Source organism: Pinus tabuliformis, chromosome 6 (assembly GCF_031772625.1).
Source record: "Pinus tabuliformis cultivar Carrire ecotype Pingquan chromosome 6, CPIR1, whole genome shotgun sequence".
NCBI lineage: Eukaryota > Viridiplantae > Streptophyta > Pinopsida > Pinales > Pinaceae > Pinus > Pinus tabuliformis.
In genome coordinates this window covers 667,655,670-667,727,758 of record NC_142292.1, presented here as the reverse complement: position 1 = coordinate 667,727,758, position 72,089 = coordinate 667,655,670, and the positions used below count along the sequence as shown (strand labels likewise).

The window sequence follows — 72,089 nt, the reverse complement described above, 5'->3', positions numbered from 1 at the left end:
GCACCATAGCAATTGCTTCGATGGGAGCTACTCATGTTTCACTCAACATTATCTCATAAGGAACCGAACTTTTTATTTTGAACTTGCTCATGATCAAGCATTTTTGGATTTTCTCAATTTGTTTCCATTTTGAAACAAGGATGTTGCTAGCCCACAGTTCACACCCATATAATATCACCGGACAAACTAGACGTCTAAAAATCACTTTAATCGTTTTCCAATCCAATAACTCTACCTCTCTACATCTATTTTAAAGTGCATATAATGCTTTCCACCCTCCTAAAATTCTCTTCTTTCTGCAATCCTCCCAATTATGCTTGTTGTTGAAATCAGTCCCGAGTTACTAGTATTCATTTACTTCTTCAAGAATGTTTCCTTCAAAGAAAAACGTATGTTGGCTTTGCTTCTTTTTATTAGAAAAAAACATTATTTTGGTCTTACTGGTATTGACTTGCATCCCCACTGCTTTACAAAAACGCTCAAGGGCATATAGGTGCATCTACAGTCCATGGGCCGATTTAGAAATCAATACAAGATCATCAACATATAAAAGAAGCTTTATCACAAACTCCCCCAACTGAAAACCATCCCCATCTTGCAGATTTAGCCACCCTTCCAATTTGTCAATATATAAACCAAAAAGGGTAGGGGATAAAGGGAAACCTTGCTAGACTTCGATGTCACTTCTAAAACTTTTTGAAATTTTTGTTCAAGTTCTAATTTTGAATTTCACCTCTTCATAAAGCCTATGGACAACAACTCTATATTGCAAAGGAATTTCAAGTTCTTCCATTCTACGCCACAACTTATCTCTAGGGACCATTTCAAATTCTTTTTTGAAGTCAACAAAGCAGCCAAATGCTTCTTCTTTGTCCCCCCAAACATTTTCAATAATGTGTCTCAACGTGATACCATGATCTCCAATAATGTGTCCCAAATATTCTCTCCAATCTTAACTTCATCTATCCTTTCTATTAAGCTTTTTAAACAAATAACATGGTCAACGGCCCTTGCCCCATTGTATGTGTTTCAAGTGAAGTTCCCAGATTTTTTCCATATATCTAGACCATTACAGATAATTAAGTTGAAAGCACCACACAATGTAAGAAAATCTTCTCCAAAATTATTACTAACTTTGTCATCTTCTAAACATCTCAACCATTGAGGAGTCTCCTCTTCAATGAGCCATGATGGATTGTGATCCTCTTTGCAACAAAGAATACTAGCTTGTTGATTTGATATTCTAGCATTGAAATCTCCCACTAAAAGAACTTCTCCCTGCTAAGAATACGTGGCAATATCTTGCTTTAAAGTTGCATATGGATCTTTGTTGTCAAACCCCTTATTTTTATAATTTTCTGATACTTGAGGTGCAAAATAGCATGCTGCAATTCTTATGTGGTTCTCATTCTCTGTTATTTTGAACCATAACTATTGTTTATTTGTATCTTCTTTCACTAATTGAATGTGACAACCTTCTTTTTATTTCATTAAAACCAGTATTCCTCCGTACTCTTTGCCATTTTCTACGGCCTCATTCCAAACTGCTAACTTCAAATAACCGTCAAACATAGGAGTTTTGCAACCATCATGTTCATGAGTTTCTGTGAGACAAATTATATCTCTCTCCCTTCTGCAATAGGCCTTATCCCAAGTCCCCTCCTCCAAGGATAACCTCTACAATTCCAACAAACTAGATTTAGGTAGACCTAGGTAGGATTTGATTGCTATGTGGTTTGGCACACAAGACTCGAATTTGAGTCTTCACCCCTTTCCATTGATGTTCATCCTGTTGTTTTCCTCCCTATTATAGAATTACCTATTTTTTCTTTACTGCCAACTTGTTTCCCTGTTTTTCCATGAGGCCCAAACACTGCAATAATTTCTTTACCATTATACAACCATGTTGTTTTCCCTTCATTTCTTGCTACTCTAACTTTCTCCACTTCTTATCTTCTCTCTTCTTGTTGTTTGCTAGTTAAATATTCATCTAGGAATAAGTGTGAGCATTTCAAGAATTTCTTTTTTCTTAAGAGATGGTGTTTGTATTGCACACTTGCCATGATGACTTTTATGGGTCGAGGCCTCTCTTCACCTATCTTTCCCACCCTCCTTGCTTGGCAAATTTCTCTCTCCACTGTAATTTCTCTTTCAAAAAGTCCCTTGTAAAATTGAAAGTGTTTTCATTATTCCATAGTATCTTATTCTAATGATAATAACGTTTTTTTCCCTATCTTTTCTTTCTTTGTGTTCTCTTTCTTGTGCTCTACGAGAACTTACTTCTTCTTTTTCCTCTATCTTTAACCATTAGTGTCCTCAACTCTAGTTTTGATTTCTTTTGGAATATATGTCCTCTTGTTATTTTTTGCCTTCTTTTCAAAAAGCACTATTTGCTGAACTATTTTTGTATCTACCTGAGTTGTTTTAGAGATTATCGCGTCCTTGTTTGTTTCCATTGATTCATTACTGGTTGGTCATGCTATGTTCATGTTTTCCCATTCTCGTTCTCCTGTCACTAAAGCATCTTGTAACATTGTTACCTGCTCTTTTAAAATTATATTGCCTTCCATTAAACATCGATTTGCAAGTGTGGTCTCTGAAATTTTGCAGTCTCTTTCCTGTTCTTTGGCTTCCAAAATTGCCAGCCTTTCCCTGGCCTTCATCAGTTCTTAGGCATAGAGATATGATGACTAATTAAGAGGTGAAGATGTGGTATTGTAAATGGTTGACTATTCTTTATTGTTGTTGCTCTTATTTATTTTCTTTCTTTGGTACTGTTTTCTTATTCTTTGTTCCCATTTAAAGAGGGCAATTTTGTGCTTTAAAATTCCCGATATTGTTTTTCATTTACCCAAATCCACTTAACTGTTTTGTTAGCTGAAGCAATTTTGACTTGGCCCAAATTATTTGTTTCCACAAAATCTGAGATTTCCTTGTCATTTTAAAAATTTAGTATTGATTTGTTTTCCATTTTGGGATTTCAAAATCTACTGTTTAAAGCTGAAGCCAAAACATAGCTTCAAAATTGGCCCACCACCGATACACCAGTGGACAATTTTTCTCTGAAAATGGCATAGTGAACTAGGGAATCCACTTCTTTCTTTAATCTTTTTTTCTCTTCTAGTGTGACTTTTCCATCTTCTGTGTGGGGTTGTGTATAACAAAATAATTCTTGTTAACGGATTATATCACAGACAATTTGAATCCCATGGATTACCAACAACTACTGAGCACCGCTGCTAAACTCCTCTAACTGACGCTCTCAAGAAAAACATCGCTCGTCACCTTCTCTGTCTTTTGTGGAGGTCTTCACAATTGATTAGAGTCGCTATTACGAAAACCTGCATCTTCCTTCGTGTTGATCAAACCCTCACAGTGCACAATATGCGAAAAATTCTTGTATCGCAACAAATTTCACAAAGATGAAAAATGCTTGCACTCTCCAATATTCTCTTCTTTCATGTAAAACTATCAAAAACCCTCAAGACAACTTCAATTTTGTTGGGTTACAAAGAGAAAAAAATAATTCCAAAGTTTATTTCTTGAATCTTTAGACCAAGAGTCCACATTATCTTGCCTTGAAAACGACCTGTGCTCTTCCACATTCAAGGGCTTAAAGTATCATCAAGTGGAGGGTACGGCAAGGGCACGCATGTCATGGCTTAGTAAATGGGGAACAAATTGTTTTCTGTGACATATATATATATATATATATATATATATATATATATATATATATATATATATATATTCAATTTTATTGTGTTAATTGTTTTATGCATTATCGAATTTATAGATGAAATAACCATTTTAACGACATTTTTTCTGGTTAATTTCAACTAAAATCTAACAGATGTTTTTAAAAAATTGAGTTTAACTTGTTTAATCTATAAAATGCAAGTGCGCAATTTTTTTTCCAAGGTGTTGAATCTATTTATGCTTTTAAAATTGTATTTGAAACACAAAAAATCACATTCTTTCTTGAAATTATTTTGCCATATTCATTATTTTATCTCATCTTTAGAACAATTTAAACATGTATATGTGATTTTCCATGTGTTATAACTATTTAAACTTGTATACCATGGTTTCCAAATGTCTTTAATTTCTTTTCTAATAATATGATAAATGTTTTGTTTATGGTGTATATATTATGGTTAACTATGATAAACAATTTTGTTAGTTTTATAGATATTATTTTTTACTATGGAGGGTCTGCATTGCTTATCTTTATTAATAATGATAAGTTTTATCATCCTTTTATAAAATATGGTGGAGCTTGCTTTCTTGGTAATAACATATTAATAAATTTTAATAATAAATAGTGAGTTTTTCTAATTAATTATTTGTACTTGATCCGCACATGGCTTTATTGGAAGTTATCTTTCACTTGAAGGAGGACACCTTTTCTTCAGTATAGTAGAAAAGTTAGTATTTTAAATAAATAAATGAAAATAGTAAAGAGAAAAATAAACCCTTCTGTGAAAACCATCTTGTCTTGCGCAACTAGACAGTGACTTTGCTTGAAAACCAGGTAACTGGCAAGAAAAGTTCCTAATGATGTTTGTAAATTTGTATGAGTTCTTCAAATCATGTATCTTTCAAGTCATTATGTTTGTACTCAAGTTGGTTGATGTGGGATCCCTTAAGGCCAACTTGCCAACAAGCCTTGTCCCATCGACATCAACAAATTATCTGGGACCAAGGTTAGGGTTAGACAAGGTACCTAGGAGCCTACATGTCTTTATGGTAGGTATCCTTGTCATCTACTAAGGAAATACATCAATGTTTCTTGGTGGATGAATTCTATAGTCCATTTGACTTCGACAAATCCTTTTGTGGTTAGTAGAATATACCTAGTGCCTTGATTCACATCCACATCAAAGGTGGGATATCTCGCATTGGTTAACGACATCCTCAATGGTTGTTAATCTAATGATTCTTGATTATGTTAGACATTGACACCATTTATTCACATATGCAATATTGCACATGTGTGTGTAGCGGTTGAAGACTATATGGTTTTGAGCTCTCAACACAGGTTTGCAGTAGTTTGGATTTTTGTATCAACATTATCATTGTCATTTGCAGCAGCAGTCACATTTCCTTAATTGTTTGGGGACATATAACTCCTCAGGCATGGGGGAGAAGGGGACCTTCATTTCATCCTTCAACACTTCAGCTCATCCTTCATCCTTCAGCCTTCTTCAGCAGACAAATTAGCTCCATCCATTCCATCCTCCACTTCATTTTGCAGCATTGGGCACATCAACAACAAAGGTAAAACTTGAGGTAAATTTGGCTTATGTTTCTCTAATTCATTAGAAGTTTAAAGAAGCTTAAAGATTCACTACTTCTCATTCCACACATTTCATCTTTCATAAACCATTATCCTTCTATTTCCTTCCATTCACTATGAATATACTTTTATTATAGGACCATGTAAAGAAAAATCCTTATGGTGTATTAATAAAGGCGGTCTCTATAGTGTTTTCTCCAAGCATTCTATTCACAGGATGAAGTCATTACTGCCATGAAAATATAAAGGAAACCACCTATAGACATTGGTCTTACGAAGATAGAGTATGCAAGCACCCATTCACCATCTCCATCATCACCTCATTTCATCCATCATCTCTCCCTCATCCATTCATTTCTTGTCCTCAATTTGTATTGTTCTGAAATCAGTATGATATGTTAATATGAAGATTGCTGCTCCAGAAGAACCAACACCTCCAAATATTCAATCCATGTTGTCCCACAAGAACCAACATCTACAAAACAATGTTAAGAATTTGCCAATGAGAAAGAGATTTGTTTGCATGAGGACATGCATACCCTCAAGTATGAGGGGATGCTAAGCCTCTAATACGCTCATTTTTTCACTATACAAAACCATTATTCATAACCCAAATTCCGACACTTTTACACTCATTTCACACCATAATTGCATCAATTATTTCCAATTCATATCCTACACTTCGTGGTTGATTATCATTAGTTTTATTAGATTTTCTATGATTAGAGTGATTTATTCATGATCTATGATCTAGATTTATGCAGGAACACAATAAAATACAGAAATAACCATATATAATGAGATAAAACAAAAATACTACTTCATTTCATTAATGTAAAATATTAAAATATGCTTACAAACAGAAATGAAAATAAACTAGCTCGAGCGATGGTAGCTTATCTCTGAGGAGAGATGTGGCGGCTACATGCCTCTGAATTGTATTATAATGAGGCTCAAGGGCCTTTTTATTATTCAAAAATAAGAGAAAACCCTAAAAAACCAAAACTTTTACCCGAGGAGATGTAACATCAAGAGTTTATGGGCCCCGTTGGGGTTAGTTGGGCAGCCAATTTCTCGGGGTTGTGACTTGGTCATATTATCTCTGTTTGACGTGCATGATATGTCGTTGGAAAGATATCTCTGAGGACTACGACCAAAAAAACAATTTAAAACAAGTTTTTAGCGGTAGATTGCCAAAAAAATGTCGTTTAGGGCCTCAAGACGGCTACAGAAGTTTAGGACCCAAAAAACTGCTAAAAATAGTAAAATGTGCTACAACTAAGGAAACTAAAAAACTAAAAGAAAAAATGGTGGGGATCCAAGTGGAATTGGCGGGTGGCCACCAATATCCACTTGGATCATTCCTCCCCCCTTAGGAAGCAATGGTCCCCATTGCGTTGAGTGCCTCCATGAGATGGGGAAACTTCTACTAAACTTGGTCCCTGGTGAGTTGTTCTGCAATCTCTGATGTGTCCAATAATGGTGGGAAGCATGGTCAAGGGTGATCCACATTGAACACTCGGTGCAAGCCAAGGAATGGGGGAATGTTGTGCTCCAAATCATTGTTTCCCACATCTTTGTTAATGGTGTAAGGACCATATCAGAGTGGTTTGAGCTTCTGATGGGCTCTGGTAAGGCATTCTTTCTGCAAATGCAACCAAACTTTGTCACCCACCTGAAACTTGTGTGATACCTGATGTTGATCATGCCGCTACTTGTACTTGTTATTTTCTAGAATGGAGCGACGATATTTTGACCCGTTGGGTAGAGGTGTGCGAGGGGTCAAATCGAACAAATGCTTGACCTGATAATGTAACGGTACCCCTGTCGGTGAGGAGAAGATGTCCCTGTATCCTTTCATGATCGTATCCACCTACTTATGCTGCGTGGAGGAACCCTTCCCAGGGGCCATGGATGTGGCTATGATCTTCCCCTTACTTTGAGAGCGAACTAGAAAGAAAATAAATTTCCTAGTCTGAGAGATGATCTTACTACCTTTCTTCGCAGAGATCAAAGAAGTGGCGGTAGCTGGGGCTACCTGCGGTATCCTGTATAATGTATTACACGAAGAAATAATAACAGTGTGAGGCCACTCATACACAACATGTCTCTTCCACAAGTATGGTTGGTCTAATAATACATCACACAATACCGCATTTGTGAAGGGCTTGATATTGTAGGGAAGGCGGCACTGCTGGCGGACTTGGAGATCTTGTTCTTGGTGAAGCCACCCAATGTTGTACGGTTGCAGGTGTGGCATGGTTGGTAGTCCCAATCGCTTCACAACCTCTACTAAAATGAGGTTCTTTTGGCTCCCACTGTCAACAATGAATTGCAGCGCGAACCCTTTACCCACATTTGTGAGTGGAAAAGATGCTCCACCTCCTTTGAATCTTCGGGCTCATTCTTCTAGATCTTGGTGGTGGCAATAGTGGCGATGGGCTCCACATCAATGATTTTCTTCCCTTTTCCATTCCTCTTGTCGGGTTCTGACTCAAGGTCGGAACATGCATCTGATTCTAAAGCCTTCAACTCGGCCACTAGTGACTGCCTGGCCTGACACTCACTTGCGCTGTGAGTGGGGATCTTGTGGAACTCACACCACTTTCTTGTGTCCTTCTTTGACTTCGTGGTGGTGTTATTTTCTTACAGCTTCGACGAGTTGTCTTGGGTCACACCGTCTTGTCTTTGTCCTTGGTTTTGCAGTTTGGGGAAGTCTTTCCCTTGCTTTGGATTCGCAGATCCAAAGTCTCACTTCTTCTATTTAAATTGTTGCTTGATCTTGATAAAGTATCGGTACGTCGTGCCAAGCGAGGAGATGTCCAGGAATTCCATCTTATCCTGGATGTATCTATGTAGGCAGCCGCAGTACTTGAGTACCAAATGTTTCTCAGAATTCTTGATACCCAACTTCGTGCGAAGGGTATGAAAAACATTGGTAAACTCTGGCACATCTTGGTCCCTTCCCTACCACAGCATGGTCCACTTTATGTATTTGTCCTCATAGCTCCTGACAGGGTAGTACTACTCCTTGATGGCATCCCAGAATGAATTCCAAGTGGGAGCGACTGAAAACAGTGAGTTCATACTTTCATCCTTCTGTTCACAATAGGTTTCCCACCAGTCCTTGATGTGGGGGCGACTTTGAGAAGAGCAAAAGTAATCTTTTCTCAGCTGGAAAAATCATGAACAGAAAAATATCCTTCTAGCAGATTCAACCATTTATCTATGGCATCTACATCTATTTGACCCTCGAATATGGGGATTTCAAAGTTAACTTGTACCTTAAAGGGTGTGGTGTTTCTAGAGTAGTTGTTGGAAGCAGATGCGTCACCCTTAGGTAGCCGCTGAAGGATCTGGGCAAAGTTGTCCATCATCGCATTCCTTTGTCACTCGAGGGCTTCTTCAAGCAATATTTTGATAGGATCTCCTGCCCCCTCGTCTTTCTTTTCATCCGCCATGGGAGGTCATCAAGATTTGAGAGGCTGGTCTTGCAAAGGTTCGACTAGTTCAAGCCCTAACTCCTTATATACCGACCTCATTGGGGACATGCAAAGAAAAACAGAGAAAGAGCAGACCACTTTGATACCACTGATTCAGATTTATGCAGGAAGATAATAAAGTACAGAAATAAACATAAACATAGAGATACAACAAAAATAATTCTTCATTTCATTAATGTAAAATATTGAAATATGCTTACAAACAAAAATAAAAATAATTTAGCTCGGGTGATGGTAGCTTATCTCTAAGGAGAGATGTGGCAGTTACTTGCCTCTGAACTGTGATATAATGAGGTTCAAGGGCCTTTTTATGATTGAACAATAAGAGAAAACTCTAAACAACCAAAACCCTAACCCGAGGAGATGTAACACCAAGAGTTTATGGACCCCATTGAGGTTAGTTGGGCAGTCAACTTCCCGGGGTCGTGACTTCGTCATATTATCTCCGTTTGATGCGCATGATATCTCTTTGGAAATATATCTATGAGGAATACAAAGAAAAAATTGAATAATAAAATTTCGCTGGTGGGAGATTTCCAAAAAAGCGTCGTTTAGGGCCACAAAACGGCTCCGGAAGTTTAGGACCCAAAAAGCTGCTAAAAATAGTAAAATGTGCTACAATTAAGGAAACTGAAAAACTGAAAGAAACAATGGTGGGGGTCCAAGTGGAATTGGAAGGTCACCACCAATATCCACCTAGATTAATCTAGTAATAACGGTTTTTTCTAATTTCATTTGCTGAAAGTTTCCATTGCCAAAATTCTTCACACGTTGTAGGCGAAAATATCCAATTTGGAGCTTCGACATCTCGGCACACTTCGGGGGAAAACAGAGGAAGGTTATTGTTCAAAATGTTTTTCTAACACCTTCCCATGAGTTGGATGGCACCTAGGTCGCACATGTGATTCCCTAGAAGAAAATCAACAAATCTGCTCAAAATCTGCACAGTTCTAAAACTGCCAAGTTTGACCTCGATTTTCGTGCAACTGGAGGTGAATCTAGAAAATATGAGAAAACTGGTTTTCTAAAAATATATAATATTATATATATATATATATATATATATATATATATGTATGTATGTATGTATGTATGTATGTATGTATGTATGTATGTATGTATGTATGTATGTATGCATGCATGCATGCATTTATGTATGTATGAAACCGTTTCAGAATATTCATTTTTTTTGAAAAGTTACATGCAGTTCTTTAAGGCAGTTTCATAAAAAAACATTGTTTTTCCAGAATTCTAGAATCGTGCAAAAAGAAACAAACAACCAACTTCAGTCACATTTTTTGAAGAGATGGAGTTGAATGAGACAAACATAATAGATTTTTTTTTTCAATTATGACAATTTAGGTTCACTCCAAACCGTTTTCCAAAATTTGCCATGCTTAGGAAGATATGCCAATATCTTTGAAGCCAATTTGTTAAAAATATGAAATTTTCCATAATTAAGGAAAATGACTAATTCGCCTTGCAAATTTTATAAATGGCTTAGCCATGGATTGTGTGAGGGGAGGGGAAGGATAGAATAGAAGAAAGGATTGTTGTTATATGTTTTTGGCTTTGCCTCAGAAGGACCAACAAGGATGTATTCATATGAATTTCTATTTTGAACTTTAATACAATTCTGATTCTTCACTCAATTCGTTGTAAGTACTAATGTGTTTTATATTTTTAAAAGAGTATTGCATTAATTTAAACTTTCTTCGAGAGTGGAAAGAGCTCACCACTGCTTGGAATCAAGTTTTGTAAACATCACATGATAGAGGTAGCCTGTTTGATTTAGATCTAGGTGTGGGGATTTTGTTTTGAAAGCATTTGTTAATTAGATCTCATAATTTTGATTATGTACTTAAGATTGTAATTTGTTTTTCTTGAAATTAAATAGACATATAATCCTCAACTCGTTGCAAGTTAATGAATGGTTTTTATCAATGATTTTATTGCATGAATAATCCCTTTGTTATAGGTTTACAATTGGAATACTCAAAGGTGCTTCTTAATTGGATAAACAAGAGATCGATAACTCTATTTCTTTTAAATATGAATTGAAATCGATTCTGTACCTTACTGATTCACTATAATTTCTTGTAACATTGTGTTTTGGCAATCAAGTATTTGAAAGCAATGCAATGAGACCATTAAATCATTGTTTGGAGTTGTAGTTTAGTTTTGAGATGCATTATAATTGTAATTAGTTATTGATAGAATTGTTGGTTAATGTTCTTATGTTTGAATGGTTTTTTGAGTTTGATTAAAGTAATCTAAGGATAAAATAGTTTCTTATTTTGTAGTCCTTTAGATCTAAAAGCATGTTACTTGGAATCTTGGTTTACTTAGTTTCCTTTGAAGCAATTGTAGAGTGATGATAGAGGTTAATTTGAATGCTTATTGATTTGTGTGATCCCAAGAATTAGATCTATTGCAATCTTGTTTGAATTATTTCCTTAGTTTAACATCGTTTGAGTGAAAGTTAATTCTGTTGGATTGAGATTTAGCATAAGTTTGATGTTATTTTGAGTTAGTCTCGATTGATTTAAGATTCTTGCACTTAGATTAAATAGACCTTAGTGTTTGATTTAAGATTTCCATTACTTAGATTAATATTGAAATTGTTCGAATGATAATTAGTTTTGTTTGATTTGATATATCTAAAGTTTATTGTTTGAATTGTAGTTAAGTTTTACTTGCATTTGAGATTAAATTTGATTGATTTACTTTACTTAGATTGAGATTAAAATTGTTTACTTGCATTATGTACTTAATTCAGAAATAGGAATTTGATGTTAATTAAGGTTAGATGCTCTGATCCCGCATTACCTGCGCTTGTACCTCTAAGTCTTGCGACACCAAATTGATAATTTAATGTTGGAACTATAACACATATAATTTCCCCAACATTTTTGGCGTCGTTGCCGGGAAGGTGCTAAAAGTATTAGAGCATAGTTTCTTTCACAAGTTTTCAGTGCGATCTTATTTGCAGGGAAACTAGAGGGCGAAGATGATGGTAAGACATGAGTGAAGAGCCATGCATCCACTTTGGTTTGGGGTCACTCCAAAGTCTGGTTGTCCAAGTAAGTGAGGATTTCAAGTTTGGTAAGTTTTATTGCAATTAGCAGTTTTTAATTCATTTAGATTAAAATTTCAAGTTCTTTAAAGACGAAATATTTTTGGGGTGTTGTAAGAACCCCTTTGTACTAATTTATGTTGCGAGACAGCGATCATCAATAAACAGGAGAAATTCAGGAATGATTGAGAGCTTGAAGAATGTCCCTCGAAGTACTTTCTCAAATCCTAATATTAGCTGGGATATCTGCCTCTCAGGAAGAGTTCATCTTGACCACATTCAAGAAATTATCTATCTCTCCACAACCAGAAAAAGATTTGGAAGTCTCTCTTGATTCCTCCTGCCTATCTACCAAGGAGATCAATAAATAATATACTAAATCTGAACGGGAGCATCGTGTTGAATGTGAGATCAAGGAACTTTCACCATGCACATAAGCGAGCCTTGTATGCATTCGGGATACCAATTATCCAAGTTTTCCTGACATGACCGAAAAGGACTTTCAGAGTGGTCCAAATGAAGAAATGGGCCAATACCATCAGGATTACATCGAGCATTGGTTCCATATCACAATCCAATCAAAGTACCACTCTCATCTTCAAGTACTCTTTGTATCACATCTTTCAAAGCTGTTGATTTTTCATGCTCATGTATATTCTAAATTTTATATGTTAAATCTGAGCATGAATATATCTTTGTACCTAATCCGCACATGGCTTCATTGGAAGTTATCTTTCACTTGAACGAGGACATCTTTTCTTCAATATAGTAGAAAAGTTAGTATTGTAAATAAATAAATGAAAATAGTAAAGAGAAAAATAAGTCCTTTTGTGAAAACCATCCTGTTTGACGCAATTGGACAGGGACTTTGCTTGAAAACCAGGTAACTAGTGGGAAAATTTCCTAATGAAGTTTGTAAATTTTTATGAGTTCTTCAAATCATGTATCTTTCAAGTCATTATGTTTGTACTCAAGTTGGTTGATGTGGGATCCCTTAAGGTTGGCCTGCCAACGAGCCTTGTCCCATCGACATAAAAAAAATATTTGGGACCAAGGTTAGGGTTAGATAAGGTACCTAAGATCCTACATGTATTTATGGCAGTTATCCTTGTCATCTACTAAGGAAATACATCAATGTTTCTTGGTGGATGAATTATGTAGTCCATTCAACTTCGACAAATCCATTCATGGTTAGTAGAATATACCTAGTGCCTTGACTCACATCCACATCAAAGGTGGGATATCTCGCATTGGTTAACGACATCCTTAATGGTCATTAATCTAATGATTCTTACTTATGTTCAACATTGACACCATTTATTCACATATGAAAGATTGCACATAGGTGTGTAGCGATTGAAGACTATATGGTTTTGAGCTCTCAACACAGGTTTGCAGCAGTTTGGATTTTTGTATCAACATTCCCATTGTCATTTGCAGCAGCTTGGATTTTTGTATCAACATTCCCATTGTCGTTTGCAGCAGCATTCACCTTTCCTCACTTTTTATTGGGCATACAACTTCTTAGTCATGGGGGAGAAGGGGACCTTCATTTCATCCTTTAGCACTCCATTTCATCTTTCATCCTTCAACCTTATTCAACAATCACATCAACTCCAGCCATTCCATCCTCCACTCCATCTTGCAGCATTGGGCACATCAATGACAAAGGTAAAACTTGAGGTAAATTTGGCTTATGTTAATTCATTAAAAGGTTAAACAAGCTTAATGATTCACCACTTCTCATAAACCATTATCCTTCTATTTCCTTCCATTCACTACGCATATACTCTAATTACAGGACCATGTAAAATCAAAAGCCTTATGGTGCATTAATAAAGGCGGTCTCTATAGTGTCTTCTCTAAGAATTCTATTCACAGGATGAAGTCATTACTGCCATGAAATGATAAGGAAACCACCTATAAACATTGGTCTTACGAAGATAGAGTATGTAAGCACCCATTCACCATCTCCATCACCACCTCATTTCATCCATCATCTCTCCCTCATCCATTCATTTCTTGTACTCAATTTGTATTGTTTTGAAATCAGTATGATATGTTAATATGAAGAGCGCTGCTCCAGAAGAACCAACACCGCCAAATATTCAAGCCATGTTGTCCCACAAGAACCAACATCTACAAAACAATGTTAAGAATTTGTCAATCAGTAAGAGATTTGTTTGCATGAGGACATGCAAACCCTCAGGCATGAGGGGATGTTGGGCCTCTAATACGCTCATTTTTCCATTATACAAAACCATTATTCATAACCCAAATTCTGACACTTTTACACTCATTTCACACCATAATTCCATCAATTATTGCCAATTCATATCCTACACTTCGTGGTTGATTATCATTAGTTTTATTAGATTTTCTATGATTAGAGTGATTTATTCATGATATATGATCTGGATTTATGCAGGAATGCAATAAAGTACAGAAATAACCATAAATACAGAGATACAACAGAAATAATACTTCATTTCATTAATGTAAAATATTGAAATATACTTACAAACAGAAATGAAAATAAACTAGCTCGGTCGATGGTAGCTTATCTTTGAGGAGACATGTGGCAGCTACATGCCTCTAAACTGCATTATAATGAGGCTCAAGGGCCTTTTTATTATTGAACAATAAGAGAAAACTCTAAACAACAAAAACCCTAACCCGAGGAGATGTAACACCAAGAGTTTATGGGCCCTACTGGGGTTAGTTGGGCAGCCAACTTCTCGGGGTCGTGACTTGGTGATATTATCTCCGTTTGACACGCATGATATCCCGTTGGAAAGATATCTCCGAGGACTACGAATTAAAAAATGACTTGAAAATATTTGTTGGCATTAGATTTCCAAAAAAACATCGTTTAGGGCCTCAAAACGACTTTGGAAGTTTTGGACCCAAAAAACTGGTAAAAATAGTAAACTGTGCTACAATTAAGGAAACTGGAAAACTGAAAGAAACAATGGTGGGGGTCCAAGTGGAATTGACGTGTGGCCACTAATATCCACCTGTATCATTCCTCCCCCCTTAGGAAGCAATGGTCCCCATTACGTTGAGTGCCTCCATGAGATGGGGAAACTTCTATTGAACTTGGTCCCTGGTGAGTTGTTCTGCAATCTTTGATGTGTCCAGTAATGGTGGGAAGCATGGTTGAGGGCAATCTGCATTGAACACTCAGTGCAAGCCAACGAATGGGGGATTGTTGTGCTTCAAAGCATTGTTTCCCACATATTTGTTAATGGTGTAAGGACCATATCGGAGTGGTCTGAGCTTCTGATGGGCTTTGGTAAGGCATTCTTTCTATAAATGCAACCAAACTTTGTCGCCCACCTGAAACTTGTGTGACACCTGATGTTGATCATGTCATTGCTTGTACTTGGCATTTTCTAGAATGGAATGATGATATATTGGCTTGTTGGATAGAGGTGTTCTAGGAGTCAAATCGAATGAATGTTTGACTTGACAGTGTAACGGTACCCCTGTCGATGAGGAGAACATGTCCCTATATCCTTTCATGATTATATCCGCCTTCTTCTACTGCATGGAGGAACCCTTCTCGGGGGCCATGGATGTGGCTATGATCTTCCCCTTTGAGAATGAACCAGAAAGAAAATAAATTTCCTAGTCTAGGAGATGATCTTACTACCTTTTCTTTGCAGAGATCAAAGAAGTGGTTGTAGCTGGGGCTACCTTCAGTATCTTGTATAATGTATTACACAAAGAAATAATAACAGTGCGAGGCCTTGACTCATACACAACATGTCTCTTCCACAAGTATGATTGGCCTAATAATACATCACAAACATCAAGAGGTGCAACATCACACAATACCTCATTTTTGAAGGGCTTGATGTTGTAGGAAAGGTAGCACTGTTGGCGAACTTAGATATCTCATCTTTGGTGAAGCCACCCAATGTTGTACGGTTGTGGGTGTGGTATGGTCGGTAGTGCTAACCGCTTCACGAACTCTGCTGAAATGAGGTTCTTTTGGCTCCCACTATCAACAATGAATTGCAGTGGCGAACCCTTCACCAACATTTGTGAGTGGAAAAGGTGCTCCCCCTCCTTTGGATCTTCGGGCTCATTCTTCTAGATCTTGGCGGTGGAAACAGTGGCACTAGGCTCCGTGTCAATGATCTGCTTCCCTTTTCCATTCCTCTTGTTGGGTTCTAACTTGGGGTCGGAACGTGCATCTGATTTAAAGCCTTCAACTCGGCCACTAGTGACTGCTTGGTCTGACACTCACTTGTGTTGTGAGTGGGGCTCTTGTGGAACTCACACCACTTTCCTGTGTCCTTCTTTGACTTCGTGGTGGTTTTCTTTTCTTCCAGCTACGATCAGTTGTCTTGGGTCACACCATCTTGGCTTTTTCCTTGGTTCTGTGGTTTGGGGAAGCCTTTCCCTTGCTTTGGATTCACGGATCCAAAGTCTCGCTTCTTTTGTTTAACTAGGCATATTCAGGGCAATCAACCTCTTTTCATCATGAGAAAGAGAAAACTTATCTGGAAATGAGAACTTGGAAATTGAGATTGGGACTCCAACTCTCTACCAAACCTTATACATTTTTTTGTCAAGCCTTTCTTGTAGTAGTCAACTACCAAGCCATATTCTAGAGCTTGAGGAGGAGTGCTCAACTGGTAGATTTCCCTAATTTTTGTTTCCTTCTAGCAACATAGTGCTTCCTCTCATTAATATCTTGCACTTGGCTTCTTCCTCCTTCTTATCTCTCTATCTTCGACTCTAACCTCCCCTTTTTTATTTGTTGAGGGTATTATTTTATCAAACGATTAATCTCTTTGTTTTCTTTGTGGCCCTTTCCATCTTGGTCATGATGTTTCTATTTTCATGTCATTGCAGGAATTTTGTTATGGAAATTCCCTTCACTACTTCTTAGCCTACTCTGTTAGTCTGTCGGTGTAGCCATACTTTTCATTTAATTTTTGTTCTCTTTCTTGTAATTTTCCCAAAGAGTAGTTATGGATCTTGTCCATTCTTTTCTTGGTTTTATACGATGTGAAACCAATTCATTTATAACACAGATTCAATTCACTATATTGGCATTAATAGAAACCAAGCCTCCTTAAGAAAATCTCCAAACTCTGGAATATGTGTCCCAATAACTCATCTAGGTGCATCATGGTAGGTTCAGAATATGTTACAGCTAATGAAAAGAAATAGGTTGGTCTATTTCCCTTGTTCAATGGAAGAAGCTATGAGTTATGGGAATCTAGAATGGAAGCCTATTTTATTTCTCTTTGATATGATGTATGGGATTCAATCATTTCTGGAAACACATCTACAAATGAGTCAATAAGGTACAATACAAAATAAATGTATGCCATTCTAATTTCTTTGCCAGATTTTGTGAAAACCAAACAAGGTCAATTCTCATCAGCCAAACATCTTTAGGATAAGCTTCAAAATCTTTACTTAAAGAAGCATGTAGATCAAGATGAATATGATGATAACGATTGTGATTCAAATAGAGTGCTCTTCATGGAGTCTAATGAAAATGAAGAAGAAGAAGGATAAGTGGACATGGAGGGAAAACTTATTAGTGCCTTAAGAACAAGGAAGAAAACCATATACTTGAAGAAGAAGTTTCCCTCCTAAGACTTCAATTAGAGGAGGGAGAAAAGAGAGAAGAAATGTTGAAAAACTAGGTTTAATTCTTCCTTGCGAAGGAATATATTATTCTTTCCTTTGGGCCTCATTCGTGTTTAACACCTTCATAATAAATATGGTTAGAGCCTCTTTATAAAAACATCTCATCATATTTGAAGTCCTTTTCTAAGTATTCAATGAGGGAATAAATTCGAACAGATAACTAATCGAGGTCGTGGCTACTTCCCACACTTCAAATATTGTATCAATTCTTTTATTAATATTATGATCAGCATATTAGTGGATTCCTACTAGCAAAATTGATATCACCCTAGTCCTTGAATTACTTTTTGGGATGTCCTTTGTCACTTGGTTTGGATTGGTTGTAGATATAGGTTCAACAAATAATGGATTTAGTAGAAAATCAATCTCTGAAACATTTATTCTTTTCTTTTAGTATTCCATTCTCTTATTCATATTTAGATAATGAATATGCTAATACACTAGTTTCCTAATGGAATTTAAACAACCTGGAATGCTTTATTCCCTCAATGTCTATCTTTAAATTGGTCTTGTCAATAACTTGATCCTTTTTAACATTCATATTTTTAAATTGTAATTTCTTTCAGTTCTATTTTTTTTATAAATTGCATCATTTGATTTCATCAACTCAATTTTAGAATCAATTCGCTCTTATTGAGCCAATTTCTCAGCAACTAATTGACTTTCCAATGCCTTCTTTTTGGCGCAATATAGTATTTCTAGTATTTCATCAATATCATCTATCTCCATAACTTGAATGTTAACATCTTTTGGTGTGTCACGGGTGTTACATGTTTTTCTCTTTGAACTAACTCCAACAATGTGATTCCTTTCCAAATTAAATTTCAAGTGATCTCCATCACCATGTTCTCCAACATAGTCACTAGCATTCTTAATTAACTCTTTCATGTGACATTGGCTCTTTGATGTAGAGGTTATCTTCTGTGATTGTTTTAGAGTGGAAAAATCACTTGTGGCAAAGTGTTTGTGTTGTAAGTGGGGCATGTTAGTTCTTTGTAGAGAACTAAGATATTCATCAAAATCTCGATGGGTATTATGAAAGACTTGATTATCTCCCCCACCTTCAGCTTGCCTTGCTGGAAAAATAGAACCATATCCAATAGAATTGATATGGCTCTAAAACATAGTATCAAGGTTGAAAATATTGATTTCTTTTAACTCACTTAACTTCAAATTATCCATGCATGTATCATATTCATCAATACCATAAATTTTCTTGACACTGAAATTTATAAGTCTAATGGGGAGAGGTATATATTGTTTTTTTCTATTCTCGAAGAAATGAGCCTAGTAGTTGTATAGCCAAGACACTTCTACTAAGAAGAACTTTTCATAACATAGATTAGAAGGATCAAATTCTTCCCTTCAAATCCAAACAAGAAAATATATGAAAAATTCTTTGTGTTTGAAAAAATATCCTTCTTTCCAAGAGGAGAACCTACTTGAGGAACAACCAACCAACTTTTTTCTACATTTTGAAAGAACTAAGTTTTGAATCGAATAAAAATGGAGCTGAGCCTTATGCCTCTAGAGGGAGGGGTACATAATTGCATAGGGTGAATATCAAAGTTGGAGCACCATGACCTCAAGAGGCTGTAAAAAAATATTGTAGTAAACAATGGAATACACCAGCTATGAAGTCATATTAAAACTTTTTGATTGAATAAAATTTCCCAACTTATGTGAAAATTTAACAGAGATTGTGTGAGCCCATTCAAAAACAATTCCTTCATGCATAGAAAAGAGTAGAACATAAAGAAAGTACTTAGGAACAAAGTTAGTGGAATATTTCCCAAAAAGTCATGAAAATAACTAGGCAAACTCCCTATAAGTATGTTTTCACATACCTCAATTTTGCTAGAGTTAATGGACTCATTAATTAGTTTCTTCAATAATTTATTAAAAGGACTCTTCCCATCATTTTGGTTTGAAAGGAAGGTGTCAACCTCTACTACTCTAAAAAATTAGTTGGCTTCTAGAATCCATATCATCTTTTTCATTACACCAGGGGTTAAATGGATGGGGGTCTTAGTAGCTTCTTAAAGTTTTAAGTGTCTTTTCATACTACCGAAGTTATTAGCGCACCAGGGAACTAGTTCTAAAAAGTAAAAGACTTCAAGCATGCACCCAATTTGCACAATGCCAAATTACAAGCTTTGTTATTATTATTCTCCTATGGGTTGAGACCAAAACACCATATCTAGGCCACAAACCACTAAAATTCATGATCTTGTCACTCGAGATTGTTGAGAATATCTCCACAAAATGCTTCTTGTATTTTGTTTAACATTCTTGTTCACTACTTATCAACAATTTTGGATGGATAAATGAACTAATAAGTGGCTAATTTGAAATATCTCATAGTATTAAGTATCTCATCACCCTTTGTTGTGTAAATATGTGGAAGAAAGTGGTTAATAAATAGAAACTACTAAATTAATTCAGAGAGATGGTCATATCTCAGCGAGAAATGTGCCTCATTTGATACCAAAGAGGTCTTCAATTTTGTGAAGTATGTGTTGACCTTAATGCTTTAATATGCCTTGAAAAATGCATTGAGAAAGATGAATGTATAATGAAAAATGTGCATTGCAGGATGCAAATATGGAATGTTATCAAAGGACATTGGCCACATCCACCAACAAAAGAAGGTAAGTGTAGAAATGATGAAGCATAGAGTTTTGTGAGAAGAATTGATTCAGGAAGACAAGGTAATGTGGGAGGAGATCAACATACATGCACGTGGAATGACTAAGTATAAGGATGTTGGAGATAGTCATGTGAGAGGAAAGGTGAAGAAAATGCCTCTAGCAACTCACATTAAATAAAATGGCTAAGTAAAGAAAGAAGGTGTGATTTGTAAGCTGTGAAAATGCGGGTTCAAATTGCAAAATTCAAGATGCAAGATCACTTGAAGAAAAAGAGGGTTTGCAACCCACGCATGAAAAAATGACCAAGTTTGGTGGATTTTCTGAGTTATGAGTAATGCAAGAAGGATAGGATAGAAAAGTGGTTAACAACTTGCAAACGTAAATTTGGATAAGTATCACAAAATACGAGAGTTAAGAGTAGTATAGAATATGAGGAGCTATGTACAAGTGATCAATGAATGTTGGTCAACAATGGGATGAAAAGAAAACATAGTCAAGCATTGATTCTCATGTTACCAAAGTTGTAGAATCCCTTCAAAGTGGAGATGGATACAAGTAGGGATACCATGGGAGAGGTTTTGATGCAAGGAGGAAGGCCCATATGCTATCATTATAAAGTATTTGATGGGGTAGTTCTCAACTATCATGGCTATGATAAGGAACATATGCCTAGTAAAAGCTTTCAAAAAGTGAAAACACTATTTGATGGGAAAGCAAATGATCATCCAAATAGATCACCAACCACTACAAAATCTATAAACTCATAGTAAGATAAAAAAAACTAGACACTACAAGTGGATGGTGTTCTTACAAGAATTTGATATAGTAATCAAGTATAAGAAGGGTAGCACAAACAAGTTGGAATACATGATTTCAAGGTCACCCAAATAAGAAATCACGGATTTGGGAAATGTGATGCACATGGATCTTTCACCCATGAGGCATACATAGAAGATGAGGACTTCAAGGAGGTGTTTCAGTAAATATAGTGCTAAAGTCATGTAGAACATGGTGACAAAAAGTTGATTATCATCTCCATAATGGGTTACTATATAGGCTATACAAGCTTTGTATTCCTAAAGGTAAGTAACTATAGCTTATTAAAGAGGCTCACACCTCCAAGATTGTAGGAAATTTTGGTGTTGGGAAGATAGTTTCCAACTTACAAAGGTATGTGTACTAGTCTAGAATGCAAAAGTATGTAGCACAATACATTAAATGATGTATACTTTCTTGTAATAGAAAGACTAATAATAAGAAGTAAGGTCTATATAATCCACTACCTATACCTACTTTTCCTTGGGAAAGAACTTCCATGGATTTTGTGGGAGGTTTACCAAAAATCAAGAAGGGACATGACTACTTGTTTGTGTTAGTTTGCAAGTTCAATAAGATGTGCATTCTCATGCCCTGTAAAAGGACCATTAAATGGTAAGAAGCAACAAAATTGTTCTTTGAACAGGTTTGGGCAAACTTCGGGATACCAAGGAGAATCATTTCAAACAAGGACACCATATTTATTAGCAAACTTTGGAATATGTTGTGGGAGAAGATGGAAACAAAGTCAAAGATGTATACATCATTACATACATAAACAAATGGGAAAGCATAAGTAGTTAATAGGAATTTGGTATAACTTTCGAGGGGTTATAATTAGAAGCATCCAAAGGCCCCGGATGAAAACATAATCTATATATAAAACTCTTAGAAAATAGTAGTCCACACCACTACTCGTAAGTCTCCTTTTAAAACTTTCTTTGCATATTTTCCAACTTCACCCTTTGATGTTGTATATGGATAGAAAAGAGGGGTGAGGAGATATCTCACATGAGGTACATTAAGAGAAAAAAATGTTGAGAAGATTAATTAGATCCATTTGCAAGTATAGGATATGCTAAACAATTCATAGGAAAAACGTAATGCTAGGCATGATCAACATATGATAGAGAAGTCATTCAGAGTAGGAGACAAAGTATGGTTATAGTTGAACAAGGAAAGACTACAATATCATGATAAGAAGATTAGGGCTTTGTAGTATGGTCCTTTTGAGATGTTAGAAATGGTGGAAAATAGTACTTACAGACTCAGTCCAGCCCCATACATGTGCATTTAATTAGTAATGAATATGAAGAATCTCAAATTCTATGAGCCTTCCATGCTAAATCAAAAGAAGGGGTAGGTCCTACCCTCTATAAAGGATTTAGCACCAAATGATCATGTAGAGTTGGTAGAGGACTTCGTTTTGTAAAAGATGTCTAGAATTACAAGACAAGGGTAATATGACCTTTGGAAGATTGGGTTGAAAGGACAAATTCCAAGCAAAGAAAAGTGGTACTCTAAGGATAAGGTAGAGTAAAAATTTCCTCACCCCATTCAGTAAAGGTTTGGGGACTAAAATCCTTCCTAAATGGGGAAATATGAACTAAATTGGATCATTATATTATTTTCAAACTATCTCAATGCTTTCAGTGTGGGAAAAATTGGAGGAATAAACTTACAGGGTCATTTTAATGGTAGGTCCCAATTTGGAGAATTGGGGCCTGAAACCTTCTGAAGCCATTTTGAGGCATTAAATGAATCATTTTGGGGTAAAAAATCTCTCACTAAAGCCAACCCCTCTAGTTTTTTTCTATGGTAATAAGCCTTAACAACAGTGCAAGAATCACATCAAACAGAGTTGATATGCAAACATTATGCCTCCCACAAGTTAACCTATTATTTTGACCACGATGGTATAAGAGGATACCATGTAAGCCTTATTTACTCATGCATATGGGGCTATCCATGTGTAGACTTTCACGAAAAATATAGAAGGTCTAAAATCATAACTCTAATTGAGGGTTGAGGGAGACAAATCTTTCCCCTAGTTAGCTATTGGGTTATGTTAAAAACTTGACTACTAGGAAGAGTAGGGATTCCATTCGATGTTATTATATTTTGTACCATAGTTGAGCTGAGCAACTGGGAGTGGGAATTTAGAGAGAAAAACATAAGGGGTTAAATTTATGTAGTAGCCTTATAGGTTATAAGTCTCAAGTAACCCTATAGAGAGTACATGTTCCTTTGTACTTGTGTATTTCCATAACAAAGAAAAGAGAGCAGATAAACCTCACCTCCTAGCTAGATTTTTTCCCATAAGGGTTTCACAAGGAAAAACTTGTTTCTATTGTGGATGGTTTAAATATTTATTTATATTATATATTTTTGTTATTTTAACTAAACTATTAATTTATGCATAAAAATAGTAAATAAAGGATTTGAGATCTAAAGGGAATTAACACTCATAGTAAAGGTTTCAATAATTATACTAGATGTATTGTGACAAACTATTCTAATGGAATATCCATGGAAATTTACATATCACTTACCCTAAATGAAAATTTCCCTTTTATATAGTATACATTTTTCCTTTCAAATCAATATGCCTAGACATAAATGCACCTTTCCTTTCCAATGTTTGGTACCAAGAAGTCATACTGATTAACTTTGATAAAATATTGGATAAACTTGAGAAGCTTATGAAACCATCCATGCCTAAATATGTCAGTACCATTAATATCAAGGAATTTAGACTTCTGTGATCCATAACGTTTGTTTAGAAACTTTTTGGCGAAATCACATAATTGATCAATTATGATCAATTATGTGATTTCGCCAAAAAGTTTCTAAACCATTAATATCCTCGTAACCGACATCATAAAAATCAAAGATAGGCCCAAGAAGTAAAATGTTTCTCAATATAGTTTAAAGATTTCCAAATCAAGTCTACTTCATAAAGTATTTGAAATTTTCTTAATAAAATTTCCTCAAAATTTTTCAATCTACCTAGAGAATCAGTGTTGGCTTTAGTATGTGAGTCTCCAACGAGGACATTGCTCCTTTCTACATCATTCTCAACTATTTCTAACTCATAATCCACATTCAAAGTTTGTTGCTTTCAATCAAAAGACTATAGTTGTCTAAATATATAAACACACATTAAACCAAAGATGTATTGTGTCTAGTCTGTATCGAGATTGGTAATAGGAATACATTAGTATAAAATTTCCTCTAATTTTCCCATAATTAACCAAGAATCAACATAATTTTATCCATTATATTTGTAGGTTTTAACCCCATACATAAATTACCTGCATACGAATTCTAAAAAACAGAAAATGAACAATGGCGAGAGAGTAAAACATAAAACAAATATACACAAATATTTCCCCTGGATCCCAAAAAGTGGACTACCAGATTGATATTCCATTATATTCCTTTCAATGTTACAATACATATATATACATGTTGAAACATCCATAAACCCCAATCCATTAACCCTGGATTATAACATAATTGTAGTTCACTTGACTGGATCTACAAAATACAATGGACAGAAGACCATCATGCCCAAAACCATGTGTGAAATTCATGCACAAAACCATAGGTAGGTCCACTGACCTAATATAGGGCCCAAAACAAAATTCCTAGGGCGTTGCCCAAGACCCCATGCAGGGGGGCTACCGCCTCTCTGCTTACCCCCCAACAAGGGGGGCATCCGCCCCCCCCTGTGACCCCCCGGCAGCGCCCAACGCAACGTACAGGGGGGGCTCCTACCCCCCCTATGACACCCCCCCCCCGCACATGGGGTAGTCATGGAAAGAATATAACACAACCCAACATTCTCCCACTTGTTGTTTTCTTTCCACATGGCACCACAAGAGAGCTTAGTCATTGGTCCAACCCTGCAGCGCTCATTGTTTCTCTACACCAAGAGAACTTCTCAGTGCTCACAGACTTTGTCAATGCATCTGCAGTATTCTTCAAAGTGTCCACCTTTACCGGAAACACCTTTTTTTCCTTAACCATATCCCTCACAAAGTGATACTAAACATCAATGTGCATTGTCTTTGAATGATAAGCAGGGTTCTTTTCCAAGAAACTTGCACTTTGGCTGTCACAGTCTATCCTTATAGCTCATTATACTAACCTCATACTCAAACAAAATCTCTGCAACCAAATTGCTTCCTTCCTTACATGAGTGGTTTCCATGTATTCATCCTCTGTAGTTGAAAGTGACACTACAGACTGTCTCTTACTCATCCAACTGAATGCACCTCCAAATAGGTTAAACACATATCCACTTGTAGATCTTCTCTGATCCATATCTCCACCCTAGTCTGCATCAACAAAGCCACATATGTCCAAAAATTTGTTCAATCCTAGTCTTCCTTGGTAGCACAAACCATAATCACTAGTGCCATGCAAATACCTTAAAACCTGCTTCACTGCTATCCAATGCTTCTTCCCTGGTTTTGACATAAACTTGCTCAATATTCCCACTACGTGTGTAATGTTTGGTCTAGTACAGACCATTGCATACATCAGGCGGCCGACTGCACTTGCATATGGAACACATGACATGTCCTCTTCCTCTTCTTGTGACTTGGGACACTGTTCAGCAGATAGTTTTACACCTACAGGAATAAGAACCTTCACTGATTTACTATCCTGCATATTAAACATCTACAGTATTATCTCAACATACTTCCTCGGGTTTAACTAGAGCTTCCTCTTTGCCCAATCTCATTCAATTTCCATGCCCAAAATATAGTTTGTAGCACCAAGATCTTTCATGTCGAATTTGGAGGACAATTGGGTCTTCAAATCCTAGATAATTTCTTTGTCATTTCCGACCAGCAACATATCATCCACATACAAGACTAGATAAATAACATTGTCACCAATTAATCTAAAATACACACAGTGATCTACTTTGCTTCTGGTAAAGCCAAGTCCTCGTATAAATGTATCAAAATTTTTATACCACATCCATCTTGGTGATTGTTTTAACCCATACAGATACTTTTTTAACTTGCATACTAGTTCTTTCTTACCCTTCACCGCAAAGCCTTCAGGTTACTTCATGTATATCTCTTCTTCTAGATCCCCATGAAGAAATTTTGTCTTCACATTCATCTATTCTACCTCAAAATCAAAAGCAGCTGCAATAAATAAAAGTAATCTAATAGAAGCTATCTTGGCAACAAGAGAAAAAATATCAACAAAATCAACTCCCAGTACCTGGGAATAACCTTTTGCTACCAACCGAGATTTGTATTTATCCACCTTTCCTTCTGCATTCATCTTCTTCTTAAACACCTATTTGCTGCCAATTGGTTTCCTTCCAACTGGCAACTCCACCAGATCCCAAACCTCATTTTTGTGCAAAGATGTCATTTCATCAACCATGGCCTCTTTCCAAAGTTTTCCATCCTCTGAATCTATTGTTTCTCTCACAGTTCTGGGATCTTCATCAGTAATAGATAAAGAAAAATTTGAATAGAAAGCAAGTGGACTATACCTTTATGGTTGCCTTCTTTCTCGAACTAATCTTCTCACAGCCAGAGTTTGTCGCTCTTCATCTTTTGATTCCTCTTATGTTGTAGAGTCTGATTCTTCCTCATTTAGCTAAAACTCTATCTTCTCGAGTTCCTTTGATAGGATTTCATGTTTAATAACATCTTTCACTTCTCTAAACACCACATCTCGGTTGTACACAACCTTCCTTGTTTCTAGGTTCCAAATATTATAACCTTTTAAACCATCCTTATACCCAATAAAGATGCATTTTTCAGATTTACTATCTAGCTTTGTTATTTTCTCATTTGGAACATGTACATATACATCACATCCAAATACCCTCAGATGTGAAAGAGAAGGTTTCTTACCAGTCCATACATCTTGTCGAGTCTTATCCTCCAACACCGATGAAGGTGATCTGTTGACCAGGTAACATGCAGTCTCCACTGCCTCTGTGCAGAATTCTTATCCTAACTTGGCACCACTAAGCATGCTTCTTGACCTTTCCATCAACATCTTGTTCATTCTTTCTGCAACTCCATTTTTCTTAGGTGTTTATGGAGTAGCCTTCTGCCATGCTATACCACACTTCTTACAGAACTCTTCAAATTCCTTCTTGTACAACTCTCCACCATTATCTATCCTCAACACCTTTATCTTATTCTCTGTCTGGTTTTCCACTAGAGCCTTAAATTCTTTGAACCTGTTAAAGATTTCAGATTTCTTCCTGAGGAAATATATCCATGTATTCCTTGAGAAGTCATCTATAAATGATACATAGTAAACATACTTACCCAGTGATGGAACCGACATAGTTCCAAACACATAACTATGCACACGCTCTAATATCTGTTTCACCCTCTTAGCACCAGAGGGGAAGCTCACCCTAATCTGCTTCCCGTATACACAATTTTTATAGAAATCAAAATCCAGAGAGAAATTAGACGTACCTCCTATCATATCTTTACCATGAAGTATTCGAAGGCCCTTCTCTCCAATATGTCCAAGCCTTTGATGCCATAGCATGGTCTTTTTTTCTAGAGACCACTAGATCTTCTACTCCACTTTCAGGAACCACAGAACTGTTGCACCCATCAATAATAGTGTTACCTTGAAGCTTGTATAGATTTCCAATCCGAACTCCCCGCATCAATAAAAGTGCTCCTTGAACCATCTTGCAGGTATCTTTAGCGAACATTGTTTTTACACCTGCATCATTCAGCTTGCTTACAAAAATCATATTTCTGGCCAATGTAGGAATATGCAGAACACCCGAAACTATTCTAATCCTTCCACCTTGCAACTTCAACTTGAATTTTCTGCGACCAATGATTCTAGCGTTCCTGTCCCCTAAGAAGACATCACCGCCATCATATTTCTCATTCTCGCATAACCACTCTCTATGGGGAGTGAAGTGAAAGGATGTACTGAGTCAATCAACCATGCCTCATGATCTACATGTGTACTTGAAGAAGAAGCCAAGTACACATCCCCACCTTCATCTGAGGTGGTTTTTGGCTCTACAGAAGGAGCATCATCAGATCCCTTTCCTTTCTCAGGAGCTTTAGATTTATAGTCCCTTTTGAAGTTCCCTTCCTTTCCGCATTTTCAGCACACCTTTATAGGTTTTCTTGGAGATTTATTCTCCCTCTAGATTTAGATCTCCCACTCGAGGACTTATTTTTATTTATGTTTTGGGACTGTCCCCATACAGACAAGGCATCACCATTCTGACCCTCCATATTTTTTTGTCTCATCTCCTCCGATAGCAAGGATGAGACTATTTTATCAAACTACAATGCAGTTGCATTGCTACCTATTGCAACAACTAGACTATCCCATGAATCTGGTAAAGAACACAACAAAATGATGTACTTATCTTCATTTGAATTTTTAATATCAACAGATAATAATTGGCTTACCAAAGTATTAAATGCATTCATATGCTCTGTCACCGAGTCTCCATCTTTCATCCTCAGGTTATACAACTTTTTCCGTAGGAATATTTTAATAACCAAAGACTTAGATTGGTACAAAGTCCCTAACTTGTCCCACGAAGCCTTCACCGAAGCTTCCCCTAATACATTCAACAATGCTGAATCTAAGACACACAATCGTATTGTGCTCTTTGCCTTCCAATCCAACTTCCCCAGTCTTCAACTGACATTGTTGTTGGTTTAGTACCCGGATCTACCACGATTCACTGATCTTTATCCACCAATAGATCCTCCATCATGAGTTTCCACAACCCAAAACTCTGACCATTAAATTTCTCGATCTTTATCTTTCCACTGCTCGCCATCTTCTTTCACCACAAGAATCGATCCCGCAGATCTCCCACTGAATAGGGTCTACCACAGGCCTGAGCAAAAACCCCTCAATAGCAAAGGCATCCCCTTGATGCCAAAACAACTCTGATACCAAATGTAGGTTTTAACCTCGTAAAGAAATTACCTACATACAAATTCTGAAAAATAGAAAATAACCAATGGTGAGAGAATAAAACATAAAACAGATATACATAGATATTTTCCCCTGGATCCCAAAACCAGGACTACCAGATTGATTTTTCATTATATTCCTTTCAATATTACAATACATATATATATATATATATATATATATACATGTTGAAGCATCCATAAACCCCAATCCATTAACCTTGTATTAGAACATAGTCGTAGTTCCCTTGACCGGATCTACAAAATACCATGGACAGAAAACCATCATGCCCAAAACCATGTCTGAAATCCATGCACAAAACCATAGGTAGGTTCGCCCACCTAATATGGGGTCCAAAAAAAAATTCCTAGGGTGCTGCCCCGAACCCCATGCAGAGGGGGTAGCCGCCCCCCCACCCACCCCCTCCCCCTCGCCCCCCCGAATGTGAGGTAGTACTGGAAATAATGTAACATAACCCAACAATATTAAGATAATTATCAATAAAAGATTTATAAGTTCTTCTTGCACAACTAGTTATATTTATTATATTTGATGATGATCTTAGATTTCATTCCAAAATCCTTTTGATCCATGTTCTTTATTCAACTTGATAAATCTATAATATTTTGAACATGTTAAGATCTGCCTCTTTTGGACATCAAGGAAACAAATTAGATTCCTTCAATCACTAATTCACCAGATTTCCTAGTTATGAGCCACTTTGGTCTTTAATAGTGATACAACCCAATTTCATATGGAATTAGAATATAGATGTAAAATTAACATTACATGCCCAAAAATTATAATATAAATTCAACCTAGATTCACTAGAAAACATCTTTAAAAACTTTATATTAATTAGATTCAATACATTAATAGAATTTATAGATATTTATGAAAGAAAGATGAATATACAAACAAGGCATACCTAGAAAAATATGAATATACAAATAATCCTTATGAAAATAAGAGAAACACTTATATTTTGTCATCAATGTGTCCACCAAACTAGTTATAAAGGAGTGATTCACCACTTAATATTAGGGATTTGTAATATATTACATCCTTACGTCAAACTATTACACCAGAAGGGTAAAGGATGGCCAATGGGTTTTGTTCCTCAAGCAATCCATCCCACAATATTGAAAATGTGGGTAGAAATTGATATATCTACTACCATATCCTTTAAGAAGACTCATGTAGGAACCTCACCCATCCTCCAATTAACCCTAACCCTCTTCATCTTATCTAAACACAATATAAAAATCTATTCTTTTCATTTTTTTCTCAAGCTCAGTAATTTGTTAGGATATCCTTCCACTCCATTGCTCTAGTGAAAGCAAAAGAATTTGATCTATTGATCCAAAATCTATGACTTGATATGTAGTTAGTAAGTGTGGTTAGATTAATGAGTGAAATAAATAATGTACTTGAAAAAATAAAGGTAGAAAATAAATATACAAGAAGAAATCATGTTGTTAAAGAAGTTCACCCAGTTTTGGCTATGACTTCACGCCAACATTTAATGAGTGATTTTTTTATTAGGTGACACATAAGCAAAGTTACAATCATCAAGTCTTCAACCTACCACAATTCTCATCCTTTATCCTACTACAGGTATGTTGGTTTCAAGAAAACCGCTCCTAATTGTTGGGATAGCCAAAACAAGGCTCCAAAACCACTATTCTTCAAAGTTACACAAAGTTTACACAACATAAAAGTGACCCTATTCTAGAGTCTTTACACATAAAACCTCATTGGCACAGTGGTGAAATTACTCTGGTTTTATATCATAGGTCATTGGTTTGACCGCAAATCTGATACGTCTATTTTCACTCTACTATAACAAGGTTTAAATAATAGTAAGTTGTCTTGTACCAAACAAATTTGGGTCATGTTGTGTTGGTTAAATCATTGATTTGTAGTGGGGAAGTTGCGGGTTCAAACCCATGTCTGAAATTTTAGTTGCAATAAATTTTAAATATGTGATCTCTAACTCACCACATAAGACTGGTCATTGGTGCAATGGTTATGTAGTTGTTGCAATAGCTTGGAGGTCACGGGGTCAAGCCCTCAGACCTCCACTTTTGGGAAAACAATCATAACCATAAACATTATATAACAATCATCTCAAATAGGTGGTAATGGCACTGGTTGGTGTACTCATTTCGTCGAGGTCACAGGTTCGAGCTTCCTCCCCAACTTGTTAACAACAATTTTGGAACCTTCTTAGCTGATTGGGGGTTGCCACATGGCAGATTTTGGTTGGCCCAAGTCATACATAGTCATCCTACCACATCATCCTTTTGAGTCAGCCTGCTACGTTGGCCCATGTCACCAATGCCATGTGACCTACTCTAGTACTACCACATGTTGGTTGCATTAGAAAATCTTGTCAAGTTTCACATTTTGATTGGTCCACCTATCAACAATTGTACTACCACATAAGAATCTCTACTATTTTCTCTGCCACCTGTCTTCCTATGGTGTTTTGCATGGCACATCCTACCAACTTATTGTTTGTTTCTTGAAAACTTTAGAATACCATAACTTCTTCATCTAATGTTTGTTTGACTTCCTTCAAGTGATGTAATAAAGCTCTCGACAAGCTCTTCGACATAGCGACCTTTGCATCAACATTTGAATACTTTGATTTTTCATGAGATCCACCTAGATCATCTATTGATTATCATATGGCCAAGTTCAAATAGAGCTCAATTCATATACAATCAAGGATCATCTCAAACTAATGAGAATTGGTTTTATATGGTTAAGTATTAGGGTATTAAAATGTTAGGCCATGAATTTCTCTTTGAAACCTATTAAGCCTAAATATATACCCACCACCAAACCAATGGATTCATGCAAGCTTCCAAGAGGATCCATGCAAGCTTCCAAGAGATCCTACTCCTATGGTTTATAAGAGTTTATTTGAGTCATAATAAATGGTCTCAAATATGGGAAAAGATGGCATTCTCTTACAACATCGTGAACTAAAGAAGGGGTCTCAATAAAAATCACATATTATAAATCTCATACGCATGAGGCATGTGTGCCTTCCTAAGAAGCATGGTGAATTATCATAAGGGTGTTGGACATGTGTTATATTATTTGAATGTTATTAAATTGGAGGGATTCGAAGGGAATATGAAGCCCCTAGCTATGAGGGTTTGTGGGGCTAGCAAGACCCTCCTAGGGGGTTTGGAAATAGTGTTACTAAAAGAATTTTTTAGGGTACTTTTTAATTTTATTTTATGCTTTTTTAACCAATGATTTTTCATCCCATTTTATATTAATTTTGGTTAAGGATTAGGGTTGTAATCTAATTTGGGTTAATGGATTAGGGTTTGGATGTCGCAAAATACCTATGCATTGTATTATAAATGATAAAGTCAATACAAGGAGTAAGAGATAACTGCGACTCTCAGGTTGGTTTTTCTTTTCCTGATGAAGGGTTCCCAAGATAATTTTTTATGTATTATGTGAGTGTGCTATTATTATTCTTAAGTTTTAGATCATGTTAGCATTGTTTTTCTTACACAAATTTATTTAAATCTTCAAAAAGAACCAAGTTAACTATGGGTAAATAAGGATACATATGTGTCTTCTCAATAAGCATGATGATTCAGATCATCATGGAACCTTAAGTCAACAACCGGTGAAGAATATTTCAATATAAAATGAAAAAAAATGCAATTCGTTGAAGAATACATATAACCTTGTCTTCATCCATTTTTCTTCCGAATGACCACTTTATTCTTCCCTTTCCCTAGACCCATACCCCCTTCTTATATCTTTACAATATTTATATTATATTGTATATTATATTTCATATTAAGCTGTGTAATATAACACTCATCATAAGAACAATTCATGAGGCACAAAAATGATAGATAAATCAGTAAACCTTTATTCATGATATTTAAAACTCTTCAATAAAACCTTGTCCATGGAGTCTATGGTAAATATAATTAAAAATATAGCTATACCATTATGGCTAACTATTTAACACCCTTCAATTAATCACTCAACCAACAAATGATGTAACATTATAATCTCACAAAAAAATATTAACTAAATTCAAATGAATATCTAAATTTAAATTTGACTAGTATTTGCCAGTGTTTCTTCATTTCAAATATTGACTATTTTAATGTATGCACATTAATAATTATATTAATTTATATATTCCAAGTATGATTACAAAATATAAAAGAAACCCACCATCTAAAACATAGAATATCCTTATAGCGTTGACATTCTAAGATAAGTTTAGATTCACCCATAGTGCGTTTTTGGACTTGTTAGAAATGTTGTCTTTACCTCCACGCATATCATGCAATTTTGCGTTTTTGGACTTGTTAGAAATGTTGTCTTTACCTCCATACATATCATGCAATTTTGCATTTTTAAATTGTCAAATAGAAATAACAAAACCATTTTTTTCTTATTTGTCTTGATTTTGAGAGATTTGATGTAGTTTATTTAGTGTTAGTACATTAGTTATAAATTTAGATTTATATAAATGGGTTTATTTATTAGCTTGAAACCACTATGATGAATTAGATGCATTCATGTTTAAATTTGAATGCAACTAGGTTTAGGTCTTTCGAGTGTTAGGGTGTCAACAAGAGAGCTCCACTCTTCTTACTAGATAGATGATTATGAATTTCTCCAAAACACATGTCATGTATATTATTATTATTATTATTATTATTACTCCAAAGTTCCTATTTCAAAGTGAGTCCAAACTTGTTTAATTATTTATAAGGTCGTCCTTCCTTCCAAGTCATTATGTTGAAAGTTGAGATATGTTCCTCTTTATAGTAAATTATAGATTATGGATTTGGGGAAGCTACTTGAGAAAATAGCTAAGCATGGTTTGTAAAATCTTTGAAAACACATAGATAATGATTATCATAATTGCACTAAGTACTGGCTAATTTGGAAATAGGAATGAACATGATTGAATCTTTGACTTCCCTCCTTTAGAGTTCGATTTTTTTTAATTAATTTAAATATTATTTCGAAAAAGCTACCTATTTAATATAGCGGTTACTTACTAATATTTGTTTCTAATAAATTAATAAACTAATATCATAGTTTACATATTATTTTTTGGAAAACTAGTAATATTTGGTTTTAATAAATTAATTTAAATATTATTTTTCAAAAACTAGCTGTTACCTATTAATATTTTTAATAAATTAATAAATTAATATCATTACTTAAATACATTTTTTCAAAAACTAGTCATTTAATATAGTCGTTACTTAATAATATTTGTTTTTAATATATTAATAAATTAATATCATAATTTAAATATTATTGTTCAAATATAGCCGTTACTTGTCATGGTCTGCCTCAAACCACTATATTTCTCTCTATTTAAGCCTTTGCCATGGTTTGCCTCGAACCTTTGAAAGCGTTGGCCAAAAATTTCTGTTATGTGATTTCTACAGAAATACTTTGTTTAATTCATTATGGATCACAAAAGCTTGAATATAGAAAATAATTGAATATATTTAATCTTTTTGGAGTATTACCAACATAGATCCATTTGAACCACCGATCTAACATGAGCCGAGAGGGATCAAATTTCTTCATCAAGTGCAAACTTATTTGAGAGCTCAAAAAAGCGATTGAATATTATGGACATAACAATTGTTTAAATTGTATTTTTAAATGTTATAAAAATTACATTTTATTATTAATATATTTTTAAGTATACTTCAATATTAATTCATATTAAAGTATTTTATTCATAACCCATATTGGATATTTTATTATATACAACATTAAAGTATTTTCTTTTAATATATATTTTTCTATATAGATATATATGAAGTTTGAAATATCGATACCATGGGTTGTGAAACCTGGGACCCAAAAATCCCCAATAGTAAAACTACCAATGGTAAAACTTATATATATATATATATATATATATATATATATATATATATATATATATATATAATATGTTAAAAGAAAATATTTTAAATATTTAAAACATTTTGGGAAAAAATCACATTGAAGATTTTGGTCGATGCATTTTGAACCAACTAGTGTGATTCATTTTCAGGACAAGATGAAGAATTTAAATGTGCGATTCATTTTCAGGACAAGATGAAGAATTTAAATGTGCGTTGATCTATGCTAGTTATCGCCAACATTGCTTCTGAATATTCTATTTGCATTTTAAGAAGGACATGTGTCAACTACAAAGAACATAATGTAGAAAGAGCCTCTCAGCCCAATAAAAACATGTACACATGTGATATTATTATTTTTAAACCCGATATTGTTTGTTCTAACTATATTTATGGTTAAATCAAAAGTAAAAAAATTCATGATAAAAACACAAAATTTATATTAATAAAAAAATATTTTTATATCTGCAACAAAAAATAAATAAAAACACAAAATTTATATTAACAAAAATAAAAATAAAAACATTTAAAACCATATATATATATATATATATATATATATATATATATATATATATTTTTAAGAAAATATCTAATTGCAAATTCTATAATATTTTAAGATTATGTGTTTTCTTCTAAGAGGTCACATGTTCAAAACCAGACTCAGCGGAAAGCGGAAGTGGGTCCCTTGTCCCACAAACAAAGAGATCTCATACGCCAATTTGATGTATAGGTTAGCTGTGACCTTAAAATTAAATGATAATAACAATAATAACTTACATTTACTTATTAAATTTCTATATATTCCAAAATTTATAATAAAAAATTAACTTCATATAACTAAGTTTATTTTCAATTTTTTTAAATAAATTTTTAATTTTTAAACATATTTTTCTGATGTAATTATCCATAAAAACATGTTAAAAACTTGATATAAATCACAAAAATCTTAATTCAATAAATTTTAAATTTTCAAATTATTTATATGTATATAAATGTGAAATAGTCTGTCCACTTCGGGTTGTACTTTCCATAAAAATGTTCAGCAATTTTTTTCGAACTTCATGAAAAATATATTTGATTCGAAGGCTCTATCAATCACAAAAACCAATACCTTTTATGTCCATTAAACGTTAAATTGTTTGTCAGTGTCATTTAAATCTATAATACATCGTGAATCGATACCCATTATAATTTTATAATTTTGATGGGTGCAAACCGCACACATTTTGGTGACATCTGAATCCGTACTCATCCCTTTATATTCCATGCTACACTGTTGAATTTAAATGGTAAAATTTGGAAATATTTTGGAATGGATTATAATTTTGAAAATATTTTGGAATTTAATCGATAGGAATGAGTTTTATTATTAATTAAATTTTGGATTTTTTTTATCGAAGATAACTTGGATTTAGTTCTCCTCCATCCAGGGACAGGTTCTATTTTTCCACTAAGCAAATTGAAAACTGTAATGACTCATTCATGGATGGACGAAAAAACAAAAATTGATAGGAATATTGATGAGAATGAAATATTTTGGAATTTGTCTAGGAAATAAGGATAATTATTTTTTACAGTAGAAAAGTAATGAGGAATTTGCAACAGTATTCATAGTTGACAATGAATCACACTAATTGGTTCGTTTTCGAAACACGTCGACAAATGATATTCCATGTGATAAAAATCTCTCCCAAACAATAATCATGAAGTGTTTATGAATTGTTTAGGAAAGTTGCAGTTCTGAGAAACACCTCATTAACGCTTCAGCAATAATCATGAAGTGTTTAGGAAAGTTGCAGTTCTGAGAAACACCTCATTAACGCTTCAGGAATGAATATGATGATCCTTCCTCATATCGACAGACTCTACCTTCTGACGATCCTTCCTCATATCGACAGACTCTACCTTCTGAGTAAACTTTTCCAGGTCGGCAGAAGTAACCCTCGCTGGGAGCACAGTGACTATCTTCCTCGCACACGCACATTCCATCCAGTGCACACCCATCATCTGCTTTCTCCTCCGCCATTGAATTATCTCGACCCTGCAATAACATTTTATCCGACAAGTCGCTGGAAAACAATCCATCCGGGTCGAATTTCTTCCTAACGCGTAAGAATTTGTTGAGGTTGGGATACTTGGCACCAGCGCCTAGAAAAGCGAGGTTTCTGTTCTTGGCCCAGTGAGGGACGGCCCCGTGGTTGAAGAAAGCCATCTGCTCAACCTCCTCCCACACATCCTCATTCAGCCTCGCCCTCGATCCGTTCTCCGCCCGATAGTAATTGAAGTCGATGACCACTGAATCCTCGGCTTGCCCCAGGTATGCGCTCGAACCCTTGAGGAAGCGCATCAAAAAGCCATTGTAAACGTCTACCCCGCAGAAACTCTGGGGCTCCATGTCCCGCAGCCTCTTCACGTCTGAGATGAAGGCCTTGATTTTCGAGAGCCTGAAAATAGCCGTTGTCTCGTAGAAGAACAGACCTTTGAATCTGGGATCCCAAGAACAGGCGCTCAGAAAATCGGCGGACGGCGATCTCTGGCACGATCCGGATGTCTGCATGCGGTTCTGAAACCCCACGACAGGGTATCCCGTGAACATGAATTCATTGTTCTTCAATCCATTGGCCAAAGCGAGCTTGGAAGCCACGATGCCTCTGGCCAGCATGCATTTTCCTTTCTCACTCCTTGTTGCTTCCAGAGTACTTTCTGTAAATCAGATAACATATTGTGGTTACCGCTCAGCCGAGGATTGAGAAGCTAATGAAATTGAAGAGGGGAAAGCTCGAGATTACAACCTGTGGCTCTGATGCCAGCAATAACGGCCATGGCAGTGGATTGAAAGCCGATGAAATCGTTGAGGCCGTTCCCTGGCGCGGTGACGGGGACCCGGTCGTCCATTCTGTAAACGACTTTTCGCTGCGATGGGTACCAGGTCAGATCTCCGAATTCATGAGCTGCTGCGAAAGGCAAGATGTCATCCTCCAGATCAGCATCGTCCTTCACCACATTGGTTACGTTGCGTTTGAATTGAGGTTCCAATGCCAATGTCACCTGTATATATTTTGAACCCATTAATCGACCTTTATATGTGCAGAAGAGAACAAATGCTACTCCCAAGTCTATTTTAAAACTGAAAATTACCTTCGATATGACTCCCAAGACTCCGAGAGAAACCTTGGCCGCATTGAGATCGGGATCCCCTTGTCTGAGCGTAATGACCTTCGCATACCCTTCCCCTTGAGAAGCCGGAACCACTAAACGCATCGATACCACATAGTCGTGCACGGCTCCTCCCCTGCGCCAGAGAGAGCTCCCATGTGAACCCGTGCTCAACAGCCCGCCCAAGCTCAGGCCTTCCCAATAGGGCGCTGCCACCAGAGCCAAACCCGATGCAGCCACCGCGTCGAGGAGGTCTCTCAGCCCGACACCGCTGTCTGCAGTGACAGTCATGGCGGCCTTATCCACCGTGATCTCATTCTTGTAATTTTGTGTACTGATCAGAATCCCAGCGCCATCTCCCGAACCGGGGCAGGCTAACTTGGGAATTGTGTGCGAAAAGCCGGTGACTACCTTCATCTTCAGTTTCTTCCTGGCACCGTCGGCCACCGCCTGTAAAATCTCCTCTTCTGTAGAAGGATAGATAACCATGGAGGCTTTGCAGGGGACTCTGTCTGGCCAGGTGCCATAGGCATTCGAAATCGTGCAAGAATTGTCAAAATTGTTGCAGGTAACCGGCGGCCGAGGTGGAATGCAGGCGCACAGAACAATAAAATGTAGCGAGAAACAGAGACGAATGACAATCGCTTTTCCTGGTAATGGTAGCACCGACATGTCAAATAGCAAAATTAGCGATCTCGCCTGTGTTGGGTTTGGAAGATGAGTGAGCCTGAGAGCTTTGAAGGCATGAAAAAATAAATGTTAAGCAAGAGCAAGCGTGAATTGGACTCTGCAAACTTCGAAAGGCACCGCCAAAATGGGTGTGCTTAAAGTATCATCGAGTGGAGAGCACGACAAGGGCACGCCTGTCCTGTCTGTTACTTTTATTAATAAATGATAGAAGAGTGTCTGTTACTTTTATTAATAAATGATAGAAGAGTAGTTTAAGGAGGCCTGGCGTTGGTAAACCATGCTTAACCCATTTAAATTTGTGTTTTTCTTTCTATAAGATTTATTATTATTATTAATTAACCATTAATTTTGAATATATATATATATAATGTTAATTGTTTTATCATATCCTTAAAACGATTTAAACGTGTGTCATGTGAGTTTACATGGGATAACGATTTAAAGTGTGTAGCATGTGAGTTTACATGGGGTAACGATTTATTTCTCTTTAAAATGTCTTTCTTTATTTTCTAATATGATGATAAACGTTTTGTTTGTGCTCTGATATTATGGTTGACTATGACAAACGTTTTGTTTGCGCAGTATATAGTATTCTCGATTATGGAAAGTTGTTTTGATTGATTCTTAATTATTTTAATTAATTAATGGAAAAAAAAAAAATTATTTTAAAGTTTATGAGGTTAAAGATAGTTTATGAGATAGATTGTTTCTTCATTTACTTGATGTATTTGATTTTTTTTTTGTCAAGCTTCAAAATAAATGCTTTTAGCTTTTTGACAAACCCCTGGCTAAATAGATTATCCCAAGAGCTAGCCAGCATATCTGCATAACCTTCTATGTTGTCTTTGAAGGCCTCACATTCTAAAATGAAATGTTTTTCTGTTTCCATTTTTCCGAAAGAACAAAAAACACATACTCTTTCCTCCCACACTTCCTTTGGCCTTTTCCAGTGCCCTATTTCACAACGGAGTTGATGAGAATTAGTCCTTAACTGAGCAATAAGAATTTTGGCTCTCCAAGAGATATTGGCCTCTATGTATGCTTTTGGTATGAGTGGGATTAAACACTTCAATATAATAATTTTTCTTTTTTCCTAGCTCCTTATCCCAAGTACAATTGTGGAACTTTTCCATAACAAAAGCTTTTATCTATTCGCTGTTTATGGGACATGCATTCAAGCAAATACCCCATTTACCAAATCATTTGTTATTCTGCTGCATCCAAGTTTTTTTTGCTCTTGCACAATCTATCATTAAAGGAAACCTTAGGCCATCTACCCTCTTCCATTTGCTCAAAATTTTTTAAATACCTTATGACTTGCACCATAGCAATTGCTTTAATAGCACCGTTCCTTGTTTCACTTAACAAGATATCATAAGGAATTGCACTTTTAATCTTAAATTTGTTTGTAATCAAATGCTTCTGAATTTTCTCAATTTGTCTCCACTACATGTCGGATGTACTACTGGCCCATAGTTCACAACCAAATCATAGAGAATCACTAGAAGACCAAAAAGAGTTTGAGTGGTTTTCCAGTCCCATAACTCTGCCTCTCTACACCTATTTTGAAAAGCATAAAATTCTTTCCAACCCCCCAAAGTTATTTTCTTTCTACAACCATTCCAGCTTAGATTTTTGTTGAAGTCAATTCTGAGGTATTTGTAATCCACAATTTCTTCCAGAATGTTGCCTTAATAGTAGAACTTATGATGGTTATGTTTTCTTTTCTTATAGAAGACCACTACTCTTATTTTTTAATTTGTGTAATAAAATTTGTGTTATTTTTTAGTTTAATTTAATAATTGATAAGTATATTACATTGGTTAATAGAGTTTTGAGTTTAGTTATGGCTTTAGTATTGGTAAGCAAATGTTTTTTCAGTAAAGTTGTTTATAGTTCAACCTAATTGGATGGGTGATTTTTTATTTTTATTTATCAAGAAAATCGATCAACTATTTGTCACCAAGGACGCTAAGGGTCAAGTTTAAGGGACTACCCCATATTCCTTAGCCTAATGGAATTGCCAATAAGCACACTAGGTAAGTGTGCCAATGGGCTATCTTTGATTGATATTTTATTAGAAAGATTATGAACCTAGTGGGATGATGTACTTTCTTTCTTTTTTGAAAATTTTAAGGATCTAATCTTATCATAAAGTATAAAAATTTTGGTGAATTTTATTAGTTTTTAAAAAACCTATTATTAAAATTTTAGTGATATTTTGTAAAATTATTCAAATCTATAAGAATTTTATTTAGTTTTTACAAAAAGAGCATAGATCCATCTTAACTCCAGATTTACCAAGTGTTGAGAAGGGTAAGTCTCTCAAGATTCCAAATTTGAAGAAAGTTATGCACCCCTAGAGATCTAGAGTTAAGATGAATCTATGCTAGTTCTAAATAATTTCACATCCCTATATATAGGAATATTTTTATTTTTAATTTTATTTAAATCTTAATAATACATATATATAATATATATATATATATATATATATATATATATATAATTTTCTTTAAATGTTTTCTAATTTTTTAATGTCATAGGCATAACATTGATTATATATATGGAACTTAGAGAGGGCTTATTGTAATTATAAAGTTTTCTTTTTCTTATTAATTAAATTTAAATATCAAATTCTAAAATTTGATGGCTACAAATATGAATTATTATTTTAATTTATATGGTAAAATGGATTTTAATTTATAACTACTATATTGTTAGCCTCTCTCATAAAACAATAATAAATCCAAAAATAAATTAATTAATTAAATATTCCAAGTTAGGAATTTATGCCTAACTCTTGGGTTGTTCCTCTAAGATAGGAGTTAGTTTAGGTAACTCCTATATTGGTGTGTGTCTAGTTGAGAAATTATCTCAACCAAAGGAGAAATTATCTCAACCAAAAGTGTCTAAGATAGCACGCACTATCTTGAGAACACTGTCTCTCATCTATTTATTTGTAACACTATATTCAATTTTTTTAGTGTGTAATGAGAGAGAATACATGAAGCTTCAGCCTTTTTCTGCCAATATTATGTGTCTGATTTTTATGTGTATTTTTCTGTAATCTGTTTGGAGTTTATCTCATTTTCAATATGTGGTATCGGAGCTAATGGTTTTCTCTTTGGGAGTAAGAGTGTTTGCTTTAGATTGGTTAGTGTGTGCGAGTGCGTACTTGTAAAGTGAAATGGGAATTGGAAGCCAAGGTTCATGTCACCATTTTACAGCGCTGGAATGAGGATCCGTTGTGTTGACATAAAGGCGATAGCGCAGAGCAATTAGCCACATTGAAAGAGAGCCAAGAAACTTGGTTTGCCCTTCTTTGACTGTGCGTTGAGAAATTCGTGGACTGCTCAAGGAAATTATAGTGTGTGTGATATCTGTGGTCGAGATCCAAAGTGTGGACACTGTGTGATCGAGAGATCAATGTCAAAGTCATATTGCAAAGATTAGTGTGAAGGTTGTGTTACAGAAGATCAGTGTGAAAACCTGGCGCTATGGTGTGAGAGAGATTGTTGCCATATATTCATTCATTCATATTCATTCTACTCCATTGGCTACTGGATCGATAACATTATTATAGCAGTAGAGAACGCACTGTGAACATTCGAAAAAAAAAAACCCATTTTTTTTCCCATTACCATTTGCTGGTTCTGATGGGATATTCTTCAACGCATGAGTTTGAGCGACTTTTTAAGTATCAGATTCGAAGTGAGTTGTCTTCTTGACATGTTGGTTTCTTTGTGTTTCCCATTTGAAGTGACTGCAAGAGATGAATTTTGAATAGATCAGCCAGTGGCCAGAGATAGGAGTCGTCTCACAGTAATTCAAAGAAATGACAGATCACTTCTTATGCACTTTCAAAACTATGTTGAAAGAGCATGAAAGCCCGTGAAGGAACCTACATGGAGCGTTCTTTTCAGTTTCTTCTGGTTTCTATATTTCTTCTGTGTATTTTATTAGTTGATTTAATATAGAGCACAGAATGTAAATGATTGCCCCGACAAAAGAATTTCTGACCCCGTGTGCCTCCTCTGAAGCCGTGCTCTGCTGTGGACCGCTACCGCGGACCTGTTCTGCTCCTGTGCGGTCACAGTCGCGTTACCCCTTGCGCGGCCAAACTGTGTTCAGCCCTGAACGCGAACGAATGCATAATAGACCAACTTAACGACAGAAACAAGAATCACAATTCCCACAGCTATGCCGATGACGTAGCCCAGCCCAGCCCTGCTTATCCTAGAAGGTGTCGAGTTCGAATTCCCATCCATTCTGGAAAATTTTCATAGGCCACAGCCCGGTCAGAGCTATTTCCCCTCGATTTTTTGGGTGTGAGCATCTGTTTTTATTATCTGAATGTTTGGAAGCAAAGCAATTTTTGGTTTTGTTAATTTCCTGCTGCAGATTGTTAATTTCCTGTTGTCGACTGACTATTTTACCACACTGCCTGAGGCAACCACAAAGGTGACAATTTGAATTCCAGTGCTTTAATATCATTGTAAATTTTCTGGCTGATGGACCCATGTATCCAATGTAACGTTCAGGATTTAGTAAAAGATTCACATATGTCATTTCCGAGTTGTCCGTCTCATCATCATATGTCCAGGGATTGTCGGTTTCCATCCAGCCGCTGAAAGCCTTTTTATCTAGAGTTCGGTCAACCATAGCTTGAGGTTTTCCTTCTTGGCATTTTAAGTCATCAACAGGAAGCTGTCCATTTGGTCCTTTAAGCACAACACCTGTAACAAAATAGCTGCAAGGAAGGATAATTAAGCTCAACACATGCATTTGCGTCACTACAATCAAAGTTTTCAACATCGACATTCTACTTCAACAAGCAAATTCAATCAAGTTAATGAATTTGTAATTTTCAATGTTTCAAAGCAAAGTCTACATCAACATTCTTGCAACCAAATTTAAGAACTTGTAAATCAAATTCCAATTACATTGAATTGTAAGGGTGCATTCTCGGTTGAAACCGACACCCAAGTCTTGAATTGAGTCATTGTAGTGAATCATTGAAATCATTGTAAGCTTTTTTGGGTGCATTTTCGACAGTGTTCGACACCCTTCCTTTAAAGCACAATCAAGTGAGTCCATGAGTTTTAACTCCTTGAAACAACCATCACAGCAACCAAAACAAGTTCAACTCTAACACCAATCAAGCAAGTTGAGATCGACATCAAGCGAGCGTGAGTGAAGTTCAACAAATCAAGCGAGCGTGCCATTCAAGTCCCATAGCAAGCGAGCCTGTCATCCAAGTAACAAAATCAAGTGCAATAGTTCAAAGCACGACATCTATAACAAGAGAGCCTGATTTCAAGTGAGCAAGTTCAGATGGCACAACATATTCAGTTGTTAAACATTCTTCACAGTTTGATCATCTGTAGTGATGAAGACATGGTGCACATCAGCAAAGAAACTCTTGCTGATATTTCACGGCATCTACAACAAACACATGAAACCATTGAGTTTCTTCAACTTGAGTCCCAACTTCAAAGGAATGAATTGCAAGAAAAGAGTGATACTTTCAAGTCTTTGAACCATCCAGATGATAAGTCATTCATCCCAACAACTTCAAGTTTCGAAGTTGTTCATGATCAAATTCAAATTTCTTCCAAACCCATCATCAAGCCCTGGGAAGAAATTCAAAATAACAAGAATAGACGAGGCTTAGGATATGTCACTGATGACACCAACTTACATATCCCAGATTATTCCAAGCCAATTAAGTTTGTGAGTGCAGAATTTCTTGAAGGTTCTGAGAAAATTGCAGACAAACAGAATTGCACGCAACCTGAAGTTAATGACCAACCGAAATGTTCTCATTGTCAAAGAACTGGTCATATGGAAGATCAGTGTTTTGATCTCCATCCTTGTTGCCATTGTGGCAAGCCTAATCATTCCTCCGAAAAATGTCGCACCCAACAAAAATCAGCCAGATTGAAGATACATTATCAATGGATCTACCCTTGGGAATGGTCATCCACAGTCAAACGGTTATCTCAGTTCTACAACCGGCTACAATCACACATAGTGCAGCCAGCAATGAACAGATGATGGTACTCTCATGCAGTTGAATGAGAGAGTACAACAGTGAAACTCTCCTACACCTAAAGGGGGGGAGTTCAAATATATTTTGGAGAAGATTGTCTCTCCTTTCAGCTGACAAAGGGGGGAAAATGTCAATGAAATTGACAAGTGGTTGTCAGACTGAAAGTCTCGACAACATCAGCGAAGCAGCCAGTGGGCATCTTCATCAGCCAGTGGGCATTTGTCATCAGCAGTGAGCATTAGCAAATTCGCCAGTGGGCGATCGACAACCAAAGCAGCAGTGAGCAGCTTTGATCATAGCAAAAACAACATTGAGTTGTTTTTCGACATCTTCAGCCAGTGGGCGATCATCATCAGCAAATACGCCAGTGGGCGTTCATCAAATTGTGTCAGTGGACACCGGATGCTGTTTTCAAGCAAAGGACAATTGGATCCTTTTGCGACTTGGCACATGATGGAGTTGTCAAGCGTCCTTCTGAGATGAATCAGTCATGCAGCTGACTCACTCTCTTCATATTGCAGTTTCTTCAGCATCCAGATTTGGCGGTTTTTTCAGGCAATATTTTTGAGGATCAACATGAGAACTTGGAAGATGGTTCTCGTTCTTATTTTTGGATTTATCATTGAGGGGGGGAATGTTAGCCTCTCTCATAAAACAATAATAAATCCAAAAATAAATAAATTAATTAAATATTCCAAGTTAGGAATTTATGCCTAAGTCTTGGGTTGTTCCTCTAAGATAAGAGTTAGTTTAGGTAACTCCTATACTGGTGTGTGTCTGGTTGAGAAATTATCTCAACCAAAGGAGAAATTATCTCAACCAAAAGTGTCTAAGATAGCACGCACTATCTTGAGAACACTGTCTCTCATCTATTTATTTGTAACACTATATTCAATTTTTTTAGTGTGTAATGAGAGAGAATACATGAAGCTTCAGCCTTTTTCTGCCAATATTATGTGTCTGATTTTTATGTGTATTTTTCTGTAATCTGTTTGGAGTTTATCTCATTTTCAATATATATATATTCCACATTTCTATATATATATAAATATTATTATTTCTAATTATATGTTTATTAATTAAATTTATTAAGTTTTTATATGTTTATTATTTATATGTTCTTAGATATCCTAAGCAGGGTGGCAATGCGATTGAATGTGTGTTACATAATTTCAAGAAGGGAGGATAGGGATGCTAGCATTGCCCCTCTCCACAAAAGGAAGGAAGAGTGGCCATCCCACCCTCTAATTGGGTAACATTCAAGATTGTCATGAAACAAACCAGACCTCTCACCATGCATTCATTCCACGATTTGACAAGGAAATTAAAGCCTCTTAAAGTGGTTATGGGTGGTAAAAGGTCTAAACAGGGAATAAAACTTTGGATTCTTACTCGAAGGTTGTGACAACTTGTTGATCTGTGTTTAGCATTTTTATTCTTTGTTGTTGTTTTTGTTTCCCCATGGGAGGTAGGTCTAGGTCTTCCTTATGTAACACCCTCCTCCCACATCTACCCAAGTAACTGGCCAACCAGAGTAAACATGTGACAAGAGGCTACTATGATTAGTTTCAACCTCCTATGTGACCTTAAGGAAGTGGAATCGACGAAAACACAACATACAAACCTTCGACATCAACTACAAGACTCTCAAGAACTATCCCAACCACTCAGGTAGTTAGCCCCTGGGTCCCATTGAGGTTTTAGACCACTTGTGATCCAGGTGGATATTGGTGGCCACCCGCCAATTCCACTTGGACCCCCACCATTTCTTCTTTCAGTTTTTCAATTTCCTTAATTGTAGCACAGTTTACTATTTTTAGCAGTTTTTCGGGTCCTAAACTTCCGGAGCTGTTTTGAGGCCCTAAACGACGTTATTTGGAAATCTACAGCCAACAATTTTTTAATCTAAAATTGTCTTTTCTATCGTAGTCCTCAGAGAGATCTTTCCAACAGGTTATCATGCACTTCAAACAGAGATAATATGACCAAGTCACTACCACGGGAAGTTCACTGTCCAACTTACCCCAACAAGGCCCATAAACTCTTGGTGTTACATCTCCTTGGGTTAGGGTTTTGGTTGTTTAGGGTTTGCTCTTATTGTTCAATAATAAAAAGGCCCTTGAGCCACATTGTAGTTCAGTTCAAAGGCATGCAGCAGCCACATCTCTTCTTAGAGATAAGCTACCATCGCCCTAGCTGGAATGGTTATGTTTGTAAGCATATTTCAGTATTTTACATTAATGAAATGAAGTATTATTTCCGTTGCATCTCTGTGTTAATGGTTATCTCTGTAATTTGTTGCATTCCTATTTAAATCCGAATCAGTGGTATCAGAGTGGTCTGCTTCTTTTTTTTCTCTGTTTTTCTTTGCATATCCCCAACGAGGTCAGGATATAAGGAGTTAGGGCTTGAACTGATCGAACCTTTGCAAGACCAGCCTCACAAATCTCGATGGCCTCCCATGGAAGATGAAAAGAAAGACGTGGGGGCAAGAGATCCTATCAAAATCTTGCTCGAAGAAGCCCTCGAGTGAAAAAGGAACGCGATGATGGACAGCTTTGCCCATATCCTTCAGCGGCTACCCAGGGGCGACGCATCGGCTTCCAACAACTACTCTGGAAACACCACACCGCTTAAGGTACAAGTTAATTTTGAAATCCCCATATTCGAGGGTCAGATATACACAGATGTCGTCGATAAATGGTTAAATCTGCTAGAGGGTTATTTTTTTGTTCATGATTTTTCCAGTCAGGAAAATATTATTTTCGCTCTTCTCAAAGTAGCCCCCCACGTCAAGGACTGGTGGGAAACCTACTGCGAGCAGAAGGATGAAAGTACAGGCTCACTATTTTAAGTCGCACCCACTTGGGATTCATTCTGAGATGCCATCAAGGAGCAATACTACCCTGTCGAAAGCTATGAAGATTAATACATAAAGTGGACCACGCTGCGGTAGGTAAGGGACCAAGATGTGCCGGAGTTTATCAATATTTTCCATACCCTTCACACAAAGTTGGGTATCAAGGATTCAGAGTAGCATTTGGTTCTCAAATATTGCGGCTACCTAAACAAGTACATCCAGGAAGAAATAGAATTCCTAAACATCTCTTCGCTCGGCATGGCATATCGATATGTCGTCAAGGTCGAGCAAAAGTTTAAACAGAAGAAGCGAGACTTTGGATTTGCAAATCTTTAGCAAGGGAAAGATGCCCCAAACCGCTGAACAAAGGACAAAGCCAAGGCGGGGCAGCCCAAGACAACCCGCTAAAGCTGCAAGCAAAGAACAGGGCCGTGAAGCTGAAAAAAGACACGGGAAAGTGGTGTGAGTTCTGTAAGAGCTCCACTCACAACACAAGTGAGTGTCGGGCGAAGCAGTCACTGGTGGCCGAGCTAAAGGTTTCAGAATCATATGCATGTTCCAACTCTGAGTCAGAACCTGACAAGGGGAATGACAAAGGGAAGTAGATTATCTATGAGGAGCCCAATGCCACCGTTGCCACCACGAAGATCTAGAAGGAGGAACCCGAAGACCCAGAGTAGGAGGAGCGTCTCTTCCACTCCCAAATGTGGGTAAAGGGCTCCTCGCTACAGTTCATTGTCGACAGTGGGAGCTAAAAGAACCTTATTTTGGCAGAGGTCGTGAAGCGACTGGGCTTACCGACCACAGCACATCCACAACCGTACACCATCGGGTGGCTTCACCAAGGACGGGATCTTTGCGTGATCCAGCAATGTCGCCTTCCATACAACATCAAGCCCTTCACGGATGAGGTATTGTGTGACATTGCTCCCCTTGAAGTTTGTGATGTATTATTAGGAAAACCATACTTGTGGAAGTGACATGCTATGTATGAATCAAGGCCCTGTGTTGTTATTGTTACTTTGGGAAATAATTTGTACAGGATACCAAAGGTAGCACTGCCTACCGCCATCTCTTTGGCTACTACAAAACAATGCCGTAAGCTCATTTCCAAAATCGGGGAATTTGTTTTCCTGATTATACACCCTCAAGGAAAGAAGAAGACAGTGGCCATGACCTCCAGACAGAGCCCCTCCGCACGAGAACTACAGATGGACAAGGTCATGGAGGAGTACAAGGACATCTTCACCTCCCCTACAGGGGTTCCTCTACACTATCAGGTCAAGCATTCCGTCGATCTGACCCCAGGTGCACTGCTGCCCAATGGACCAATCTATCGGCGCTCCGTTCTGGAGAACGATGAAATCAAGAGGCAGATTTAGGAGCTGTTGTAGAAAGGTCACATCCATCCAAGTTCCTTGCCCTGTGGGAGCTCGATCATGTTGGTACAGAAGAAGGATGGGACGTGGAGACTCTGTATTGACTATCGGGCGCTGAAAAAGATCATTGTCCGTAATAGGTACCTGACCCCACGAATTGATGACCTCCTTGACCAACTGAAGGCGAGAAAATATTTCAGCAAGATCGATTTGAATTCAGGATATCGCCAGGTACCAATCAAACCCTTCGATGTGTGGAAGACTGCCTTCAAAGCCAAGGAGGGTCTTTTCTAATGGTTGGTTATGCCTTTCGGATTGATGAATGCTCCTGAAACCTTTATGAGGCTAATGGATGACATCTTGCGGCCATTCACCAACTCATTTGTAGTGGTATGCTTGGATGACATCCTGATCTTCAGCCAGAGCTGGGAAGAGCACCTCCACCACATTCGATAGGTTCTCCAAACACTGCGACAACACAAGTTATGTGCCAATTTGGAGAAATGCACTTTTGGCATGACCCGGGTTTAGTATCTAGGATACATTATTGATGAACAGGGGGTGCATGTGGATCCAACCAAGATCCAAGTGGGATTGGCCATCTCCAACCACTCTGACAGAGCTTACAGCTTTCTAGGTCTTTCCAACTTCTACCGCAGGTTCGTGTTGGTATTTTCTCATATCACTTGACCCTTGAGTCAAGTCACCAAGGGAGGAGAGAAAGAAAAAATCTTTTGGTTTCAATCTCAATAGAAGGCATTCATAGAGTTGAAAGATTGCCTCTGCTCGGCACCAGTGCTCGAATTACCAGACTTGCAACAACAATTTGAGGTCAAGATAGATGCCTCTAACTATGCTATTGGGGCAGTCCTTACTCAACACGGGCATCCAGTGGCATATCACAGTGAGACACTTTCAGACATAGTCCAGAAGTATCCCACTTATGAAAAAGAGATATATTCTATTGTGCAGGTCTACCGACAATGGAAGCATTACATTTTGGGGAAGGAAATGGTCATCCACACAGACCACTGACCCCTGCAGTTCCTATAGACCCAAGGGAAATTACAAAATGATCGCCATCAGAAGTGGTCCACATACCTGCAACAATTCCATTTGAATATCAAGTATAAGAAGGGCAACACCAATAATGTTGCAGATTGCCTTAGTCGACCACCGATCATGGCATTAACCACCGTGCTCAACTCTTGTGGGCACTAGACTTCTGATTGGTCACTTCTCTACAAAAGCGACCCACAATTCGGCCACACATACCAAACACTCTTGGAGGGTTAGCATGTTCCAGATTTTCAACTCCAAGATGCCCTGTTATGCCACCTGGGTCACCTTTGTGTTCCTTCAAGCAAGCGTGCTAAGATGATTTGGAAATCACACTATAGTCGGGTTGTTGGGCATTTCGGGGTCGAGAAAACGGTGGTAGTACTGCATAAGTATTTCTATTGGCCGAATCTTTGATAGGATGTCGGGAAGTACATCAGATCATGCATTGCCTGTGCCATTTCCAAACCGACCATCAAGAAGCAAGGCCTCTATACCCCGCTTCCTACCCCTAATCGACCTTGGGAATCCATCTCCATGGATTACATGTCAGGCCTTCCTTCCACTAAGCATGGAAATGACTGTGTTTTTGTGGTCGTCGACAGGTTCTCGAAGATGGCCATTATGGCGGCCTGCAAGAAGAATATCACAGTCGAAGCCACTACTAAACTCTTCTTTGAACGAGTGTGGGTACACTTTGGGATCCCACAGTTTATCATCTCATATCAGGATAGCAGGTTCCTCTGTACATTTTGGTCCAGTCTCTAGTCGATGTTGGACACCAAAATCACTAAGTCCATAGCCTTCCATCCTCAAACTGATGGCCAGACAGAGGTTGTCAACAAGATGATCATACACATTTTGTGCATGTACAACTCAAAACATCCACGCACATGGGACAAGAGCCTCCCCTATGTTCAACACAACTACAACCGGGATCTCCACAACTCGACTGGCCACAACCCTTTTCAGGTCGGCTTGGGATTCCAGCCACTATGTCCCATTGATGTGGCCATGCCATTTGCAGCTACTCACGCAGATTCGGCTCATGTCTAGTCCGAAACAAATAAGGCAAACAACTTCATTGAGCACATCCAACATATTCACCAGTAGGTCCATGACATTCTGGAGAAATCAAATGCCAAGTAAAAGCAGTGACATGATCAACATTGGGTGCCACACAAATTTCAGGTGGGCAACAAAGTCTGGTTGCATTTGCAAAAGGAACACCTTACTGGAGCCTATCAGAAACTCAGACCACTCCGATATGGTCCTTACACCATTACCAAGGCTATGGGAGACAATGCATTTGACCTCAGCATTCCCCCATTCCTCAGTCTGCACCCAGTGTTCAATGTGGACAGCCTTCGGCCATACTTTCCACCATTACTAGACACATCATACATTGTAGAATAGCTCACTCCCACAGAGTTAAATCCAGATTGCATGGAACAAGCTACAACTGATCGGATCATGGACACACAGATCAAGCACACTCGCCAGCAAAATATCCAACTGTATCGAGTTGTCAAAGCAGGCCAACTCCTTCACCAGGGCAAGTGGCTGACCAGGGACCAAGTTCAGCAGAAGTTTCCTCATCTCATGGAGGAACTCAATGCAATGGGGACCATTGCTTCCTAAGGGGGAGGAATGATCCAGGTGGATATTGGTGGCCACCCACCAATTCCACTTGGACCCCCACCATTGCTTCTTTTAGTTTTTTAGTTTCCTTAATTGTAGCACAATTTACTATTTTTAGCAGTTTTTTGGGTTCTAAACTTCCAGAGCCGTTTTGAGGCCCTAAACGACATTTTTTTGGAAATCTACTGCCAGCGATTTGTTGTCGAAAATCTCCTTTTTCGTTGTAGTCCTCGGACAGATCTTTCCAACAGGTTATCATGCACGTCAAACGGAGATAATATGACCAAGTCATGACCCCGAGAAGTTGGTTATCCAACTTACCCCAACAGGGCCCATAAACTCTTGGTGTTACATCTCCTCGGGTTAGGGTTTTGGTTGTTTAGGGTTTGCTCTTATTGTTCAATAATAAAAAGGCCCTTGAGCCTCATTGTAGTTCAATTCAGAGGCATGTAGCCGCCACATCTCTTCTCAGAGATAAGCTACCATCGCCCTAGCTGGTGTATTTCCATTTCTGTTTGTAAGCATATTTCAGTATTTTACATTAATGAAATGAAGTATTATTTCTGCTGCATCTCGGTGTTTATAATTATCTCTGTAATTTGTTGCGTTCCTATTTAAATCCAGATCAACTTGACCCTCGGACACTCCCATGATATGGACTTGACAGCGCCCAGGAGGCTCTGGACGCTCTCATGCCAAGGCATGCCAGTGTCCAAGGACTATTTTTCCCAGTGTTGTGCTAGCATGCCCGGGATTTGAGCCACTTTTTCAAGCCGAGAGCCCGGGTCATTGCCCATAGTTGAATGACACCTTCAGAACATAAAGATAACAAGGAAACAATGACGCAAATGTAAATACTTGAACAAGCCCTTAATCAGACCCCTACTAGCCATGATAGGAATTACGTCAAACATATCACAAATATGTAATCTATAGGTGTAAACAACAGATTTAAGAATAGGGGTCTCATACTGATCTGAGAATCGCCATGAAGCATTGTTCCCTTATATCATTTGTTGCATTATCATCTATTAGGTCATCCAGTCACCACCTTCATCTTTAGTTTCTTCATCGCACCATCGGCCACCGCATGTAAAATCTCCTCTTCTGTGGAAGGATAGACAACCATGGAGGCTCTGCAGGGGACCTTGATAGGCATTTGAAATCATGCAAGAATTGTCAAAATTTTTGCAGGTCATCAGTGGCCGGGGTGGAATGCAGGTGCACAAAACAATAAAATGTAACGAGAAACAGAGACGAATAGCAATTTCTTTGCCTGGTAATGGTAGCAATGGCATGTCGAATAGAAAAATTAGCAATCTCGTCTGTGTGTTGGGTTTGGCAGAATAGTGACCCTGAGAGATTTCAAGGCATGAAAAAATAAAAGTGGTGATCAAAATGTTAAGCAAGAGCAAGAGTGAATTAGAATCTGTAAAAATCGAAAGGCACAACCAAAATGGAAGTGAATTATATTTTAACGCCACGAGACTAGAAATAGCTTATGGGTGATTCGGATTTAAACAGGAACACAACATATTACAAAGATAACCATAAACACAGAGATGCAGCGGAAATAATACTTCATTTCATTAATGTAAAATACTGAAATATCCTTACAATCAGAGTTGGAAATAAACCAGCGAAGGCGATGGTAGCTTATCTCTGAGAAGAGATGTGGCAGCTACATGCCTCTGAATTGTGTTACAATGAGGCTCGAAGGCCTATTTATTGTTGAGAAACAATGGAAAACCATTAACATTCCAAAACCTAACCCTAGAAGATGAAACGCCAAATTGTAGGCCCCATTTGGGTAAATTGGTACATCAATTTCCTGGGGTCGTAACTTTCGCACCCGATCTTCATTTGATGCGTACAATAGTTCGTTAGAAAGATCTATCCGAGAAATATAACTTTGGGAAGAGCAACATCAGTCCATGGACCCATGTTGCTCCCAGAATTCCCAAAAAACGTTGTTTAGGGCCTCAAAACAGCTTCGAAAGTTCACGACCCGAAAAACTGCTAAAAATAGTAAATTGTGCTACAATTACGGAAACTGAAAAACTGAAAGAGACAGTTGTGAGGGTCCAAGTGGGATAGGTGGGTGGCCACCAACATCCACCTGGATCATTCCTCCCCTCTTAGGAAGCAATGGTCCCCATTGCGTTGAGTTCCTCCATCTGCTGAACTTGGTCCCTGGTGAGCTGTTCTACAATCTCGAATGTGTCCAGTAATGGTGGGAAGCATGGTCGAGTGCATAACACATTGAACACTCGGTACAATCGAAGGAATGGGGGAAGGTTATGCTTCAAAGCATTGTTTCCCGTAGCCTTGGTACTGGTGTAAGGACCATGTCGGAGTGCTCTGAGTTTCTGATGGGCTCTTGTAAAGCGTTCTTTCTGCAGATGCAACTAAACTTTGTTGCCCACCTGAAGCTTGTGTGGTACCCCTGTGGGTGAGGAGAAGTTGTTCCTGTGTTTTTTCATGACCGTATTCCTTTGTTGTTGCTGCTGCATGGAGGAAACCTTCGCGGGGGTCATGGATGTGGTGACGATCTTCCCCTTACTTTGGGAGCGAACCAGACAAAAAATGAATTTCCTAGTCTGGGAGATGAGCTTGCTACCTTTCTTGGTAGTGATCAAAGAGGTGGTGATAGGTGGGGCTACCTCCAGTATCCTGTATAAGGAATTATCCAAAGAAATAATGACAGCGCGAGGCCTTGACTCATACACAACATGTCGCCTCCACAAGTATGGTTGGCTTAATAGTACATCACAAACATCCAGAGGTGTAACATCACACAATACCTCGTCTGTGAAGGGCTTGATGTTGTAGGGAAGGCGACACTGCTGGCGAACTTTGAGATCTCGTCCTTCATGAAGCCACCTGATACTCTACGATTGTAGGTGTGGTGTAGTCGGTAGGCCCAACCACTTCACGACCTCTATTGAAATGAGGTTCCTTTGGCTGCCACTGTCAACAATGAATTGCAGCGGTCAACAATGAATTGCAGCGGCAAACCCTTCACCCACATCTGTGAGTGGAAAAGACGTTCCCCCTCCTCTGGATCTTTGGGCTCATTCTTCTAGATCTTGGCGGTGGCAATAGTGACGCTGGGCTCTGCATTAATGATCTGCTTCCCTTTACCATTCCCCTTGTCGGGTTCTGACTTAGGGTCGGAACATGCATCTGATACCGAAGCCTTCAACTCGGCCACCAGCGACTACTTGGTCCAACACTCACTTGTGTTATCAGTAGGACTCTTGTGGAACTCACACCACTTTCCTGTGTCCTTCTTCGACTTCGTGGTGTTGTTCTTTTCTTGCGGCTTCAACGATTTGTCTTGGGTCACCACGCCTTGGCTTTGTCCTTTGGTCTTCGGATTTGCAGATTCGAAGTCTCGCTTATTTTGTTTGAACTTTTGCTCAATTTTGACAGCATATCATTACACCGTGCTAAGCGAGGAGATGTTCAGGAACTCCATATCTTCCTGGATGTATCTGTGTAGGCAACCGCGGTATTTGAGTACCAAATGCAGCTCAGAGTCCTTGATACCCAACTGTGTGCGAAGGGTATGAAAATTTTTTGTGAACTTCGACACATCTTGGTCCCTTCCCTGCCACAGTGTGGTCCATTTGATGTATTTGTCCTCATAGCTTTTGACAAGGTAGTACTGCTCCTTGAAGGCATCCCGGAATGAATCTCAAGTGGGTGCGGCTGAAAATAGTGAGCTTGTACTTTCATTCTTCTGCTCGCAGTAAGTTTCCCACCAGTCCTTGACGTGGGGGGTTGCTTTGAGAGGAGCGAAAACAATATTTTCCCAACTTGAAAATTCATGAACAGAAAAATACCCATCTAGCAGATTTAACCATTTATCTACAGCATCTGCGTTTATCTAACCCTCGAATATGGGGATTTCAAAATTAACTTGTACCTTAAAGGGCGTGGAATTTCTAGAGTAGCTGCTGGAAGCCGATGCATTGCCTCTAGGTAGTTGCTGAAGGATCTACACAAAGCTATCCATCACCGCGTTCCTTTGCTGCTCGAGGGCTTCTTTGAGCAATATTTTGATAGCATCTCCTGCCCCCTCGTCTTTCTTTTCATCTGCTAGGGGAGGCCATCGGGATTTGCGAGGCTGGTCTTATAAAGGTTCGACCAGTTCCATCCCTAACTCTTTATATCCGGACCTCATTAGGGACATGCAAAGAAAAACAGAGATAAAGTAGACCGCTCTGATACCACTGATCCAGATTTAAATAAGAATGCAACAAACTACAGAGATAACCAAAAACACAGAGATGCAATGGAAATAATACTTTCTTTCATTAATGTAAAATACTGAAATATGCTTACAAACAAAATTGGAAATAAACTAGCTACGACGATGGTAACTTATCTCTGAGAAGAGATGTGGTTGCTACATGCCTCTGAATTGTGTTACAATGAGGCTCGAAGGCCTATTTATTGTTGAGAAACAATGGAAAACCCTTAACATCCCAAAACCTAACCTAGAAGATGAAACGCCAAATTGTGGGCCCCGTTTGGGTAAATTGGTACATCAATTTCTCGAGGTCGTAACTTTGGCACCCGATCTCCATTTGACATGTACAATAGCTCGTTAGAAAGATCTATCCGAGAAATATAACTTTGGGAAGAGAAACATCGGTCCATGGGCCCATGTTGCTCCCAGATTTCCTAAAAACGTCGTTTAGGACCTCAAAACAACTCCGAAAGTTCAGGACCCAAAAAACTGCTAAAAATAGTAAATTGTGCTATAATTACGGAAATTGAAAGAGACAGTCGTCGGGGTACAAGTGGGATAGGTGGGTGGCCACCAACATCCACCTGGATCAATGGGACTACCAACCTCCCTATTTTTTTCCTTTTGCAATTTAATCCTTTTCTTACTCAAATTGATGATGCATTGAGCCAACCTTCTAACAGTTCCCTCACTGAAAAGACAATGCCAAGGAATTGATGCTAACATATTGCCATAAATGTCCTTGATGTCTCTGAAGCATCACATTCCAAAATGAAATTCTTTTCTGATTCCACTGCCCCAGAAGTACAAAAAGTACACACCAACTATTCCCAAGCTTCTTTAGGTCTCTTCCACATTCTCGTTTCACACCGAAGTTGATGTGATTTAGTTCTTAATTAAGTGATAAGTATCTTTGCTTTCCATGGGATGTTAGCTCCAATGTACTCTTTTTGTTGGAGAACACAAGTGGGGTTGAATTCCTGAACATATTGCTTCTTCTTTCTGCCCAACTCTTTTCCCCATATACACTGACGGAACTTTTCCATAGCAAATTGTTTAACTCCTTGGTATTTGTGAGACATGCATTGAGGTAAATATTCCATTCTTGCATCCATTTGTTATTTTGTCTCATCCATGATTTCTTTCTTTCACTCATGCCTTCATTGAAGATAACTTTCAGCCATCTACCTACTCCCATTTTCTCAATTATTTTTGGATACCTTATAAGACGCACCATAGCAATTTCTTTGATGGGAGATGCTCATGTTTCACTCAACATTATCTCATAAGGAATCGAAATTTTTATTTTGAACTTGCTTATGATCAAGTGTTTTTGGATTTTCTCAAATTGTTTCCATTTTGAAACAGGGATGTTGCTAGCCCACGGTTCACACCCATATAATATCATTGGACAAACAAGGCATCCAAAAATCACTTTAATCGTTTTCCAACCCAATAACTCTACCTCTCTACATCTGTTTTGAAGTGCATATAATGCTTTCCACCCTCTAAAATTCTCTTCTTTCTGCAGTCCTCCCAATTAAGCTTATTGTTGAAATCAATCCCGAGGTACTTGTATTCATTTACTTCTTTAAGAATGTTTCCTTCAAAGAAGAACGTATGTTGGCTTTTCTTCTTTTTATTAGAAAAAATCATTATTTTCGTCTTACTGGTATTGACTTGCATCCCCACTGCTTTACAAAAATTCTCAAGGGCATATAGGTGCATCTGTAGTCCACGGGCTGATTTAGCAATCAATACAAGATGATCAACATATAAAATAAGCTTTATCACAAACTCCCCCAACCGAAAACCATCCCCACCTTGCAGATTTAGCCACTCTTCCAATTTGTCAATATATAAACCAAAAAGGGTAGGGGATAAAGGGAAACCTTGCTTGACTTCAATGTCACTTCTAAAACTTTATGAAATGTCTGTTGAAGTTCTAATTTTGACTTTCACCTCTTCATAAAGCCTATGGACAACAACTCTATATTACAAAGGAATTTCAAGTTCTTCCATTCTACGCCACAACTTATCTCTAGGGACCGAGTCAAATGCCTTTTTTAAGTCAAAAAAGCATCCAAATGCTTCTTCTTTGGCTGCCCAAACATTTTCAATAATGTGTCTCAGCATGATACCATGATCTCAATAATGTGTCCCAAATATGCTCTCCAATCTTAACTTCATCTATCCTTTCTATTAAGTTTTTTAACAAATAACATAGTCAACGATGCTTGCCCCATTGTATGTGTTGCAAGTGAAGTTCCTAGATTTTTTTCCATCTATCTAGATCTTTGCAGATAATTTATTTACAAGCACCACACAACGTAAGCAAATCCTTTCCAAAATTATTACTAACTTTGTCATCTTCTAAACATCTCAACCATTGAGGAGTCTTCTCTTCAATGAGCCAGGATGGATTGTGATCCTCTTTGCAACAAAGAATACTAGCTTGTTGATTTGATGTTCTAGCATTGAAATCTCCTACTAAAAGAGCTTCTCCCCACTAAGAATATGTGGCAATATATTTCTTTAGATTTTCATACGGATCTTTGTTATCCAACCCCTTATTTTTGTAAGTTTTTGATACTTGAGGCACAAAATAGCATCTTGCAATTCTTATGTGGTTCTCATTCTCTGTTATTTTGAACCATAAATATTGTTTATTTGTATCTTCTTTCACTAAGTGAATGTGACAACCTTATTTTTCTTTCATTAAAACCAGTATTCTTCTGTACCCTTTGTCATTTTCTGCAGCCTCATTCCAAACTGCTAACTTCAAATAACCATCAAACATAGGAGTTTTGCAACCATCATGTTCATGAGTTTCTGTGAGACAAATTATGTCTCTCTACCTTTAGCAATAGGCCTTATACCAGGTCCCCTCCTCTAAGGATAACCTCTACGGTTCCAACAAACTATATTTAGGTAGACCTAGGTAGGATTTGATTGCTACACAGTTTGGAACACAAGACTCAAATCTGAGTCTTTACCGCTTTTTATTGATGTTGATCGTATTGTTTTCCTCCCTATTATAAAATTACCTGTTTTTTCTTTACTGCCAACTTGTTGCCCTATTTTTCCATGAGGCCCAAAAATTGCAATAATCAATTTACCATTGTACAACCATGTTTTTTTCCCTTCGTTTCTTGTTGCTCTAACTTTTCCACTTCTTCTCTTCTCTCTTCTTGTTGTTTGCTAGTTAAATCTTCATCTAGGAAGAAGTGTGAGCATTTCAAGAGTTTTTTTGGCTTAAGAGATGGTGTTTATATTGCACACTTTCCATGATGACTTTTATGGGTTGAGTCCTCTCTTCACGTATCTTTCCCACCCTCCTTGCTTGGAAAATTTTCCCTCTCCACTATAATTTCTCTTTCAAAAAGTCCCTTGTCAAATTGAAAGTGCTTTCATTCTTTCCATAGTATCTTATTCCAATGATAATAAATTTTGTTTCCCTATCTCTTCTTCCTTTGTGTGCTCTTTCATGTGCTCTACAAAAACTTACTTCTTCTTTTTCCTCTATCTTGTAACCATTAGTGTCCTCAAGTCTAGTTTTGATTTCTTTTGGACTGTATGTCCTCTTGTTGTTTTTTGCCTTCTTTTCGGAAAGGACTGATTGCTAAACTATTTGTGTATCTACTTGAGTTTTTTTAGAGATTATCATATCCTTGTTTGTTACCATTAATTCTTCCTAGTTGATCATGTTATGTTCATGTTTTCTCATTCTCGTTTTCTTGCTACTAAAGCATCTTGTAACATTGTTACCTGCTCTTTCAAAATTTTATTACCTTTCGTTAAACATCGATTTGCAAGTGTCGCCTCTGAAAGTTTGCAGTCTCTCTCATGTTCTTTCGCTTCCAAAATTTCCATCCTTGCCCTGGCCTTCATCAATTCTTGGACATAGAGATATGATGATCAAGTAAGAGGTGTAGATGTGGGATTGTAAATGGTTGACTCTTCTTTATTTTTGTTGCTCTTATTTATTTTCCTTCTCTGGGACTAGTTTCTTATTCTTTGTTCTCATTTAAAGTGAGCAATTTTGCACTTTAAAATGCCTCGATATTGTTTTGCATTTATCCAAATCCACTTTCTTATTTTGTCAGCTGAAGCAATTTTGACTTGGCAAAAATTATTTGTTTCCACAAAATCTGAGATTTCCTTGTCATTTTTAACATTTACTATTGATTTGTTTAAAATCCATTGTTTAAAGCTGAAGCCAAAACGTAGCTTCAAAATTGGCCCACCACCGATACACCAGTGGATAATTTTTCTCTAAAAATGGCATAGTGAACTAGGGAATCCACTTCTTTCTTTAATCTTTTTCTTCTCTTCTACTGTGACTTCTCCCTCTTCTATGCGGGGTTGCGTATAACAAAATAATTCTTGTTGAAAGATTATATCACGGACAATCTGAATCCCTTGGATTACCAACAACTACCAAGCACCGCTGCTAAACTCCTATAACTGATGCTCTCGAGAAAAACACTCCTTGTCACCTTCTCTGTCTTTTTTGGAGGTCTTCACAATTGATTAAAGTCAATATTAAGCAAACCTGCCTCTTCCTGCGAGTTGATCAAACCCTTGCAACACACAGTATGTGAAAAATTCTTGTACTGCAACAAATTTCACAAAGATGAAAAATACCTACAGTGTCCAATGTTCTCTTCTTTCATGTAAAACTGTAAAAAACCCTCAAGACAACTTCAATTTTGTCGGGTTACAAAGAGAAAAAAAGAACGACTTCCAAAGTATCTTGCTCGAATCTTTAGACCAAAAGTTCCCATTATCTCGCCTTGAAAATGCCTTGTGCTCTTCCATAATCAAGGGCTTAAAGTATCATCAAGTGGAGGGCACGACAATGGCACACATGTCATGGCTTATTAAATGGGGAACAAATTGTTTTAAGTGACTTTTATTCATAAATAATAGTTAATAAATTTTGTATATGTGTATTCAAATTTTCAATTTTATTGTGTTAATTGTTTTACACATAGTCTAATTTATAGACAAAATGACCATTTTAACGACATTTTTTCTGATTAATTTTAACCAAAATCTGATAAAAAATTTTAAAAAATTAAATTTAAGTTGTTTAATCTATAAAATACAAGCGCTCAAAAAATTTTCAAAGATGTTGAATCTATTTATAATTTTAAAATTGTATTTGAAACACACAAAAAATCACATTCTTTCTTAAAATTATTTTACCATATTTATTATTTTATCTCATCTTTAAAATAATTTAAATATATATACATATTCATCTGTTATAATTATTTAAACGTGTATACCATGGTTTTCAAATGCCTTTTATTAGGGCGATAGGCCTTTCTTGGAATCAAATCAGTTCATCTACACTTTTGATATTAGTTTGACATATGGCATGTAATTATTTTAACACTTCGCACATATTTTTTTACGCTCAGCTTCACATCTGGCTAGTGTTCTCCGCAAATGTGGCCTGGGATTCTGCAAAACAGGAAATGCACCTGCAAATTTTTTCTATATTTAGCTTTCTTAATGTATATTATTCCGGAATTAAATATATTAAGTCGTGTATGAGTGTATGGTCTTCTACCAAATCTCATCCCCAATTGGAAAAAGCTCCAACGTGCAAAACCCGCGATAAACGGTAACGGTTATGGTGAAGGCGTCACGTGGCTCTATTAGCTGCCGACCTATCTCAATATAGATTCTCTAGTCGTCCCAAATGGATGTTCCCCACCTCTATATATTGCAAAATTTACCTTTGAACGCCCATATTCCATTTCGCTGCGGTGAATTCAAGTGAGGGACAGGATCTTCCTTCGCTTATTTTTACGGGGTTGGTTTTCTTGCGGGCTTCATTGTTTCTCTGACTTTCAGCGGATAGAGAGCCCTTTTTATTTGAAGTTTTGGACAACTCTGATGTTCAGCTTACATCTATTCTGCTTTAAGGTCGCACTTTCGTTGCCAAGCCACCTCATGCCTTTTCTCTCACTTTGTCACTGTTATTTAGATGCCATACTTTTTGTCAGTTGGGCTTACTCCTGATGTTGCTTGTTTTGTGTTAATTCAGAAAGGGCGAATGTTGTGATGGACGCAAAAGGTGGGAGGAAGTTTAATAGTAATTATTCGCAATACGAAACTCCCGTGGGATACAAAACTTGTCGGGAATTTCTGGTTATTCCAAACAAAATACAGTGGAAAAATCCTCTGTTTCCACTGTTGAGAATTTTCTGATAAATTCCGAAACAACAAAAATATGAACAGAGAGCAATACTCTGTTTTCTGATAATTCAAAAACACAAGAACAGAGCATAAAATAATACTCTACTTTGCCTCAGGATCAAAAACTGATCAAAATAATACTCTGTTTTTGACACAGAAAAATACTCTGTTTTTAACTCAGAAAAACAGAAAAATTCGTTCTCTGGAAACGGTGTTGCAGCAACAGTTTTTTTTCAGTTGTTGTAACTTGTGTTGCAGCAACGCTGTTCGTGGTGTTGCAGCAATGTAATTTTTTGACGTCAAGTATTTTTTGAGTTACGGTGTAACAGCAACAGGGATTTTTGACGTCAAGTATTTTTCGACTTACGGTGTAACAGCAACAGGCAAAAAGAAACTTCTATTTATGAACGATAAACTAACTGATAAAATAAGTCTTCCTCACTTAGAGGGATCTTCACAAAATATTATGCTAAAGAGCATCTTCCTCTTGACAGAGGGATTACAACAGGAACGCTTCAGTTCCACAAAACAACTATCTCAGAAAATTTCAGCACTGTTGTGCAATACAAAAAAAACTCTCTTGTTCTACACTGTTGTGTGTTACAAAAAGACTTTCAATCTGTCTATCTATGTTTTTCTACACTGTTGTGCCTGCATTTTATAGTGCGGGAAAGGGTCTTCACCGCTTTAACTTGCTGATGAAGTCTCTGCTGCTCATGATTAACAGATTTGATCTTTTGCTATATTTCTTGAGTCGGTGGTGATGAAATCTATGACTGATAAATGCTACGTCGGCTCGAGGCTGGTTCTTTTCTCTTTCAGTCGTTCTGCTCATTAATATGGTTGTTGAGAAGTAATGATGTAGTGCTGTATCTGATCTTCATCCTTCGAGAACTCAAAAATAATTAAAGAGTGAAAAGATGGTAATGTTGGTGACTTAAAAGATCGGGAAAAAATGTGGGGCGCCGGATCACAACAAATGAATAAAGTAGTTGTTGTTGTTCTGTTCACTGCAGTTGAAATTATAATTTCAACACTCCCCTTTAATTTCAACTGCTGGGTTATCAGTCATACCCAGAAGTTTCCTTAAAAACTCAAAACTTTTCTGATCCAATGGCTTTGTCAGAATATCTGCAACCTGTTCCTGAGTCCTGCAATGTTGTAAAATGATTTCTCCATTGTTCACCAATTCTCTGATGTAGTGAAACTTTGTGTCTATGTGTTTCGTTCTCTTGTGGAATACAGAGTTCTTGGATAATGCAATAGCTGAGCTATTGTCACAAAAAATAACTATTGTTGTTGCCTGCTCCTGGCATAGACTTCTCAACATTCTCCTCATCCAAACCGCTTGACATGCTGCTGCTGTAGCTGCCACATACTCTGCTTCTGCTGTAGACAATGCCACAATTGGCTGTTTCTTGGAAGCCCATGAAATGGCCCCTGAACCTATGTGAAAAATGTAACCAGATGTGCTTTTCCGGTCATCTACACTTCCAGCCCAATCACTATCTGTGTATCCAACTAAATCTGAACATTTTGAAACAGTATAAAATATGCCATACCTTTTTGTACCTTTAACATACCTCAGAATTCTCTTTGCTGCCTGCCAATGTGTTTCTTTTGGCTTCTCCATGAATCTGGAAATTAAACTAACAGCATACATTATGTCTGGCCTAGTTGCAGTCAAATACATGAGGCTGCCAACTATGCTCTTGTACACACTAGGGTCAAAATCTTTGCTGTTGTCATCTTTGCTGAGTTTTAATCCCATCACTGTGGGAGTGATTGCTGCCTTGCTGTCCTGCATGTTAAATCTGCTCAACACTTCATTTACATATTTTGCCTGTGAAATAAAAATTCCATTTTCATTTTGATATACTTCTATTCCTAAGAAGTATCTCAGCAAACCCATGTCAGTCATCTCAAATTCTTCTTTCATGACTGATTTGAAATTTTCAATGAGGTAGTCATCATTACCTGTAAAAATCACATCATCAACATATAACACAACAATTAAAATTTTACAGTCTTTTTCTTTGATGTAAACAGTGGGTTCTCCCTCACACTTCTCAAATCCGTTCTCCAGTAGATAGGAATCTATCCTACTGTACCATGCTCTTGGCGCTTGCTTCAGCCCATAAAGAGCTTTCTTCAATCTGCAGACTTTGTGCTCTTGGCCTTTCTTCTCATAGCCTAGAGGTTGCTCGATGTAAACCTCTTCCATTAATACTCCATTCAAGAATGCTGACTTCACGTCCATTTGGTAAACTTTCCATTTGTTTTGTGCTGCTATGGACAGCACTGCTCTCACGGTTTCCATTCTTGCAACTGGTGCGAAAGTCTCCTCATAATCTCTCCCATACTGCTGCTTGTATCCCTTGACAACAAGTCTTGCTTTATGCCTTTCTATCTTGCCTTCAGCATTACTCTTGGTCTTGTAGACCCATTTAACTCCAATGACTTCTTTACCTTTTGGTAGCTCAACTAAATCCCATGTCTTATTTCTTTCTATGGCATTCATCTCCTCATACATAGCTTCTATCCATTTCTTATCTTTAATTGCATCTTCGAAATGAACAGGGTCATCAACGTGACAATACAAAGCAAACAGGGAATTCATTCCTTCATCATAAATATCACTTAAATTTCTAAATTTCTTACCTCTTTCATTCGGTGTGCAAGTGCTTGTAGATGCACTTGAATTTCCTCCTTGTGGTGTGCTTGGAGAAGCACTCTCATTTCTCCTCAAGGGTGTCTCTTGCTGTTCTTTTGTTGGTGCTGCTGTTTGGGGATGTGTTTCAGCCAACTCCTCATCATCATCATCATGAGACAAACAGTTTTTAACATTAACTGTTTTCTCTATGCTTCCATCCCAAGCTTCCTCTTCAATAAATTGAACATCTCTGCTTACAAAAAACTTCTTGGTGGATGGGATATATAACCTGTAAGCTTTGGATTCTTCACTGTATCCAATGAAAATACATTTCTCCCCTTTGCTGTCCAATTTCTTCCTTAGCTGATTTGGAATGTGTGCATAAGCCACACAACCAAAAACTTTCATGTGGGTGACTCCTTGCTTTCTCCTACTCCATGCTTCTTCTGGCACTTTGTTCATCACTGCTTTTGTAGGACATCTATTCAAAATATATACTGCACAGTGTACAGCTTCAGCCCAATAATCATTTGGCAAATGCTTTGCCTTCAACATGCTCCTTGCCATATCCATGGTTGTTCTGTTTTTCCTTTCAGCAACACCATTTTGCTGCGGGGTGTACCTTGCTGTAAATTGCTTATGAATTCCATTTTCTCTGCAAAAACGTAAAAATTCTTTGGAGATATACTCACCTCCTCTGTCAATTCTCAAAACCTTGATACGCAGCCCACTTTGATTTTCTACAAGTGCTTTGAAATTTTTCAAACACTTCACTCTTATTCTTCAGAAAATAAACCCAAGTCTTTCTGGTAAAGTCATCAATAAATGTTAGAAAATATTGGCTGCCTGCAAGTGATGGAGCTTGCATCGGTCCACATAAATCTGAGTGGATAATTTCTAAGGGTGCTTTTGCCCTTATGCTTTTTCCGGTTGGAAAACTTTCTCTGTGTTGTTTCCCCAATATATAACCTTCACAAAGGCTGTCTGGCTTTTCTATCAGTGGTAATCCTCTTACCATTCCTTTTCTACTCAACAAATTAAGACCTCCAAAGTTGAGATGTCCAAATCTCAAATGCCACAACCAATTTTCATCCTTTGGTACACTTTGGAGAGCCTCTTGTGTCACTGCTGCAATTACTTCTTTATTTTTCAGATCTGCCCTTATTCTGAGAGGGAACATCATGTTCCTTGTCATCTTCACTTCAGCAATACAACGTTTGCTGGGTAATCTGTCCATGATGGTGCATACATCATTCTTAAAGAAAACATTGTAACCCTTCTGAACAAGCTGTCCAATACTCAAGAGATTACACTTCATTCCAGGAACATAATAGACATCTGCTATGGTTTTCTTTTCACCTTTCTTTGTAAATATTTTAACTTCTCCTTTTCCCATAACAGAAATTTTACTATCAGTCCCAAGTGTGACTTGTGATTGCACACTCTGATCTAAAACAGAAAAAAGGGCTATGTTTCCTGTCATATGGTTGCTGCAACCAGAATCTAGAAACCATATATCCTCACTGTTTGTTTCAGCCATATTACAAACTAACAACACATTATCTTGACTGATATTTTCTCTAGTGATATTTGCACTAGATCTATTACTCATATCATGCTGCTTCTTCCTACATTCATTTGCATAGTGCCCATATTTTTTACAATAATAACATTGGACATTGGATTTTTCATACCTTTGTCCTTGAGCATGATGTTGTCCACTTTGTTGACTGCTGCCATGGCCTTGGTTCTGATTTGGATTGCTGCCTCTTCCTTGAACGTTTGCTGGACTGTTTCTTCCGCCTCTGTATTGGGTTCTGCCTCTTCCTCTCTTGTTTCCTCTGCCTTGACCCCTTCCTCTTCCAAATGACATCTGGGTCTTGAAGGCTTGCTCTAGAGATGATTTTTCATTTCTACTCAACCTCTGCTCATGCGTTATCAGTGATGCATGAAGTTCATCAACTGAAAAATTTGAGAGATCCTTTGTCTCTTCTATGGTGGTGACAATCACATCAAACTTTGAGGGTAGGCACCTCAATAGTTTCTCCACAATCCTCCTTTCTTCAAGAGTTTCTCCATGAGACCTTATCTGTGTGACCAAACCAATTGCTTGTGTGAAGAATGAGTCAATATTGTCTGACTGCTTCATACGCACGTTCTCAAAATCTTTCCTCAGCAACTGTAGTTTTGCTGTCTTCACTTTCTCCATGCCTTGATAGGCTGTCTTGAGAGTTTGCCATGCTTCTCTGGAGGTCTTGGCTGCTGCTATCCTCGGAAACACACTCTCATGCACTGCTTGATATAAAAGTACAAAGGCTTTTGAGTCCTTCTTCTTATTGCTCTTCAACAGCTCTTTCTCTGCCTGAATTAATCCAATAAACTCTTCTTCATTTGCTGGTTCTTCAAATCCATATTCAACAAGTTCCCATAAATCTTGTGAGGCAAACACGGCTCTCATGGTTATTGCCCAGTAGTCATAATTTTTTCCATTGAACTGTGGGAGCTGGGTATTAAACATACCCACGCTGGTGCTGGCCATTCTTACAATACTTGACTGTAAAAAAAATCACTTAATTGTCTTCAGCAGCTACACAAAAAACTAATCTGAAAAATACCTTGACAGCGTTTTCGCTCTGCTGGATAATTTGCTGCAACAACAAATCTTCTTTCAGCTTCTTTGATGTCTTCAAAGAGCCTGGACAAGCTCTGATACCATGTCGGGAATTTCTGGTTATTCCAAACAAAATACAGTGGAAAAATCCTCTGTTTCCACTGTTGAGAATTTTCTGATAAATTCCGAAACAACAAAAATATGAATAGAGAGCAATACTCTGTTTTCTGATAATTCAAAAACACAAGAACAGAGCATAAAATAATACTCTACTTTGCCTCAGGATAAAAAACTGATCAAAATAATACTCTGTTTTTGACACAGAAAAATACTCTGTTTTTAACTCAGAAAAACAGAAAAATTCGTTCTCTGGAAACGGTGTTACAGCAACACAGTTTTTTTTTCAGTTGCTGTAACTTGTGTTGCAGCAACGCTGTTCATGGTGTTGCAGCAACGTAAATTTTTGACGTCAAGTATTTTTTGAGTTACGGTGTAACAGCAACAGGGATTTTTGACGTCAAGTATTTTTCGACTTACGGTGTAACAGCAACAGGCAAAAAGAAACTTCTATTTATGAACGATAAACTAACTGATAAAATAAGTCTTCCTCACGTAGAGGGATCTTCACAAAATATTATGCTAAAGAGCATCTTCCTCTTGACAGAGGGATTACAACAGGAACGCTTCAGTTCCACAAAACAACTATCTCAGAAAATTTCAGCACTGCTGTGCAATACAAAAAAAACTCTCTTGTTCTACACTGCTGTGTGTTACAAAAGGACTTTCAATCTATCTATCTATGTTTTTCTACACTGTTGTGTCTGCATTTTATAGTGCGGGAAAGGGTCTTCACCGCTTTAACTTGCTGATGAAGTCTCTGCTGCTCATGATTAACAGATTTGATCTTTTGCTGTATTTCTTGAGTCGGTGGTGATGAAATCTATGACTGATAAATGCTACGTCGGCTCGAGGCTGGTTCTTTTCTCTTTCAGCCGTTCTGCTCATTAATATGGTTGTTGAGAAGTAATGATGTAGTGTTGTATCTGATCTTCATCCTTCGGGAACTCAAAAATAATTAAAGAGTGAAAAGATGGTAATGGCGGTGACTTAAAAGATCGGGAAAAAATGTGGGGCGCCGGATCACGACAAATGAATAAAGTAGCTGCTGCTGTTCTGTTCACTGGAGTTGAAATTATAATTTCAACAAAACTGAAGACGTTCGACCTCGCGGTGGCATCCAGAAATTCCGAACTGCTGCTTACTCCAACGTACGTTTTCTTTCTATGCTACGAATTGATCGACGGAAGTTTTTTGTTTTAGGAAACCATGAATTCATTTAGCTGCAATTGTAGATAGTATGTATCTTCATTATCAAATACTGTTACTGAATATTTTATTGTACAGTATCTCACATCTGGTTTTGGTTTGCATTTCTGTGCAGTGCGTCCGAGAGCCATCCTAATATTCTCGGAGTAACAACTGTGCACTTAGGATTTAGAATTAGATCGCTAGGAGGAGGTCTGTAAGGCTGTCAGATTAGATTCCTATCCCTCAACGCGCTACCTTGTTTTGTATTCCATCTCTGCTGCAATTCAAAATGGATATGGCTTGTGAAGAAGTGGTTGCCGGCCCGATGACTACAATTGGTTTCGAAGGATTTGAAAAGCGGTTAGAGATTGAGTTTTTTGCATCTTCATTTTTTACTGAATCAGAGGGCAGGGGCCTAAGGGCACTCACTCGAACCCAATTGGATGAAATGCTCAACGCAGCCGAATGCAAAATAGTTTCTGAGCTCTCTAATGAACATTTCGATTCATATCTCTTGTCAGAGTCGAGTCTCTTTGTTTACCCATTCAAGATCATTCTCAAAACCTGCGGGACGACCAAGCTGCTGCTTTCCATCCCTCCGATATTAAGCAATGCAACCAGCCTGTCTCTCTCTGTAAAAAATGTTAAATACACTCGTGGAACATTCATCCATCCCGGAGCACAGCCATTTCCTCACCGGAGCTTTTCTGAGGAAGTGTCATATCTGGATAAGTACTTTGGAGCTCTTGGATCTGGTGGAATGGCTTATGTTATGGGAAATTCTGGAACGTTTTACAACTGGCATATCTACTCCGCTTCTTCTGATGATTTCGCATCGGAGGGTGCGTCTTCTCCAGTTTTTACATTGGAGATGTGCATGACTCAGCTTGACAGCAACTGTGCTTCCCTGTTTTACAAGCGTCATTGTAATTCTGCGGCAGAAATGACACTTAATTCCGGTATATCGAAAATTCTTCCTCAGGCGAAAGTCTCTGATCTTGAATTTGATCCTTGCGGTTACTCCATGAATTCTATTGAAGGACCTGCTTTATCTACAATTCATGTAACTCCGGAAGATGGTTTCAATTATGCAAGTTTTGAAGCCATGGGTTATGATCCTAAGGATTATGATCTGCAAGCATTGGTGGAGAGGGTGTTAAGTTGTTTCAAGCCTATGGTATTCTCTATTGCAGTTCATGTCAATGCTGGCGCTTGTCAATCTTCATGGACCAAACCAATTTGTCTGCAGGGGTATACTTGTGAAATGATAGCTCAACAGGAGCTTACAAAGAAGGGTAGTGTTATATATTGCGCTTAAAGATTGATACACACATCAAGCTTCTTTCCGAGTGGGCTTTATAATGTTCTACCATTTGCTTCACGATGGATCTATTTTGTTCCATGTTATCACTTTGTTAGTGCAATTTATTGTTCTATGAGAGGGTTGTAGCGTCGTACGTTCTCATTTCAAGAAAGTACTTCGGTACTAATTTGTTCAACAAAGGAATGAATTACAGTCAAACAAACATGCATAATCTTGTTGCTATGTACTGGAATTATCATCAATGATCACTTTTGTTTTTATAACTGGTCATTCGAATCTCTTCATCTTGCTATATTTTCTACATAATTTAGTTTTATGTAGAGACTGTATAGTTCCCATTCTTTATCTCATTGGATTTAATGTAAAATTACGAGGTTAATAATTTTGATATCCTGCAGTTGATTGGTATGCCTATATTTTGTAATTTAAGTAGGTTGTTTGTCTTTTGCTTATGATAATCAATACAATGGTCATATGATAATCAATACAATGGCCATGTTTGTAGTGGCAACTATAGAGGATTCTAAGTTTTTTGATTCAATTATATGTAGATAATTCTAATTCACCTTTGTCAAAGCCATGTTGAGATTATGAGAGGTAGGCAAAATGGGCTTTTATTTTGTATGGTAATTATAGCCAATTAGCATCTTGTGATGACTTGTTATTTCACCACATTAAGGCACAATATTAACCTTGATAAGAAGAAAGTTAGTTTATTGGTGTTGCAATTGATGAGTTTATCCATATGTCTAAATTTTGAAGTGGTTCCCAAATTTAAGTATGCCTTCTTCAACCATTACAACTAATATCTTGATTTTTTACTTCTCCACAAATCTGGCCTGCTATCTTGCAAAACAGAAAATGCAAAAATTTTCAAAATTTTCATTGAACGACCAACTACTATTTTTAATTTTATTTAAACCCTAATAATACATATAGTTACATATATATGTACTTAGAATTTTCTTTGAATATTTTACAATTTTTTTAATTTATTTTTTTAATGTCATATGCATAACATTGATATAATATATATATATATATAGATGGAACTTTGAAAAATATCTTATTGTAATTATGAAGTTTTCATTTACTTATTAATTAAATTTAAATATGAAATTCTAAAATATGATAGTTATAAATATGAATCATTATTTTCATTGCCAACAACTCCTCCCACATTTACCTACTTTTACAAGCTCTCCAGGGTAAACATGATTTGAGTGTCACTATGATATGACCTAGCCTCCAAGTTCCATTTATGGAAGTGGGGTCGACTAACTGGAAGCAAACTGTCGTCTCTCAAAGACTACAGATCATTCACGAGCATGATAACCACCTTAGGTGATCAATCCTTGAGTTGGAACTCTTTTTCACCAACTTGACTCCACAACTGCACCCACAACATATCATGCATGTGGTTGGGAGGCTACAATAGCACCCATAAGACCACCTACTAATAGTTTGACCCAAATTCCTTAGTTTTGTGCCAGCGGTTACAAGATCTATTCCACTTTTTTAGGCTATCCTCTAGACCACTCCTCATAATTGCCTATAACTTTCTAAAATCATAACTAAGATGATAATAGTGTTGAACAATTAATACTTGATCAAGATCTTAACCAAAACATACCTATTTCATAATAGACATTTCGTGAAACATACGGTAGACATAGAAGCTATAGGTCATGAATGCATATCTGATCACAAACTTATGAACTTCATCTGAGAATCACGAAAAAGGCTCTATGCCCTCTCAAGCTAGCTGAAACAACACTTGTTAGCCCATTCATTGATCAACCGTTCAATAACTTATCAAATCATGAATAAGAGCTAGAGCTAGAGCACATCATAGAACCATGCATATAACAAGCATATAACTAGAATAGAAACCTTGAAAAATCATCCATAAGATGACATCATAACCAGTACATGTGATCATTAATCACAATAGAGA

At 37.2% G+C, this 72,089-nt stretch overlaps 2 protein-coding genes across 3 annotated transcripts in view; one reads left to right on the top strand and one right to left on the bottom strand.

The window, feature by feature from the left end:
- Positions 1-36,509: 36,509 nt before the first annotated feature.
- Positions 36,510-38,932, bottom strand: LOC149260388 (L-gulonolactone oxidase 3-like). 2 transcript variants are annotated; one of them, XM_089420606.1, is made up of 4 exons: positions 38,064-38,932; positions 37,718-37,973; positions 36,831-37,628; positions 36,510-36,794 (listed from the first exon to the last, which is right to left on the bottom strand). In XM_089420606.1, exons 1-4 carry the CDS (start codon positions 38,751-38,753, stop codon positions 36,742-36,744), a joined length of 1,797 nt encoding a protein of 598 aa, XP_089276732.1. In that variant the 5' UTR covers positions 38,754-38,932; the 3' UTR covers positions 36,510-36,741. The 2 variants fall into 2 exon arrangements, with proteins under 2 accessions (XP_089276732.1, XP_089276727.1); XM_089420601.1 differs by having other exon boundaries at positions 36,511-37,628; positions 38,064-38,931.
- A 30,165-nt stretch (positions 38,933-69,097) lies between these two features.
- The window catches only part of LOC149260387 (S-adenosylmethionine decarboxylase proenzyme-like), a 17,541-nt gene continuing 14,549 nt past the window's right edge, over positions 69,098-72,089 (top strand). Inside the window, exon 1 of the mRNA XM_089458641.1 lies at positions 69,098-70,116. Within this exon, the coding sequence (XP_089314767.1) occupies positions 69,098-70,116 (1,019 nt within the window). The remainder of the gene's footprint in view (positions 70,117-72,089) is intronic.

Bases quoted from the DNA above. Each gene is read 5' to 3' on its own strand.
- LOC149260388 (XM_089420601.1), bottom strand. From the start codon at position 38,753: ATGTCGGTGCTACCATTACCAGGAAAAGCGATTGTCATTCGTCTCTGT. The intron at 37,974-38,063 runs GTAATTTTCAGT...AAATATATACAG, and splicing joins TCTTGGGAGTCATATCGAAG to GTGACATTGGCATTGGAACC. The intron at 37,629-37,717 runs GTTGTAATCTCG...TCTGATTTACAG, and splicing joins TGCTGGCATCAGAGCCACAG to AAAGTACTCTGGAAGCAACA.